The sequence below is a fragment of the Gorilla gorilla genome, chromosome 13, assembly GCF_029281585.2.
Source record: "Gorilla gorilla gorilla isolate KB3781 chromosome 13, NHGRI_mGorGor1-v2.1_pri, whole genome shotgun sequence".
Classification (NCBI taxonomy): Eukaryota; Metazoa; Chordata; class Mammalia; order Primates; family Hominidae; genus Gorilla; species Gorilla gorilla.
In genome coordinates, this window is record NC_073237.2 from 12,431,723 (window position 1) to 12,503,811 (window position 72,089).

General features: G+C 35.8%; 1 pseudogene; it reads left to right on the forward strand.

The window, feature by feature from the left end:
- The first annotated feature begins 1,591 nt into the window (after positions 1 to 1,591).
- Positions 1,592 to 42,676, forward strand: LOC129524655 (phosphatidylinositol 3,4,5-trisphosphate 3-phosphatase TPTE2-like; annotated as a pseudogene).
- The last annotated feature ends 29,413 nt before the right edge of the window (positions 42,677 to 72,089 follow it).

Consider the following 72,089-nt stretch of genomic DNA (forward strand, 5'->3'; position numbering starts at 1 on the left):
CACTGCAAGCCCACACCCATCATCACATTGTATGGGGCAGTTTCTTGACCCTGTGTGAGAGCAGAGAAGACACCTATAATGGCAAAAACAAGGCACTCATGAAGGGATTTTAGTGTCAGGAAATGAGATGGGGTCAAGGGGATTTGTATATAGAAACTGCAGCTGAATTTGAAATAAAGTAAACCACCAAATTCTTAGTTTGTGCTGTATTCAATTGTAAAGAACTAAACATCGCTTGTGAGTAATTCAAACCAGAAAGTGAAGTCCAGGATGTCATATTGGTGTTGGATGATACATATATATATATTTAAATTCTGTAGCACTGCCAAGTCTAAATTCAAATCAGTACCCTGGAGTGGAGCTGTCAGTGAACTGTGAGACAGAAATAATATAGAGGCTGGGCGTGGTGGCTCACGCCTGTAATCCCAGCACTTTGGGAGGCCGAGGTGGGTGGATCACGAGGTCAGGAGATCGAGACCATCCTGGCTAACACAGTGAAACCCCATCTCTACTAAAAATACAAAAAATTAGCTGGGTGTGGTGGCGGGTGCCTGTAGTCCCAGCTACTCAGGAGGCTGAGGCAGGAGAATCGCATGAACCCGGGAGGCGGAGCTTGCAGTGAGCCAGGATCCTGCCACTGCACTCCAGCCTGGGCAACAGAGGGAGACTCCCCCTCAAAAAAAGAAAAAAAAGAAAAAGAAAAAGAAATAAATCAATATAGATATAACGATGTATGAACAAGGGAGGAAACGATTATATACCATTTATATATACCTATATGCATTCATATTAAATCAAGGCATGCACCCACAGGTACTGCAGAGAAATATAAAGGTTGAGATTAGGGAAGTTCCCATTCAAGGGCATTAATGGAAAAACAAAAAACTTTTGACACATGTGTCTGCGTGATCTCACTGTGGGATATGAAGGTGACTTTATGTCTTGAATGAATTTAGATAAAAGATGGCCACATAAAAAGAAGAATGATTTTTCTTACTAGTCTGTTTGATACTCTTGAGTAAAAATAAAAAATAATTTTCAGACTGCCTGTATGTGAGACCTTACTATAATGGCTGAGGACAGCAGAGAATCCTCTTTGGAAACAGGAAAGCACAGCAGGGATGGAGAGTAGTGAAGACCTCAGGAGAAGAGAAAAAAGCTAACAACCCTAGAAATGTTTTCGACCCTGCAGAACTCTGCCACAATACAGGGTGGTACTCAAAACCCCAAATACCATCATATTGGATTGTGTCCTTGACTCAGACCTGCAATTACTTTACCGTACTTGTGGACCAAGAGAGACAATCAAGTGAAGAAGTAATGGAGGGCTTTCGAGGCAGCACATTTAGTGGAATAAGAGGGCTGACTACCTCCACGCAAAAGTTTAGTTTGAAATAACTGCCACCACAAAGGCTGTCACGCATTGGGACTGAGGTCATAATAAAGAGGTTTATTTAAATCTGAAAGCATTACTATTTTCCCCAGCCTAAGATGTTGGTTGCCATCATATAAATCCTCCTTTTTAATAAAAAAATGACATTTTAGAACCAAATAGTGCTATACACATGAATAGTCAGAACTTAACTGGTTTATGTGCAGAGTAATGAAAGTTAGTTTTACCAGAAAAGTAAATTTTGAATTGTGTCTCCTGTCTGACTGTATTCTTTTGTCATCCTCTAGTCCACCCACAAATGAATTATCAGGAGTGAACCCAGAGGCACGTATAAATGAAAGGTGAGTTATGCATATGTGTGTCTTTATTTATCGAATTATAACTGAGCATAGAAGTATTCACACACACAGGCACATAAACAAATATATCCATCCATCCATCCATGCATCTATCCATGCACACTTCTCTCAAACACATCCACTAACAAATCCATGCATACAGTGGAAACATACAACAAGGAGACAGATGGCCGGACATTTGTGGAGTTTATTCTGGGAAGCCTGCGTGGCCATAGAGAGTGGTTTTTAACAGGATTTCCAATTCTTCTCCTCGTAGCCTTTGTAGGTAACATTGCTTCCTTTTCTAACGGAGTGTTATAAAAAGGAGCAGGTCATAGGAGAGCTGCTGCTTCGTATGTTAGTGTATTTGTCACTGTTAGTTCCTAGTAAGCAGCTTCTTAAAGGACTCAGATTTCCTGAGTTTGAGAGCCCACCAGATTGACAGAAAGGAGGAGAAAATCCTGTTTGCAACACGGAGGAGATAGCAGCTGACAAGGAGCAGTGAAGCCCTGGGCAGAAAAGAACAGAGCTAATGGAACATGGACTTGTCCCTCACACTCCAGAGCTCTGTCAACATATGAGGTTGGTGCTAAAACACAAACACAAGCACACCACCTCATTGGATGCAGCCCTTCCTTAGGCCCACAGCTACTTGCCTGTGTCCCATGGACAGGAAAGACTAGCATGATGGGTGAAAGGAAAGACGTGATGGAGAGATCCAGGAAGTGGGCCATAGATGGGATTAGGAGGAGGAATGCCTACACAGTGGAGTTGAATTTAAAAGAAATTCACCCACAAAAGGCTGTCTGTCGTGCATTGGCCAGCTCCAGTGGTAGAGTTTTGGTGAACTCTTGAGTCAGTGAGTCTTAGATAGATGTGCTGCAATCATATAAAGTATGATGTGTAGGGTAAATGGCATGGTAGATTCCAAAGAACCAAATACACACATGACTTCTGTAAGGGTAAGGCAATTTACAGGTTGAAAAGTAGTTGGAAGGTCGGGTGCGGTGGCTCAGGCCTGTAGTCCTAGCACTTTGGGAGGCCAGGGCGGGTGGATAACGAGATCAGTAGTTCAAGGCCAGCCTGGCCAACATGGTGAAACCCCATCTCTACTAAAAATACAAAATTAGCCGGGTGTGGTGGCGGGCACCTGTAGTCCCTGCTACTCGGGAGGCTGAGGCAGGAGAATTGCTTGAACCCGGGAGGCAGATGTTGCAGTGAGCCGAGATCATGCCACTGCACTCCAGCTTGGGTGACTGAGTGAGACTCTGTCTCAAAAAAACCAAAAACAACAACAAAAAACAAAAACAAAAAACCAAAACAAAAGCAGTTGGAATTATTTTGAACTGAAAACCTTAAGTCTAGGAAGTTACATGTTGTCTTAGTATGTACATGTTAACTTCTTTGGCATGGCCCTGTGTGTGAATTGAGAGTACCTTCTAGTAGGCTGGCCAATGCACCATGTGATATCAAGGAATACAGTTATACATGTATCTATGCATATACAAACACATACATACATGCATTCATACACACAAGAGAGACTGAGTAGGGCTATTGAGTGTGACAGGCATCCATGGGAACAAGGAGTTCCCTTGAAACTATTTCTAGAGTCCTCTCAGAATGAGCTTTGTATGCAATATTGTTTTGTTTTTTGGATGGAGGTAGGAAAATGGGGAGGAACTCATAGAGGGAGACTTTTTATGTTAGTGTTTGTCACATTACCTTTCTGTGAGAATGAGACTTTCCTAGTAGCATGAACCAAGGGAGAAGCGAATCCTGCTTGCAGGGAGAAGGAGATAGGAGTGGACAAAGATCAGAGAAATCCCAGCCAAAACAAAGAACAGAGCTAATAACCCTGGAATTATTTCACCCCCTCCAGAGCTCTACCGTTATGCGAGGCTGACTGCCTTTGCCCATACCCACTCTCACATGGGATGGAGCCCTTGCTTGAGGCCTCCAGCTACTTGGCCGCAACTCTTGGGCAGCAAAGAAAACTAGGATGGGTGAAAAGTGAGGAGGTGATTGGAGGTGATAGAGAATGAGGAACTCAAATGGGATTATAAGAAGGGAGACTCAGGAACTAAATTTGAACTAGAATTAAATGCTCTCCAAAAATGCTGTTACACCTTGAGGTGTAGATACCCTTACTTAATCTGCATGCATCGCTATGGTCACAGCCTAAAATGCTCACTGTTGGCATATGAAACCTCATTTCTAATAAAAAGACAAATGCCATCCCAGGTCAATTTAGTGATATACATACATGCGAATAATAAAAGTGTAACTGGGGAATGACACATAGACTAACTGTAGCTATTTGTTGCAAAACATTAGAATTACGCATTGTGTCTGACTCTGACCATATTTGTCCTTTAGTCCCGATCCGACTGACCTGGTGGGAGTCATCATTGGCTCAGCCCCAATGACAGGTGAGTTATAAAAGATGTACACATGACCAGGTGCAATGGTTCACACCTGTAATCTGAGCACTTTGGGAGGCTGAAGCAGGCAGATACCCTGAGGTCGGGTGTTTGAGACCAGGCTGGCAAACATCGTGAAACCCTGTCTCTACTAAAACTACAAGAACTAGCCAGGTGTGGTGGCAGGTGCCTCTAATCCCAGCTACTCAGGAGGCTGAGGCAGGAGAATCGATTGAACCTGGGGAAGTGGAGTTTGCAGTGAGCTGAGAACATGCCGCTGCATTCCACCCTGGGCAGCAGGAGCGAAACTGTTGCAAAAAAGAAAAAAAGAAAAAAAAAAAGATGTACACACACACACAAAACAGTGACAGAGAAAGAGACCGAGATTAGTGGGATTAACTCTCAGATGTGTTCATGATAATACAGTGTTTCTTTCACACAGGTTCTTTATCATCTCACTGTATCATGTATAGATAACTTCCACATTTTTACATTGTTTAGAAAAAAAGAAACTGACTATAGATAGAGGCTTCCATCTGTTACTGTCTTGTCACCCTTAGTAAGTAGCGGGCAAATGCTTTGGAAAAGCAGATTTTTTGTGTACCAGACATACCAGAGTAGGCCCAGGGAAGAGAGAATCCTGTTTGGAGTGAGGAGGAGGTAGGAGTACTTGGGGAACTGTGAAGCCTTCAGCAGAAAGCAACAGAGGTATGAGCCTTAGAGGTGTTCTCCACCCTCCAGAACCCTGCCACCACAGAGGCTGGTGCTCCAAACCTTAAATCACCATCCTATTGGATTGTGCCCCTGTGTCAGACCTCTAGTTACCTGACCCTTTTTGTGGGACATGAGAAACCACCATGCTGGGTGAACATAAGGAGCTAATGGAGGGCCTTTTAAGCAGGACAGTGAATGGAATAAGAGGGCTGACTACCTACAAATTGGAGTTGAGTTTGAAATAACTGCCACCACAAAGCTGTCACACATTGGGACTGAGGTCATAATAAAGAGGTTTACTTAAATCGGGAAGCATTACTATTTTCCCTCGCCTAAGATTTTGGTTGTCGCCATATAAATCCTCATTTCTAATAAAGAGGAAAAGACATTCCAGGTTCCAGTAGTGCTATACACATGAATAGTCAGAAATTAATTGGTTTCTGTCTAGAGTAATGAAAGGTAATTTTTCCAAAATATAAATTCAGAATTATGTCTCCTCTCTGACTGTTTTCTCTTATCATCCACTAGTCCACAGACAAGTGAATTTAAAGGAGCAACCAAGGAGGCACCTGCGAAAGAAAGGTGAGTAATAAATAGTTAAAGTCACCTGTCAGCATAAGTGTGCATAGAACTATACACACACAGGCACATGAGCAAGTATACCCCATCCATCCATCCATTCATCCATCCATCCACACGTCTCTTCAACACACTTACACAAACTAATCCATGCACATGATGGAAACATAGACCAAAGAGAAAGGAGACTGGTGGACATTTGTGGAATTTACTCTCAGGAGCCTGCATGGCCATAGAGATTTTTTTTTTTTTTTAACAGAGTTTCCAATTCGTCTCATTGTAGCATTTGTTAGTAACTTTGCATCCTTCTTTGGTGGAGTTCTATAAAAAGGAGCAGGTCATAGGAGATTTGCTTCTCCCTGTGATGTATTTGCCACCCTTAGTTCCTACTAAGCAGTTTTTTTATGGGACTCAGATTTCTGACAGGAATTCATTGGTTTCTGTCTAGAGTAATAAAAGCTAATTTTCCAAAAAAGTAAATTTAGAATTGCATCTCCTATCTGACTGTATTCTTTTATCATCCTCTAGCCCACACACAAGTGAATTTAAAGGAGCAGCCCTGGTGTCACCTATCAGTGAAAGGTGAGTTATAAACACATGAAGACACACGTATGCATAAGAGTGCATAGAGCTATACACACACGAAGCACATACACAAATATATCCATCCATCTTCATCCATACACACTTTTGTCAACACATTTACACAAACAAACCCATGCAAAAAATGGAAACACAAAACACGGAGACAGATGGACATTTGTGGAATTTACTCTCAGGAGCCTGCATGGCCATACAGAGTGTTTTTTAACAGGGTTTCCAATTCTTCTCATTGTAGCATTTGTAGATAACTTTGCACCTTTTTTTGATGGAGTTGTATAAGGAGGTCAGTTCGTAGGAGAGCTGCTTCTTCCTGTTAGTGTCTTTGTCACCCTCAATTTCTGGTAGGCAATTTTTTAAGGGATTCAGGTTTCCTGAGTTTGAGACCCTACCACAGTGTTCCAAGAAAGGAGAGAATCCTATTTGCAACATGGAGGAGATAGCAGCCAATAAGGAGTAGTGAAGCCCTGGGAAAAAAAGAACGGAGCTAATGGAACGTGGACTTGTCCCACACACTCGAGAGCTCTGTCCACATGTGAGGTTGGTGCCTAGACCCAACCCAAACCCACCACCTCATTGGATGCCGCTTTCCTCAGGTGTGCGGGTACTTCACTGTGTCTTATGGGCAGGAGAGACTAGCATGATCAGTGAAAGGAAGGAGGTGGTGGAGGGTTTTCCCAATCATGTGAAAACCTCTCCTGGAAATAAATCATAAAGTTGTAAGTAATATGGAAAACCTGATTCAAGTTAATTATAGTGTAATGCTCAAGAAACCTTGCAAAATGAATGAGATTTTACAGAAGGAATAAAAGGATTGTGTTTAATCAGTGGCTGATTAAGGAAACATCTAGGTGAGAATTCTTAGCTGCTCATTAAGCAATAGCATGTGAGTTTTGTATGTAGTATTGATTTTTAAGCCAATAAATAAATTTTTAAAAGAATTTATTTTATAAGACATTGGAGGCATGGGCAAATTAAAACGTATTTCTATTATTATTATTATTTTTTGAGATGAAGTCTCGCTGTTTCCCAAGCTGGCATGCAGCGGCGTGATCTCGGCTCACTGTAACCTCCTTCTCCTGGGTTCAAGCGATTTTCCTGCCTCAGCCTCCTGAGTAGCTGGAACTGCAGTCATGTGCTACCATGCCAGACAAATTTTTTGTATTTTTGGTAGGGGCAGGTTTTCACTATATTGGCCAGGCTGGTCTTGAACTCCTGCCCTCGTGATCTACCCGCCTCAGCCTCCCAAACTGCTGGGTTTACAGTCATGAGCCATCAGATTGTATGGAGGCCCTGCCTTGGGTCTGTAGTTACTTAACCCTATCTGAGGGGCAGGAAAGACATCCATGATTGGTGAAGAGTTACTGGTGGTATTTGAACGTGAGAAGGCAGAAAATTACAAGGGCGAGCAAGGTGGGTGTTTACAAACTAAAGTTGATTTTATGTAAATTTTGCCAGAAACAGTAACTTGGGGATTAGGTTTAGGAGTAAAGAAATGTATATAAACTTGATTCATTAAGTTTTTTTCACAGGCTGAAAAATTTCATTACAAACATCTAAAACCTCATTTCCAGAGAAAAATTAAATACCGTGTTTCAAATAAATAACTGATTAATGTCCATTTTTCAGGGGAACTAGATTATAAATTGAAGAATAATTATTACTAATTTGTATCAGAAAATTAAGTCTAGGATAACATGTGGAGTCTTGCTATGTTCATTTTTAATCCTTTAGCTATTACCTCATTGAATTAAAAAGAGTAATGTGTGGTAGAGTCATCAATGATGGGTGAGATTTCAAAATACGGAGAGAAAGAAGAGAGGCATATATTAAGATTGGTAAAATTCACTCACAAATGAAGTAATAAAGAACTGCACTTAAATTGTGATTCATTAGTTTGTTTTTTAAGGCCCAAGAGCACCTTTACATAATATAAGGTTTTCTTCTAGGAAAAAATGATATACGCATTGACATATACATTTTCAGAGTTCAGCCAGTTTATAAATGTAGAGCAATTGTACATAATTTCAGCCAGAAAAGTATGTCTCTGAAGTCACTTGACCTGAAGTGTACATTTTTAATCGTTAGCACTGGCCCGGATAAAATGACATCAGTAGTCTTTCACTAATTTGATATATATTTGTTATAACTCACCTTTCAATGGTGGTGTCATTGAAAACTACTGACATTATTAATTTGGGTCAGTGCTAAAGGATCTATCTACACACACACACATATAACACACATGTATGTGTGTGTGTGTATATATACAGATATATCTTTTAGCTATATATGTAATATATATAGATATATAAATATGTATTTGTGTGTATATAGATATACATATATCTATATACATATGTCTACATATGTATATAGATACACATATCTATATACATGTCTACATATGTGCATATTTAAATGTGTGTATATATATCTATATATACATATCTATATATAGATATATTCTTTAGCACTGACCCAAATTAATAACATCAGTAGTCATATATATCGTTTAATATACATATAAGCATGTGTGTGTATATATATGTAAACATATATGTATATATCCTTTAGCATATATATGTATATATACACATATATAGTTTATATATACATATGTGTGTGTATATGCAGGTATATCTTGTTTTATTGTGCTTTATTTTATTGCCCCTCAGATATTACTTTTTGTAAACTGAAGGTTTGTAGCAACCCTACATTGAGCAAGTCTCCTGGTTTCATTTTTCCAACAGCGTGTTCTCACTTTGTGTCTCTTGTCACATTTTAATAATTCTTGCAATATTCCAAACTTTTTATTATCATATCTGTTATGATCTGTGATCAGTGATCTTTGATGTTACTATTGTAATTGTTTTGGGGCAACACGAACCATGTCCATATTAAGATGACAAGCCTAATCAATGACATGTTTGTTGTGACTGCTCCACTGACTAGCCATTCCCCCATCTCTCTCCTTCTCCTTGGGCCTCCCTATTCCCTGAGACACAACAATATTGAAAGTAGGCCATTTAATAAGCCTATGATGGTCTCTGAGTGTCCTAGTGAAGGGAAGAGTCACATGTCTCTCACTTTAAACCAAAAGCTAGAAATGATTGTGAGGAAGGCTAGACTTCTTGCACCACTTCAGCCAAGTTGTGAATGTAAAACAAAAACAAAAACAAAACAAAACAGAAAAGCCAAAAAACTTCTTGAAGAAAATTAAGACTGCTACTCCAGTGAACATACAAATGTTGAGAAAGCAAAACAGTCTGATTGCTAATATGGAGAATGTTGTAGTGGTCTGGATAAAGGATCAAACCAGCCACAGCATTCCCTTAAGCCAAAGCGTAATCCAGGACAAGGCCCTCACTCTCTTTGATTCAGTGAAGCCTGGGAGAGGTAAGGAAGCTGCAGAAGAAAAGCTTGACGCTAAAAGGTTTGTTCATGAGGTTTAAGGAAAGAAGCCATCTCTATCACATAGAAGTGCAAAGTAAACAGCCAGTGCCGATGCAGAAGCAGCAGCAAGTTATCCAGAAGATCTAGGTGAGATAACTGATGAATGTGGCCAAACTAAACACATTTTCAATGTAGACAAGATAGCGTTTAATTGGAAGAAGATGCCATCTAGGACTTTTATATTTAGAGAGGAGAAGTCAATGCATGGTTTCAAATCTTCAAAGCACAGGCCAATTCTCTTGTTAGGGGCTAATGAAGCTGGTGACTTTAAGTTGAAGCCAACAATCATTGACTATTCTGAAAATCCTGGGGCCCTTACGAATTATGCTAAATCAAGCAAGATGGGTGACTAGAGATGTCTGGTGCTCATCTCCCCTACAAGAAAGAACCGAGGCAAGAAATACACATCTAAGATTTGATTAGAGTATCAAAGGGATAGTCCTGGAGTGCAGCAAAGGAGTGGAGACACATCTGTGGTGACTGAAAGTTGCCATAGTACGGAAGCACTCAGCCTGTGCAGCCCCTTCTGTCCCATCTGGATTGAATTGGCCCAGAGACAGGAGGGACTTCTCATTGCAGGGTGAAGGTAGGCAGAAGATCCCCACCAGCCCCACTGCCATCACAAACACAAAGTCTTTACAACAAGAGAATCTCACAGTCTTTGCAAGCCCTCAGGCCAGTTTGGAGTATTGCCAAGGATTCACACAGCTGCATGTCCTGGACTAGGAGTACAAGGTGAAGACTTCCCACCCCCAGAGACTTAAGCTGCAGCAACACAGCACCATCTTGAGAACAGAGTCATCTCTTGAGTGTGCCCTCCTCTGGGGGCCAGTAGTCACTGTGCCTCTCCAGCACTGGAGCTTTATCTTCAGTACACCAAGCCCACATGGGTGGGTTAAAGCCACAATCCCAGCTGTGTGGAGGTTGGTCCCAGGACTGGCTGTAACTCAAGTAATGCAGAGTAGGGAAATCAACCCCCACCACCACACTTCCAGACAGAGGAATAATCTGCAGTCCCATCCAGGGTAAATTCACTCTTAAGACAGCCAAACCACTACATGCCCTCTCCCAAGTGGGAGAGGCCCCTAAGCCTCTGAGCAGCTGATACACCCGCAGGTCAACAAAGTGACTATGAGCCCATGCTCAGGACCTGAGAAACAGCCTTGCGGGCCCCATCAACCACAGACATGCTCCTGGCGTGCCCAGTAGCCCTCTGCTTTTAATAAGGGCCTGAGAAACAGTCCTACAGGCTGCCCCCAGCAGGCACACCACCAAGTGGGCCTTGCACCTGTGTCTCATACCTGAGAGACAAGCAACTGTGTATGCCCAAGTCTCAGGGCTGAGAAGCAACCCTGGGAGCTTACTCAGGCCAACTAAGCAGCCACATACCTATGTCCCAGCTTGAGGAACAGCCCTTTAGGCCACCGCCCACAGAAACACTCCCAGGCCAACTAAGCAGCTGTGCAACCTTGGATGAGCCTGAGAAATACTCCTGTATCCATTCCCAGCAGATGCACCTCCAGACCAGCCAATCAGCCATGAATGCCCATGTCCTGGACCTAAGAAAGAGCTCCATGGGCTACTCCCAGAAGACATGCCCTTACGCCAGCTGAGCAGCCTCGTGTCCACATCCTGGCTCATAGAAGCAGTCCCCAGGGCTTCCCCTGGCAGGCACCACCCAGGCCAGCTGAGCAGCAGTGTGCCCACATCCTGAGCTAGAATAGCTCTATGGACTACCCCCAGCAGACACACATCTAGGACAGCTGAGAAGTCATTTGACTGTATCCCAGGCCTGAGAAACACCCCTCTTGGCCAGCCCTGGCAAAGATACCTTCAGTCCAGCTTAGCAGCTATGCACCTATATATTTGGCCCATGAGTTTCCCCCAGCATACTGCCCCCAGGCCAGATGAGCAGCTGTGTACCCACATACCAGTTATGGGAAACAGCCCTTCAGGCCACTCCTGGAGTGCATGCTTCCAGGCCAGGCAAACAGCTGTGTGCCTGCATCCTGGGCCTGAGAAACTGTCCTGCAAAGCACATCTGGAAGTCATGCCCTGGTTGAGCAACTGCATCCCCATGCTCCTGGCTAGAGTGATGGCACCATGGCCAGCGGCATAAAGCCATACTCCAAGTTTTCTGACCCACTGTATGCCTGCACACACCCTTACCCTGAGAAACAGCCCAGTGAGCCCACCCCTGGCAAGGCTGCACCACCATCACTACAAACTTCCTTAACCTAGGCCACTGAGTAACTTGCAAATGTTACTAGTGTGGATCACAGCTGAATAAACTACATGGAGACTACACTTACTGCATCCATGTAGAACCAAGGCCGGTATACCCCCAATGAACTGACATCCAAGACCCGTTCATACAAATTAATTCATACAAGTAAACCTACTCCATAAAATTGGAAAAGGTGACTTTTTCACCAGATGCATAGAAATCAATTTAGAAACACAGCAACCATGAAAATGCAAGAAAACATGTCACCTACAAAGGGAAATAATAATTATCCAGTAATAGAACCCAATCATAAACATATGATGTGACAGAAAAAAGAATAATCTTAAGGAAACTCAGTGAGATGTAAGGTAATACAGATAGGCAAGTCAATGAAATCAGGTGAAAGAGAAATTCAGTAAAGATACAGATATCATAAAAATAACCAAACAGAAGCCCTAAAAGCTAAACAGTTCAATGGATGAAATGAAAAAATACAATCAATGGCTTTACAGACAAGAACAAGCAGAAGAAATAATTTCTGAACTTGAAGACAAGTCTTTTGAAATAACACAGACAGGCAAAAAAGGATAAAAAAGAATGAAAAAAGCCTACAGGATTTATGGGACACCATTAATTTGATCAAATATTCATATTATGGGCATTCCAGAAGGAAAAGTGTAGAGAAAATATGAGGAAAACATATTTAATAAAATAGCATAAAACTTCCTAACTCTTGAGAGAGAGCTAGACATCTAGTTCCAGGAAGATCAAAGAACCCCAAATACATTCAACCCAGACATTATAGGCAAATTGTGAAAAATCAAAAGACAAAGATTTTTTAAAATAGCAAAAGAAAAGTAACACACTTATAATGAAATCCCCATTAGACTAACAGCTGATTTCCCAGTGGAAAACCTTAGGCTAGAAGAGAATGGGATGATACATTCAAAGTTCTGAAAGAAAAAAATCTTTCAGCTAATAATATTATAGCCAGCACAGCTATCCTTTACAAATGAAGAAGACATAAAATCTGTCATAGATAAACAAAAACCAAGATAATTCATCACCACTAGACCAACATTACAAGAAATGCCCAAGGGAGTCTTACATCTGGAAGTAAAAAGATGATAACCACCATCATGAAAACATGCAAAACTTTAAAAGTCACTGTTAGAGTCAATACATAAAGGAGAAAGAGAAAGGAATGAAACCTTATCACTACAGAAAACTACCCAACTTCAAAAGTAAACAGGAAGAAAGGAATAAAACATATACAAAACAACCAGAAAACAATAAAACGTTGGAAGTAACTCCTCACCTACCAATAATAACTTTGAATGTTAATAGATTAAATACCCCATGAAGGATATAGACTTACTGAGTGGATTAAAAAATAAGACCCAACTATATTTTATCTAAAAGAAACTCACTTTACCGGTATAGAAACACATAGACTGATAATAAAGGGATGGAAAAAGATATCCTATGCAAATGGAAGCCCAAAGTGAGCAGGGATAGCTATACTTGTATCAGACAAAACAGAGTTCAAGTTAAAAACCATAAAAATTGACAAACAAGAGTATTATGTAATAATAAAGGGTTCAATTCAGCAAGAAATATAATTGTAATATGTGTATAATTGTAAATATGTATGCACTCAAACACCAGAGCACCTAGATATATAAAGCGAATATTACTAGATCTAAAGAGGGAGATAGACCCCATTACAATAAGAGTTGGGCACTTCCGTATCCCACTCTCAGCATTGGACAAATCATCTAGACAGAAAATCAACAAAGAAACATCAGACTTAAACTCCACCATAGACCAAATGGACATAAATAACAAACATATACAGAACATCTCACCTAACAGCTCCAGAATACACATTCTTTTCATCAGCACATGAAACATTATCCAAGATAGACCGTATGTTAGGCTACAAAACAAGTCTCAAGAAATTTTTAAAAATTGAAATTCTATCAGGTATCTTATCTTACCACAATGGAATAAAACTAGACATTCATAACAAGAGGAACATTCAAAACTATACAGACATATGGAAATTAAACAACATGCCCTTGAGTTACAGTGAGTGAAGAAAGAAATTAAGAATGAAATTTAAGAATTCCTTGAAACAAATGTAACTAGAAACACAGTATACCAAAACAGGGGACGCAGCAAAAGCAGTTATTAAGAAATATGTTTTTAGCTTCATCCGTGTCCCTACAAAGGACATGAACTCATCATTTTTTCAGCAAACTGTCGCAAGGACAAAACACCAAACATCACATGTTCTCACTCATAGGTGGGAATTGAACAATGAGAACACTCGGACACAGGAAGGGGGACATCACACACTGGGGCCTGTTGTTGGGTAGGGAGAGGGGGGAGGGATAGCATTAGGAGATATACCTAATGTAAATGACGAGTTAATGGGCGCAGCACACCAACATGGCACATGTATACATGTGTAACAAACCTGCACATTGTGCACATGTACCCTAGAACTTAAAGTATAAAAAAAAAAGTATATTTTTAGCAATAAATGCCTGGATCAAAAAAACTAGAAAACTTTCAAATAAACCACTGAAAAATTCTACCTCAAGAAACTAGAATAGTAAGAACAAACCAAACCCCAAATTATTAAAAGGAAATAAATAATGAAGACCAAACAGAAATAAACAAATTTGAGGCAAAAATTACAAAAGGTTAACAACGAAAAGGTTTAAAAAATATCAACAAACCATTATCTAGACTAATTAAGAAAAAGGGAAGACCCAAATAAGTAAAATCAGAAACAAAAAAAGAGACCGCATAACAGATAATGACAGAAATAAAAATAATTATTAGAGACTATTATGAGCAACTCTACAATAAATTTGAAAACCTAGAGGAGGTGGACAAAATCCTTGACCCATACGACCTACCAAGACTAAACCAAGAAGAAATAGAAAACCTGAACAGACCAAAAACAAGTAATGAGATTAAATCAGTAATAAAAAGGCTTTCAACAAAGTCCAGGACCTGATGGCTTCACCACTTAATCCTCACTTGTGAAAGGAAGAGCCATTTGCTACAGCTAACTTCATTGTTGTCCTATTTTAAGAAATTGTCTCAGCCACTCCGACCATTGGCAACCACCACTCTGATCAGTCAGCAGCCATGAACATGGAGGCAACGCCCTCCACCAGCAAAAGGTGATCATTAGCATTTTTAAACCAATAAAGTAGTTTTTAATTAAGATATACACATAAGTTTTTTGAACATAATGCCATTGTAAACTTAACAGGCTACAGTGTAGGGTAAACATAACTTTTATATGCACAGGGAACCCAAAACATTTGTGTGAGTTGCTTAATGCAGTTTTTGCTTCATTGCAGTGGTCTGGAATGAAACCCACAATGTCTTTGAGATATGTCTATACACATATTATTTATATATTATATATCCATATACATATTCTTTTATATATCTTTATATACATATATATAGAAAGAGACAGAAAGAGAAAAGAAGATAAAAATATGCAAAATTCAGTGTTGGGAGTATCCATGAGGAAAGAGTTTCTGGTTAATGATTGTAATTTTCTTTCTTAAATATTAGGTCTTCCAGTGAGCTAAGTCATGTTTACTATATCCTTTAGATTCATGGGATTCTTGTTATTCAAATATATTTTTCATCACTATTTTGTGTAGCAAATATCTAATGATATATTTTTGCTTTTTTTTTTTTTGGTGGCTAAAGTGTGTTAGCACGACTTTCCAAGTTTGAAGTTGAAGATGCTGAAAATGTTGCTTCATATGAGTAAGTCAGTTTGAAGTTTGAAAGGAGGGAGCCATTGATGGATCTCTTACCTTTAGTTAAACAGGGCTTCCGCTGAGGCAAGAAGGAAAAAGGGAAACTATGGAAAGATATCAAAATGTATGGGTGGGAGGGTACACCGTATTTACTCCAGTTGAATTCTTAGACAAGTATTATTTTGAAAAAAAAATTCCATCCATTCAGAAATAAATGTTCTTCTAGCTTGAAAATGTAAAAAGTATTCTTAGAGGAAATTAATTCCATTAAAAGTTTTTTTAAAAAAAACAGGAATGCAGAATGCTACTTAACTCATCAATAGTGAACGTTTCTCATTTTTACTGGATATGGTGTGATTCCCAATTTTGTACATTTTGCCTATGAGCAAATAGTATTGATAGCAAAAGCAAACATATTTTGCTGACTAAGACCTCTTTATGCTCATTGGGATTTTATTCTTATTTGTTTCTAATCTCACTAGAGTACTTCCTGTTGCACTGACCTGAAGGCATTTTATCATGTACTCACTGTAATGAAACAATACATTCTTAAACTGGCTTGTGTCTGAACTGCAGACATATTCAGGAGATTTTTCTTCTGCTTCTTTCTTGCCCAGTTGTATAACCATTCACCAGCTTGTGTCAATGCTGGAGAGGAAGTACTGCCATAGAGGAAGTTAACTCACCATGGTTGTAAGCTGTTGGTGACTAAACAAAGATTGGAAACAAAGAGGGCAAATAAAAATAGTTCTTCAAATTACCCTGAATTTGCCACTGAATTAAACTGTGTGTCTGCAGATTAGCTATACGTTTTCTGTAATGGAGCTGCCCAGGGCTGAAACAAAATTAGACCGATTAAGCAAGGCAAGCATTTCCTTCTTTCCCCACTCCAAACAAAATAAAGCAGGTTTTCATTTTATTTTATTTTTAAATTACAAAGTCTCATTACATAGATATAGGAGGAATTTGCAGTAGTCCCTGTGAGAAATGCTGGTGTTTCATAACAGGGGAATGATATTGGATTTATAGTAAAAGCTGGAATCAGTGCTTGGCTTTGCCATCATATATTCATTCACCTGATACTCAGCAAGTCACTAACCCTCTTTAACTTTCAGATTATTCAAATGTAAACTGGCTATTATGCAATCCATGTATTGGATATTGTATTTAAAAAATTAGTAATAAAATGAAAATAACATGCAAAAATACTTTGAAAACTCTGTAGTTCTGTAAATAGGTTTTATTCTAAAAGCTAAAAATAACGTAAGAGTTCATTAAGGAAAATCTGAAAATACAATCAACAAATCTACCCACATTTAGTCATTCTTAAACTTTGATGCATGCACTTCTAAGTTCTTTAAGCATACACTTTTTTTGTTTACAGATATGAGACCATACTTATTCTTTTGCAAATAACCTTATTAATGACATCATAGCTATATTTTTTGTTAATATATATTCATGTGCACTTACAACATTATTTGTAACAGTTGTGTGATATTTCATGGTGTAGATGTGCTATAATTCATTTAATAGTGAGATATTGCTGAACAATTCAGTTTTTTACAAGTTTTTAACTTACAAAAATGAATATATTTGAGGCTAAATCTCCGTATATTGTTGGTTATTTGCTTGTCATAAATTCTCAGAAGTGGAAATTCTGTGTCAAAGGGAATGATTGTGACGCTATTGATATTGATATATGCTTTAACATCAAGATGCAAAGTGTACATTTCTCCCCTCCCACACTTAACACTAGCCATCATTGATTTCTCTGATATTAGTAAATATATTTGTTCTAATGCACGTTCTTTGACACACCTTCATTTATCCTTTTCTGTCTTTGGACTGAAAAGTTAAATCTATTGATCCTTTTTCTATTTTATGTAATATAAGCAATTTCTCCCAGGTTGTCTTGCTTTTCACTACATAAAAGCATTTAATCCTCATGTAATCAAATGTATCTGTACTTTTCTTTGTGATTTTGCCTTTAATGTTATTCTCAGAAAGTCCTTCTCACCCCAAGATTTTAAATATATCCACCAAAATTTCTGTTTTGAATTTATTTTCTTCATTTAAATAAAATATCTGCCCTGAATTTACTTTGTCTTAAGGTATAAAGTGTAGAAATTTACTTTTCTCCTAAGTGACTCATAATTTTTTCAGCATGAACATGTCATCCCTCTGTATTGTCCTTACCCTGTTTTAGTGATCTAGAGTGAGCAGGAAGACCAGAGTCACTACAGTGTTTTTCGTGCTTTGCATCATGGCCACCTCCCTACCCCCAGAGTCTGCACAAGAGAAAAATGTGTCCAGTGGGGGAGATAGCACCTGCCTTCAATACAAATCCCATTTCATTAAACACGGTCTTGTTAGTGTCATGTAGCTTCCACCTTCTATTGATAAAAAATGAGTCATGTTCATAGTTAATATTTGTGCTTTTAATTCAACTTTGATATTATTGGAACTTTCAGTGTATTAAGGTTTAGTATCTCATATCTTTTTTTCTCTCTTTTTTTTTTTTGAGCCGGAGTCTTGCTCTGTCACCAGGCTGGAGTGCAGTGGCTCCACTCAGCTCACTGCAACCTCCGCTTCCCAGGTTCAAGCGATTCTCCTGCCTCAGCCTCCTGAGTAGCTGGGAATACAGGCATGCACCACCACGCCCAGCTAATTTTTTGTATTTTTAGTAGAGATGGAGTTTCACCATGTTGGCCAGGATGGTCTCGATCTCTTGACCTCATGATCCACCCACCTTGGCCACCCAAAGTGCTGGGATTACAGGCGTGAGCCACCGCGCCTGGCCTCTATCTCTTTATTTTTGAATTGCCATTTAAATTTAGTTTTTGTCTCTCGTGTATAGCATGTAATGCCTTTAATTTCAAAGTTATCTGAGAGTATTTCTCAATATGCAATATGAGAGTAATATGTTTGTATTTATGATTTCTGGTACGTTTGGTTTTATTTATCATCTTTTTCTTTATTAAAAATACTTTGATATTTTCTTTGTAAATTTGTCTATGTTTTGCTATTAATTGATTTGTTTTTATCCCTTGCATTTTTTGTTGATATGCAAGTCAGAAGCCCATTTCTAGTCTATCAATGTTTATATTTAAATGTTTAGAAAACATAATTATACCATTTTTCCATCAATATCGAGAATAAAACTGGACTTGTACCTGTGAAAGATAAGAAATGCAACCTGCCTTTACTTCTATCTTCTTCCACACCTTGAATCCTAGTGTAAGAATGCCTAAAAATTCAAATCGATACTATTATTCATGATTTTATATCATTTATCTTTACTTTTAGGATCATTTATTTACATTTTCACCTGCTACTTTTTTTTTATTATTATACTGTAAGTTCTAGGGTACATGTGCACAATGTGCAGGTTTGTTACATATTCATGCATGTGCCATGTTGGTGTGCTGTACCCATTAATTCATCATTTACATTAGGTGTATCTCCTAATGCTATCCCTCCCCCATCCCCCCACCCCATGACAGGCCCTGGTGTGTGATGTTCCCCTTCCTGTGTCCAAGGGTTCTCATTGTTCAATTCCCACCTATGAGTGATAACATGCAGTGTTTGGTTTTCTGACCTTGCGATAGTTTGCTGAGAATGATGGTTTCCAGCTTCATCCATGTCCCTACAAGGGACATGAACTCATCCTTTTTTATGGCTGCTTAATATTCCATGGTGTATATGTGCCACATTTTCTTAATCCAGTCTATCATTGTTGGACATTTGGGTTGGTTCCAAGTCTTTGCTTTTGTGAATAGTGTCGCAATAAACATACGTGTGCATGTGTCTTTATAGCAGCATGATTTATAATCCTTTGGGTATATACCCAGTAATGGGATGGCTGGGTCAAATGGTATTTCTAGTTTTAGATTCTTGAGGAATCGCCACACTGTCTTCCACAATGGTTGAACTAGTTTACAGTCCCACCAACAGTGTAAAAGTGTTCAGTTTCTCCACATCCTCTCCAGCACCTGTTGTTTCTTGACTTTTTAATAATCACCATTCTAACTGGTGTGAGATGGTATGTCATTGTGGTTTTGATTTTCATTTCTCTGATGGCCAGTGATGATGAGCATTTTTTCATGTGTCTGTTGGCCGCATAAATGTCTTCTTTTGAGAAGTGTCTGTTCATATCCTTTGCCCACTTTTTGATGGGGTTGTTTGATTTTTTTCTTGTAAATTTGTTTGAGTTCTTTGTAGATTCTGGATATTAGCCCTTTCTCAGATGAGTAGATTCCAAAAATTTTCTCCCATTCCGTAGGTTGCCTGTTCACTCTGATGGTAGTTTCTTTTGCTGTGCAGAAGCTCTTTAGTTTAATTAGATCCTGTTTGTCAATTTTGGCTTTTGTCGCCATTGCTTTTGGTCACCTGCTACATTTTTGTTCTTCATTTTGATTCATTGCTCAGCTGACTCAAGCACTTTGAGTAATTGTTTTTAGGAAAGGTACATGGAGGCTATGCTTCGTGTTGCTTCATGTTGGAGTGTCTGTCTGTTGCTCCCGAGTGTGAACAGTACTTTTCCTGGATATGGATTTACTGAGTCATAGTTATTTCCCTGCAAACTCTGCACATAACTGCTTGAAGCTTCATTTACATAGTACTCTTTTTTTAAGCAAAAAAGTCTCAATTGTGTATTTACTTGGTATAGTTTCAGGATACACTGAAACAGATTAAGGGGCTAAAGCCACCCAAGCCACTTCTTCATGCCTTCGTAATCTGTCAGACTTGGTTCTGTATGGTGACATTGTCAAGTGAGTTCAGATTTATGACATTTCCTTGATACCCAGAGATCTAGTAGACTGTGTGGGATCAGAGGTTCTTGTAGTAAGGGAATGGCAACTTGAGGAGAGAGTTCACCTCTTTTGGCCAATTGATCCTCCATCTACATCAGCCTTAACTCTCCAAGCCTGGGTGGAGGTGGTGGGTCCAGGTGGAGAGGGGAAGATTAGAAGGATTGGGGATTTCCTTTATCTCAGGTTAACCTAACATCATTCATCAAAGACCAATGTTTTTTTTTTTTTAACTTTTATTTTAGGTTTGGAGGTACACGTGAGATTTGCTACGTAGGTAAACTTGTGTCAGGGAGGATTTTTTTTATTTTTTACATATTATTTCATCATCCAGGTATTAAGCTCAGTACCCAAATAGTTATCTTTTCTGCTCCTCTCTCTCCTCCTGCCCTCCCCACTTAAGTAGACCCCAGTGTCTATTTCCTTCTTTGTGTTCATAAGTCCTTATGATTTAGCTACCACTGATAGGTGAGAACATTCAGTATTTGGTTGTCTGTTTCTGCACTAGTTTTCTAAGGATAAGAGCCTCCAGCTCCATCGATGTTCCCACAAAATACATGATCTCATTCTTTTTTATGGCTGCATAGTATTCCATGGTATATATGTACCACATTTTCTTTATCCAATCTGTCATTGATGGGTACCTAGGTTGATTCCATGTCTTTGCTATTGTAAATAGTGCTGCAGTGAACATTCATATGCATGTATCTTTATAGTAGAATGATTTATATTCCTCTGGGTATCTACTCAGTATTGGGATTGCTCAGTCAAATAGTTCTGCTTTTAGCTCTTCAAGGTATTGCCATAGTGCTTTTTACAGTGATTGAACTAATTTACACTCCCACCAACAATGTATATGTGTTCCTTTTTCTCTGCAACCTTGCCCGCATCTGTTATTTTTTGACTTTTTAGTAATAGCCATTCTGACTGGTGTGAAATGGTATTTCATTGTGGTTTTGATTTGCATTTCTCTAATCTGTGATATTGAGCTTTTCTTCACATGTTTGTTGGCCACAAGCATGTCTTCTTTTGAGAAATGTCTGTTCATGTCAAAGGCCAATTGTCAGTGCCCCAGTTCTGCTCAGTATCTGCCCTCTTTGTTCTCCCATCTTAGGCACAGGCTGTGAGCATTGTCTTAGGATTCATGGCTCTTGGGGTGGAATTTGAGTCCTGTGTTGGAGGCTTCAGTATGACAGAAACTTCCTGAAGTCTTCTCCTACTGAAGCTTCCTGTGTTGGAGGCTTCTCCTCCTGAAGAGCCTCCAACACAGGAGGCTTCAGTAGGACAAAAAAAAATTGTTCCTCATGAGCTACCTTGTCTCCAGCCATAAGGTAAAATGAGGCATTATTGGAGGCTCCATCAAACAGGTTCTCCTTCCTTTGATTAATGGAAGGAACCCAGTCTTTCAGGTGTTTCTCCTTTGAAGTATATCTTACTAAAACGTCTTACCTCTGAAGTTCGTTTGCAACCTCATATGCGACTCTTGCTAATGTGTATCTGTTCACTAGGTGTCTAGTTTGAGGAGATGACAAGAGCACCATTTACTCCCTATGCTCATTCCTGAAACACCTTATTTTATTGCAGTGGAAACTGAGATCTGGCCAAAGTTTGATGATTTGCCCAGGCTGGCATTAAAATACAGTTCTCTTCTACCACCCTTTTCTGTCTTCATGCTATACTCCTTGAGATGATGACCACAAGTTTAAGTTTAGTATTGCCATAAAGTTGGGGTTGGAGCTTTGCATGCAATGGAAATGTTACTAAACATCCAAAGTTTACTGTCTTATTTGCATATATTCTGGATAGCATAGTAAACAAGTAAAATACTCATGGAGCAGGAAGAATAAAATTTTAGCTATTAGTAAAAAGCATTTTGTTATACAACTTCTGAATAATTTTCTTTTGAAATTATATTTATAAGGCCCTTTGTTTTTTGGTTAAATTTACAATATATGTTAGAAGAAACCTGATTAATTTTATTTTTACTTCTTTTTGCAGCAGCAAGATTAAGAAAATTGTGCATTCAATTGTATCATCCTTTGCATTTGGGTATGTGAGACATAGAAAACACCATGTATTAAATATATCTGAGACTTGGCTGGGCACGGTGGCTCACTCCTGTAATCCCAGCACTCTGAGAGGCCGAGGCGGGTGGATCACATGAAGTCAGGAGTTCAAGACCAGCCTGGCTAACATGGTGAAACCCCATCTCTACTAAAAATACAAAAGTTAGCCAAGCATAATGGTGGGTGCCTATAATCCCAGCTACTCAGGAGGCTGAGGCAGAAGAATCGCTTGAACCGAGGAGGCATAGGTTGCAATGAGCTGAAATTGCACCATTGCACCACAGCCTTGGTGACACAGCAAGACTCCATGTAAAAAAAAAAAAAAAAAGAAAAGAAAAGAAAATATATGAGTCTCATATATATCTATACATACATATATATATATATGAGACTTAATACTTCAATGAGAAACACTGAAATAAAATAACAAAAAAGCATTTCCACTGTCCATCAGTTGCTAAGTAGCCATGTGCCCCATCTAATGTAATCTAATTTATCATGGAATTTTGGTTTAAGCTGGACATTAAGAATTGCAAATAAATGGCTTTTGCCTAAGATTAATAGTAATATATTAATATTGTATTTCTTCCATCTGCAAAAGTAACATTAATGAAAATCAAATGTTAAAATTCTATAATTATTAGTAAAGAGTTTTATTAGTACCTTATACATCAGGAATTACTCTTTAATTCTGGAAACAATTTACTTAGACTCTTCTCTGCATAAGAGTAAGATTTCATACTATGATATAGATTTATGCAATATAATTGTTTCCTTTTGAATTAATAATATTTGAATTTGAGCTGCAAGTTTTTAAAAAAGTACTTCAAAGATGAATTCACCTTCATAGACTAGGCAAATAGTTTAATCAATTTATGGAGAATATATTTAGAATATGTAACAGCAAGTGGCAGGAGGTACTTTAGAGTTCAAGACTCATGTGCCCATCACTCTGCTAGAAGCACCCATAAATATGAAATCATGTGCTTGTTGAAAATGTCACTGATGAAAAATCTTGGTCTTTTAAGAGCTTATGTTACTCATGCTTTCATTTGGTTTTTATTAATAAATTCTTTAGAATTATCCAGATTAATGAGGGTTTATTTTTTATGAGAAATTGGTATAAACTTCTTATGAAATTCGCAAATTTTAAGAAGAGTTTGTAAACACACAGGTGATTTTAATTCAGTTTTACTTTTCTCTCTTGAGGTGTTGGCCTGGTGTGTTTACTGTAAAAGGCCACAATAATATCTTGTGAAGTGGTTTGGTGAGAATTTTGTTTATTAAGAACTGCTTCTATTGGGTGAAAACAGTGATTTTTCTGAGATTCTAAGGCATTACAGTTTTTCCTGCCACTGGGCAGCTTAATACTAAATAATAACATTTTGGTACCTGATCAGTGGCTTAAATATAGTATAGCTACAGGGACAAATGCCCCTTTATCTTTGCATTTATTTATTTATTTATTTGTTTATTTTAGACTATTTGGAGTTTTCCTGGTCTTACTGGATGTCACTCTCGTCCTTGCTGACCTAATTTTCACTGACAGCAAACTTTATATTCCTTTGGAGTATCGTTCTATTTCTCTAGCTATTGCCTTATTTTTTCTCATGGATGTTCTTCTTCGAGTACTTGTAGAAGGGTAAGTTTGATTATTTTTATAATGCATTAAGCTACTTTGTAGTTTTATAAGAAGCACTTTCGGAGGCTGAGGTGGGAGGATCCCAAGGTCAGGAGTTCGAGACAATCCTGGCCAACATGGTGAAACCCCGTCTCTACTAAAAGTACAAAAATTAGCTGGATGTGGTGGTGGTTGCCTGTAATCCCAGCTGCTTGGGAGGCTGAGGCAGGAGAATCGTTTGAACCTGGGAGGCAGAAGTTGCACTGAGCTGAGATCATGCCATTGCACTCTAGCCTGGGTGACAGGGTGACTCCATCTCAAAAAAAAAAAAAAATTTTTTAAATAATTAACAGGAGCATTCACTACAAACTGACTTAAGAGCATTTGGGCCTTATGAGAACATTGGTGGTAGTCTGGCAGTACCCCCCCATGTCCTGTGTTTGAGGTGGCCATGGATTGATGTTCCTCTGCCTTTGGACAGGGGTGGAAAGAGTGGGAGGAACTGCATCTTGTGGTTTGAGTGACAGCTCAGCCATAGCACAATAAAACACTAGGTAGACTTTTACAGTTTTTGATCTAGGCCCTGATTCCCAGACAGCACCTGTGGATTCACCTGGAGGCTAGGAGAACTTGCCATCCTGAAGGCAAGGACACAGGCCTGGCTGTTTTTACCATGTGATGACTGTAGAGCCCCAGGGCCTTCAGTAAACTCCTGCAATACCTAAGGAGTGGTTACAGCAGGTCTTGGGCAAGACCCCGTGCTGTGCTGGCCTCAGGTCTGACCCAATGCTGTCACAGTAGTGGTGGCCACAGATATGCTTATGTCACTCAACCCCAAGCTTTAGGTGCCTCAGAACAGAGAGAGAGACTCTGTTTGTTTGGGAGAAAGTAAGGGAAGAAAACAAGAGTCTCTTTTTGGTAATGCAGAGAATTATCCTGGATCTTGTCCAAGACCATTAAGGCAGTACCACTATGAGTCTGCAAGAACCAGAGTTTAGGAGGCTTGGGGTGCCCCCTAAAGCAGATAGAGATTAGATCACAGTATCCAAGTTCTTTCAAATATCTGGAAAGCCTTCCCAAGAAAGATGGGTACAAACAAGCCCTGACAGTGAAAACTACAATAAATACAGTGAAAACTACAATCAATACCTAACTCTTCAGTGCCCAGACACCAAAGAATATCTGCTAGCATCAACACTATCCAGGAAAACATGACCTCACCAAATGAACTAAATAAGGCACCAGGGGCCAATCCTGTAGAAACAGAGATATGTGACCTTTCAGACAAAGAAATCAAAATAGCTGTGTTGAGGAAGGAAACTCAAAGAAATTCAAGATAACACAGGGAAGGAATTCATAATTCTATTAGATAAGTTTAACAAAGAGATTGAAATAATTTAAAAGAATCAAGCAGAAATTCTGAAGCCAAAAAATGTAATTGGCATGCCGAAGAATGCATTAGTCTTTTAATAGCAGAATTGATAAACCAGAAGAAAGAATTAATGAGCTTGAAGACAGGCTATTTCAAAATACATAGAGGAGACAAAGGAAAGAATAAAAAACAATGACGCCTGCCTACAGGATCTAGAAAATAGCCTCAAAAGGACAAATATAAGTGGTATTGGCCTTAAAGAGGAGGTGGGGAGTGTAGAAAGTTTATTCAAAGGGATGGTAACAGAACGTCCCAAACCTACAGAAAGATATCAATATCCAAGTACAAGAAAGCTATAAAACACGAAGCAGATGTAACTCAAAGAAGACTACCTCAAGGCATTTAATAATCACAGTCCCAAAGATCAAGGATAAAAAGAGGATCTTAAAAGCAGCAAGAGAAAAGAAACCAATAATATACAATGGCGCTACAATATATCTGGCAGCAGACTCTTTAGTAGAAACGTTTCAGGCCAGGAGAGAGTGGCATGACATATTGAAAGTGCTGAAGGAAAAAAACATTTACCCTAGAACAGTGTATCCAGTGAAAATATCCTTCAAAGTGAAGGGGAAATAAAGACTTTTCCACACAAAAGCTGAGGGATTTTGTCAACACCAGACCTGTCCTAGAAGAAATGCTAAAGGGAGTATTTCAATCAGAAAGATAAGGACATTAGTGAGCAATAAGTAACAACCTGAAGGTATAAAACTCACTGGTAATAGTAGGTATACAGAAAAATGCAGAATGTTATAACACTGTAACTATGATGTATAAACTACTCTTACTCTAAGTAGAGAGACTAAACTATGAGCCAATCAAAAATATTAACTACAACTTTTCAAGACATAGATGGTATAATAAGATATAAATAGAAATAACAAAAAGTTAAAAAATAGGGAGACTAAGTTGTAGAGTTTTTATTAGTTTTCTTTTTACTTGTTTATGAAAACTTATAAGATTAAAATAATGGATTATAAGATAGTATTTACAAGCCTCATGGTAACCTCAAACCAAAAAATATAACAATGGATACACGAAAAATAAAAAACAAGAAACTAAATCATATCACCAGAGAAAATTACCTTCACTAATGAAAGACAGGAAGGAAAGAAGGAAGAGAAGACCCCAAAACAACCAGAAAACAAATAACAAAATGGCAGGAGTAAGTCCTTACTTATCAATAATAACATTGAATGTCAGTGGACTAAACTTTTCAATCAAAAGATAGAGTGGATGAATGGATGAAAGAACAAGACCCATCCAGGTGTGGTGGCTCACGCCTGTAATCCCAGCAGTTTGGGAGCCCAAGGCAGGCAGATCATGAGGTCAAGAGCTACAGACCATCCTGGCAAACATGGTGAAACCCTGTCTCTACTAAAAATACAAAAATTAGCAGGGTGTGGTGGTGCGCACCTGTAGTCCCAGCTACTCAGGAGGCTGAGGCAGGAGAATCACTTGAACCCGGGAGGCAGAGGTTGCAGTGAGCCGAGATGGTGCCACTGCACTCCAGTCTGGTGACAGAGCAAGACTCCAGCTCAAAAATAAATAAAATAAAAAAACCCATTGCTCTGTTGCCTACAGGAAACACTCTTCTCCCATAAAGACACATGTAGGCTGGAAGTGGTGGCTCGCTCCCATAATCCCAGCACTTTGGGAGGCAGAGGCGGGTGGTTTACTGGAGGTCAGGAGTTCGAGACCAGCCTGGCTAATATGGTGAAACCCTGTCTCTACTAAAAATACAAAAATTAGCTGGGTGTGGTGCCGGGCACCTGTAATTTCAGCTACTCATGAGGCCGAGGCCAGAGAATCACTTGAACCTGGGAGGCAGAGGTTGCAATGAGCTGAGATCACACCACTGCACTCTAGCCTGGGTGACAGAGTGAGATTCAGTCTCAAAAAGAATAAAAATAAGAACAAAAAACCCAAAAACCAAAACCAAAACCAAAAACATGCTAATATATCTGATAAATATTGATGCGAAAACACTCAACAAGATACTAGAAAACTGAATTCAACAATATATGGGAAAGATCATTCATCATGACAAGTGGGATGTGTCTCTGGGATGCAAGGATGGTTCAACATTTGTAAATCAATCAATGCGATACATTATATCCACACAGTAAAGGATAAAAACCATAAGATCATTTCAGTTGATGCTGAAAAAGCATTTGATAAAATTCAACATCCCTTCATGGTAAACACCCTAAAAAAACTGGGTATAGAAGTAACATACCTCAACTTAATAAAAACCGTATATGACAGACCCACAGTCATTACCGTACTGAATGGGGAAAAAATGAAAAGCTTTTCTCTGCGATCTAGAACACAGTGAGGATGCCCACTTTTACCACCGTTGTTCAACATAGTACCGGAAGTCCTAGCTAGAGCCATTATAGAAGAGAAAGAAAGGGAATAAAAAAAGAAATCCAAATTGGGATGGAAGAAGTAAAATTATCCTTGTGTTTGCAGATGATACATTTTATTTGGAAAATACTAAAGACTCCACCAAAAAAACTATTAGAATTGATAAATTCAGTAAAGTTGCAGGATACAAAATCAATATACAAAAATCAGTAGCATTTCTATATGTCAACAGTGAACCATTTGGAAAGGACATTTAAAAAGTGGTCCTATATACAATAGCCACAAATAAAATTAAATACCTAGAAATTAACCTAACCAAAGAAGTGTAAGATCTTTATAATGAAAATGATAAAACACTGATGAAAGAAATTGAAGAGGACACCAAAAAATGGAAAGAGATTCCATGTTCATGGATTGGAAGAATCAATATTGTTAAAATGTCCATACTATCCAAAGCAATTTACAGATTCAATGCACTCCCTGTCAAAATATGGATGACATTCTTCACAGAAATAGAAGAAACAATCTTAAAATTTATATGGAGCCACAAAAGACCCAGAATAGCCAAAGCTATTCTAAGCAAAAAGAACAAAGCTGGAGGAATCACATTACCTGACTTCAAATTATACTACAGAACTATATAACGAAAACACCATGGCACTGGCATAAAAACAGACACACAGACCACTGGAATAGAATAGAGAACCCAGAAACAAATCCACACACACTTACAGTGAACTCATTTTTCATAAATGTGCCAAGAACATACATTGAACAAAAGACATCTCTTCAACAAATGGTTCTGGGAAAACTGGATATACACATACAGAAGAATGCACCTAGACCCCTACCTCTCACCATATACAAAAATCAAATCAACATGAATTAAAGACTTAAATCTAAGACCTCAATGAAACTACTATACTACAAGAGAACATTGGGAAGAATCTCCAGGACATTGGTCTGAGCAAAAATTACTTGGGCTATACCTGACAAGCACAGGCAACCAAAGCAAAAATGGGCAAATGGGATCACATCAAGTTAAAAAACTGCTTCATAGCAGAGGAAACAATTAGCAAAGTGAAGAGACAGCCCACAGAATGGGAGAAAATACTTGCAAACTACCCACCTGAAAAGGGATTAATAACCAGAATATGTAAGGAGCTCAAACAACTCTCTAGGAAAAAATGTAATAATCTAATTTTTTAAATGAGGATAAGATTTGAATAGGCATTTCTCAAAACATACAGATGGTAAACAGGCATATCAAGAGATGCTTGACATGATTGATCATTAGAGAAATTCTCAGTGTAGAAAACTACCATGAGATATCATCTCACCCCAGCTAAAATGGTTTATATCCAAAAGTCAGGCAATAACAAATCCTGACAAAGATGTGAAGATAAGAGAACCCTCATACACTGTTCATGGAAATGTAAATTAGTGGAACCAATTGGAGAACAGTTTGGGGGTTACTCAAAAAACTAAAAATAGAACTACCATATGATCCAGCAATCCCACTGCTGGGTAGATACCCACAAAAAAGGAAATCAGTATATAGAAGAGATATCTGCATTCCCTGTTTGTTGCAGCACTGTTCATAATGGCTAAGATTTGGAAGCAACCTAAGTGCCCATCAACAGATGAATGGGTAAAGAAAATATAGTACATATACACAGGAGAGTATTATTTAGCCATAAAAAACAATAAGATCCTGGCCAAGTGCACTGGCTCATGCCTCTAATCCCAGCACTTTGGGAGGCTGAGATGGGCAGATCACCTGAAGTCGGGAGATCGAGACCAGCCTGACCAACATGGAGAAACCCCATCTCTACTAAAAATACAAAAATTAGCTGGGTGTGGTGCCGGGCGCCTGTAATCCCAGCTACTCGTGAGGCTGAGGCAGGAGAATCGCTTGAACCCAGGAGGTGGAGGTTGCAGTGAGCCGAAATCACGCCATTGCACTCCAGCCTGGGCAACAAGAGTGAAACTCCATCTCAAAAAAAAAAAAAAAAAAAAGAGATCCTGTCATTTGGAACAACATGGATGGAACTGGAGATCACTATGTTCGTTAAGTGAAATAAGCCAGGCACAGAAGGATAAACATCACATGTTCTCACTTATTATGTGGCTCTAAAAAAAAAAAAAAATTGAACTCATAGACCTAGAGAGTAGACGGCTGGTCATCAGAGGCTGGGAATGGTAGTAGGGGCTTGGGGGTGGGGAGGTGGGGATGGTTAATGGGTACAAAAAAATAGAATGAGTAACGCCTACTATTTGATAGCACAACAGATTGACCATAGTCAACAATAACTTGATTGTATATTTTTAAATGACTGAAAGAGTGTAATTGGATTGTTTGTAACATGAATGATAAATGCTTGAGGGGATAGATACCCCATTGTCCACAATGAGTGTGATTATTACGCATTTAGTTATATCTCTTATTATGTTTGAATTGCCATGCTGGTGTTTTAGTCACATATAAGTGTCAAATGATGAATATAATTTTATTGTTTGAAAACTTCCCATGAATGTTATATTTTTCCCTTAGTCTACTCTAGAAAATACATTTTAAATAATTCTTGATAGTAGAATTCTTAATGGGGATGAGTCAATAGTTTGTGGTCTTTAAATATTCCTATCTCTTCTTGCAGGGGGGAATGAACTTATTTTTTTGTTTTATATTACAGGAGACAGCAGTATTTTTCTGACTTATTTAACATTTTAGATACTGCCATTATTGTGATTCTTCTGCTGGTTGATGTCGTTTACATTTTTTTTTGACATTAAGTTGCTTAGGAATATTCCCAGGTATGAAACATAAGACTTACCTCTCTTAAAGTTTTTCATTAATTTTAGCATTTTCTGTGCCTTTTATTCTATATAATCTTTTCAACTTCAAATGTTCTCATTCTATACCAAATACATTGCTTTAAAATGAAATGTTTAGGTAAATTCCCACATACTTTGAAACTAAAAGATTGTGATATTTAGGGACCGGTGAAGAGTATACAGGCTAAGTACCATTAATGGAATAAAGAAGATGCAGTACCCCAAAGAAGGACTTTTACTCTTGTACTAACTTTAACTTCTCTACATTTTGAAGTTCTCGTCAAATTCCCATTTGTATCATTTTTTGGCCTTTTGGCTAAGATCAAGCATAATATTATTATCAGTTTAATATCTGCTATATCAAAAAAATTTATATTGAAAACAATTCCCCTCTGTGCTTCAACTACAAATCCCTTACACATAATGTTCTGTCTGGATTTTTCCTACAGCCAAGAGGGAATTTATTTGAGCATACGCAAAATTAGAGTGACTTCAATCATGAGTTTCTAAAAAATAGCAAACAGAACAGAAACTAGGAGATAACACGTGGCAACACAATAGTAGAGTTTTGCAGTATAGTTGTGGTAGAAACAAAGAAAGCTTAGGCAAAGTTAGAAGTGTTAGGGATTGGGAAACTAAAGAGTATATGAAGCCCTGGTGACTCTTTTTTTACTGTGACAATGAGGAAAATGAAAGAGCAAATGTATACTGGGATGTAGACTGTGGCTTCCTAAGCTTGTTCATGGGTCAAATAGCTGGTTTCTTTTTGTACCCTAGCTTCCCTGGACTACAGCTCAGGCCCTAACTAAAAGCATGTTAAGTGATAGGCTTTTGGAGTTATTTGAAAATAACCTCAGCCAATGTGGTCCTCTGATTAGAAACGTCAGCATCACTTGACAGTTTGCTAGAAATATAAGAAGAAAAATACCTTAGGCCCCACCCTGGACCCACTGAATCAGTATCTCTGGGACCCAGCAATCTGCAGCTTAACAAGCTTTTCCAGGTGGCTCTTATTGATGTGTGCCCAAATCAGAGAAGCACCAGTCCGGACCATCAGTTCTCTGCTTTGGTGGTTCTGATGGTAGGGGAGATTCCAGCTAGCACACTTCAGAAGTATCTCAATCTGTTGCCTCCCTGATGTGTAGTAGCAGCTGTAGTGAACATCTGTTACTCATGGGAATAACAAAGATGAACAAGAATAATCGATTTGTTTTGATGTGGAAAAATTGAAAATGCTAGTCTTAAATCCCAAAATTAAATTTACAGATGCTAAGAGTCTATTGTATCACTATTTCTCTAGACCAGAATTTCTCAGCCTCAGCATTACTGACATTTTGGGCCAGATCATTGTCATAAGAGGGTGGTGAGCAGTTATATTAATTGTAGGGTGTTTAGCAAAATTCCTGGCCTCTATTCACTAGATGTAAGTAACACACAGACACACACACGCACGCACGCCAGTGGTGAAAACCTAAATGCCTCCAGACATTGCCAAATATCCCCCAGGTAGGTAATTGGGGAGAGGAGGGAAAATTGCCTCTGGTTAACAACTGCTGCTCTAGACATAGTTTATATTGATAAAATTCTGTTTCTGAAGCAAAAATGGATCTTTTAAATTTATTCTTAGATGGACACCTTTACTTCGACTTCTACGACTTATTATTCTGTTAAGAATTTTTCATCTGTTTCATCAAAAAAGACAACTTGAAAAGCTGTTAAGAAGGCGGGTAAGTGGGCAAAACATGCTTATGATTCGCAAAAATATTTTGTGTTTTGGGACCCATTGACAAGGGTTGATATCTATACTATATAATGTTTTTTATTTTTATGTTGATGAGTGTTTCACAAACTAATGATGATTTTAAACTGTCAGGTTTCAGAAAACAAAAGGCGATACACAAGGGATGGATTTGACCTAGACCTCACTTACGTTACAGGTTTGTGACACTTAACCGTTGATTTACTTGTATTACTTCACTTTTTCTTGTAATTGTATTTTTTTGCCTCATCTAAGACACATTCATTCAAAATATTCTTTATTCATGAGGATATATGCTACTGTGATAGTGTGACATATTTGTGGTTTAGCCCTGGCAATGGAAGATCTGCATGTCTTCTCCATTCAGGACTACTCAGTTGCAGCATAGGAACTCGAATGGATTTTCAGCTGACTCCATTTGAGTTTCAATTTATTAACCTCTAGTAGTTATTTCTGAGTCCCAAGGATCCCACAGAGACCTCTTCTTATCCTAGAATCCCAGAGAATGAGGTCAGTGCTTTGTAGATCTCAGGTTTTCTGAGTCAGAGGGCTGCAAAGCACCTTGGGAGTTCCCACCATCACTGGTGCCCAGAAATCTTGGATTTTCTGTGGTATTTAAGATAAGAAATAAATTCGAAGAACAGGGGGAACTTCAGACTGAGGCCATCATAAATACATGGCATACAGTTAGAACTAGTGGAGACTTAAGAACTCCATGGCAGTTTAATGGTCATTGTGTTGTATAATTTGTTATTTGATTATCCTGAGTATTAGCTCTTTTCTGTCAACCTCAATCTTAAAAGGTTTTTTTCTGTGAAAATGGAGTCTGATCATGTATAAGTTAATTTTTTTGTATGTTATATGAAATCTATAATAATGTTTGTAATAGTGATGATTTTGACTTTTAGAACGTATTATTGCTATGTCATTTCCATCTTCTGGAAGGCAGTCTTTCTATAGAAATCCAATCGAGGTAAGGGTCTTTATCTGACAAATACTCATTTCTTGGTGAATGTAGACTGTGTAGTCATAAGTTTAATACTGACCCAGATATGGCAGTATTCTTTTAAAAATGTACTCTTTCAAGGAAAAAAATCATAATGGATTGATACCAGTTACAATTGTGCCAGTGGTTACAAACCACCCCAAAACTTACTGGCTTATAACAGCAACTATTTATTTGGCTCATGATACTGTGGTTTGTGAATTTGGTATGGGCTTAACTGTCCAATTTAGGTGCTTGCAGAAAGGATTTCCTGTCTCAACTAAGCTCATTCATGTATCTGTGGGCAGCTACTGGGTCATCTGAGGACTGGCTAGTCTAAAATGACTTGGCTGCCTTCGACTGACAGAGCCACTGCATGCTAAATGCACCCCCCAAGGCCCAAGGCCCATCCCATCTGGCACCCACTGCTGCCAACAGCCCCACCCCCTTCACTAGCAGAGCCCCCATTTGCCGCATGCACTTCTAAGGCACTGAGGACTGGCCTGCCTGGTGCCTGCCCTGCTGTTGGCAGTACCCCACAACTAGCAAAGCCACTGCAGCTAGCATGCATATGCCTAAGGCCTGAGAACTAATCTGAATGATGGCTCTCACACCAAGAAAAGCCATACCACTGTCTCCACAAACACTCACCATCAGGCCACTGAGGCACTCACAGACACCACTGAATGCTGATTACAGCCAAAAAAGTCACCTGAAGACTATATTACTGTACCCACCCAGATCCAAAGTCAAAGCACCCTACTCAATGAACACTATAGGAGACAACTATTGGAAAAAGTATTTCTCTGTGAAAACTCCCTAACATTGGAAGAGGCAACTGTTCCCCCAGATGTGCAAAAATCAGTTTAGGGCCACAAGAAACGTGAAAAGCAAGGAAACATTACACCTCCAAAGAAACACCATAATTCCCCATTAACAGACCCTAAATTTAAAGAGTATATCAAATGGCTAAGAAGGAATTCAAAATAATGATCTTAACGAAACTATGAGATACAGAGAATACAGATAGACAAATCAATGAAATTAGAAAAACAATTTATGATCTTATGAGAAATTCAACAAGGATATATATATCATTAAAAACCAGACACAGATTGTGGAGCTGAAGAATTTAAGGAATAAAATAAAAATACAATCAAGAGTCCAGGTGAAGTGGTTCACACCTGTTATCCCAGCACTTTGGGAGGCCAAGGCAGTGGATCACTTGAGGCCAGCAGTTCAAGACAAGCCTGATTAACATGGCGAAATCCTGTCTCTAAAAAATACAAAAATTAGTTGGGTTTGGTGGTGCATGCCTGCCATCCAAGCTACTTGGGAGGCTGAGACACAAGAATTGCTTGAATCCAGGAGGTGGAGGTTGCAGTGAGCCAAGATTGTGCCACTGCACTCCAGCCTGGGTGGCAGAGTGATACCCTGTCTCAAAAAAAAAAAAAAAAAACAATAAAGAGCTTTAAAAACAGACGTGGGAGAGATATGGCCAAAATCTAGGAAGCTCAAAGGTTCTCAAATAGATTCAACCCACAAAGGTCTTCTCTGAGGTGCATAGTAGTCAAAAGTCAAAAAGAGGGAATATTCATCAGGTGAGGTGTCTCACACCTGTAATCCCAGCACTTTGGGAGGCTGAGGCTGGTGGATCACTTGAGGCCAGGAGTTCAAGGTGAGCATGGCCAACATGAAGAAACCGCATTTCTACTAATAATACAAAAAAATTACCTGGGTGTGGTGGTGTGAACCTGTAGTTCCAGTTACTTGGGAGGCTGAATCACGAGAATTGCTTAAACCCAAGAGGTGGAGGTTGCAGTGGGCCAAGATCACACCACTGCACTACTGCCTGGGTGACAGAGCAAGACTGTATCCAAAAAAAAAAAAAAAAAAAGGAAATGTTAAAAACAGCAAGAAAAAAGCATCAAGTCACATATAAGGGAAACTCCATTTGATTAGCAGTGGATTTCCCAGTGGAAACTTTACAGGTCAGTAGACAATAAGATGGGATGATATATCCAAAGTACTGAAGGAAAAAAAAAAAAACAACTGTCAACCAAGAATACTATACCTAGTAGAGCTATCCCCTAGAAATGAGGGAGAAATAAAGTATTTCCTATACAAGCAAAAACTGAAGGAATTCATTCCCACTAGACTGAACTTACAAGGACTGCTTAAGGTGGTTCTACATCTGGAAGCAAGAGGATGATTACCATTGTCAAAACACACAAACGTGTAAAACTCACCTGTAGTGCAGATATACACATGAGAAAGAGAAAAGAATCAAACTTTGTCACTACAGAAAGTGACCAAATCACAAAGATTTAAAAAAAAAAAAGGTGAAGAAAAGAACAAAGGATATACAAAACAACCAGAAAAAAATGAACAAAATGACAGGATAAAACCTAATCTATTAATAGTAACCTTGAATGTAATGTAAACAGATCAAATTCCCAATTAAAAGATACAGAGTTGCCTGCCAAGATTTAAAAAAAAAAAAAAAAAAGACCAAACTGTATGCTGCCTACAAGAAACTAACTTCACCTGTAAAGGATCATACAGACTGGAAGTGAAGGGATAGAAGAAGATATTCCAGGCAAACAGAAAACAAAAGCGAGCAGAGGTAGCCATACTTATCAGATAAAAACAGACTTTAAGTCCAACTGTATGAAGAGACAAAGAAGGTCATTGTATAATAATAAAGAGATCAACTTAGCAATAAGATAGAATAATTGTAAATATGTATGTACCCTACACTAGAGCACTCAGATAAACAAGGCAAATATTTTTAGGTCTAAAGGGAAAGATAGACTCCAATGCAGTAACAGTTGGGGCCTTTAGCACCCCACTCTTAACCACTGGACAGATCATCTAGACAGAAAATCAACAAAGAAATATCAGATTTAAGCTTACAGATAGGAATAAGTTCTGGTGTTCTGTAGTGCTGTAGGGTGACTACAGTTAACTATAATTTATTGTATATTTTTAAATAGAGAGGATGTTAAGTGTTCCCAACACAAAGAATGATAAATATTTGAGGTGATAGATATGCTGATTATCCTGATTTGATCATTACACATTGTATACAAGTATTGAGATATCCGTCTCTACCTTATAAATATGAACAAGTATTATGTGTCAATTAAAAATATTTTTAAAGAATGACGGAAACAGATTTTTTAAATGAAAGGAAAGAATATTACCTGACTTGGCTGAATGGCCCCATGTGGTCTCTCGTTCTCCAGTAGGCTACTTCAGGCCTGTTCACATGATGGCAGAGGCAAGAGTCTGAGGAGCGGCAACAAAACAATGCAAATCCTCTTCAGGCCCAGGCTCAAAATTATATATTAATTCTACCCCATTTTATTGGACAATGCAAATTACACTACCAGTCTGGATTCAAGGAGTAGAAAATAAACTCCAACTCTTGATGGAAGGAATTATAAAGAATTGTGGCCGTTTTTGATAGTCTACCATAGGGAAGAAAGATGGGGATGCCATAACCCAAAATGTGTTTTCTTAGGTTGAGATCCTAAATTATAGTCGGGGCATATTGCTTTAGGCTCTGTGGATGACTAAATTAATTTCAAACATATAATGCTGTTTACTGTGAAATGCCAGCTTGAAAGGATCATTGTTTAATTTTATGTAATTTACAATACTTATTATACCTCAATAAAAGTATAACTATCTAGGGCTGGTATCAGTTGCCGAGAGGTGGAAGGAGTACCTCTCTGCAGTGTGTTAGCTCAGTTCTGAACAGGACAGGGCTGCAAGTTTAGCTACTTCCCAGAAAATGTCCTGGATACCTGGCCTGAGTCATCATCCCATGACTAGAGAACGTGGATGGATTGTTTTATCAAGAAACTAGTGATAAACCAAGGGCTATAGGAATTAAGAACTAGGGCTAAAAAAGAAATGTTTAGAGTGATGCAAGATGGCCAATTAGAAGCAGCTGCAGTCTGCAGTGCTCACGAAGAATGAAAAGGGGCGAGGAAATTCAGCACCTTCAACTGAGATAACCAGGTTCTCACATTGGGACTGACTGGATGAACAGGTTGACCAATGGAGAATGAAGACAAGCAGGCAGGGAGTGCGATGGCCCAGCCGGGGGCGGCACGGAGCCAAAGGAACCCCCACTCCCAGCCAAGGGAAGCTGTGAGTGAGTGTGCAGTCCTGCCCGGGAAACCGTGTTTCTCTCATGGATCTTTGCAAGCCGTGGATCAAGAGATCCCCTTGTGAGCCCATGCCACCAGGGCTGTGGGTCTGATACACAGACCTGTATGGAGTCTGGGCACATCAGCTGCTCAGGCACACACAGAAACCCAGGAGTTTTACACACTCTAGCCCCGGGGATCTTCAGCACAGTGGGAAATCTGTCCATACGTATCTCTGGGAAGGGGGCTGAATCCAGGGAGCCAGGCAGCATCATTCTGCAGGCCCCATTTCCTTGACACCTCACAAGTTAAGACCCACTGGCTTGGAATCCTAGCCTGCCAACAGCAGCAGGTTGGAATCACCTCAGATGGGTCTGAGTTCCCGGGGAGGTGGGGAGAGGCAGCCAGCATCACTGTGGTTCATAGACTCAGCCACTCCAGCCTGCCAGCTATGGAGAATACAGACAGTCTGGACAAGGAAGAGTTCCCCACGACACAGCACAGCTGGCTTGCCAGATCATGACCAGACTACCTCTTTAAGCAGGACCCCAATCCATTCCTCTTCACTGGGCAGGAATCCCTGTAGGGGCTTTAACCACTCCAGCAACAGTTCTATGGACAGAGCTTTGATCTCTCCCTGAAATGGAGCTCCTGGTGGGAGGGGCAGCTGCCACCTCTGCAGTTTGGTCAACTCAGCCACTCCAACCTGCTGGCTTTGGAGAATACAGGTGGTCCGGAGGAGGAAGGATCCCTCACAGTGCAGCACACCTGCTCTACCCCAAAGCAGCCAGACTGTTTTTTTGGCTGGGTCCCTGATCCCATGCCTCCTGACTGGGTGAGAATGCCCAACAGGGGTCTCCAGCCACCTCTTGCAGGTATGTGCGGGCTGGCTACAGGTCAGTATCCCCCTGGGATGGAGCTTCCAAAGGAAGGAGCTGGCTGCCATCTTTGCTGTTTCTCAGGCTTCACTGGTAATATCTCCTTCAGAGTCTATGAGGAACCTAAATTTACAAGAAAAACACAACCCCATTAAAAAGTGGGCAGAGGATCTGAACAGACACTTCCCAAAAGAGACATGCATGCAGTCAACAAAAATATGAAAAAAAACTCAACATCACTGATCATTAAAGAAATGCAAACAAAACCACAATGAGATACCATCTCATGCCAGTCAGAATGGCTACTATTAAAAAGCCAAAAAATAACAGATGCTGGGAAGGTTGCAGAGAAAAAGAAATGCTGTTGGTGGGTGTGTAAATTAGTTCAAGCCATGTGGAAGACAGTGTGGCAATTCCTCAAAGACCTAGAGGCAGAAATACCATCAGACCCAGCAATCCCATTATGGGGTATATACCCAAAGGAATATAAATCATTGTCTTATAAAAATACATGCATGCACACATATGTTCATTGCAGCAGTATTCACAAGAGCAAAGACATGGAATCAACCTAAATGCCAGTCGATGATAGATTAGATAAAGAAAATATGGTACATAGAGCGGGACATCTGGCTTCTGAGCGGGAACCTTTGTAGTGCCAGTGATGAAAGAGAGAATTAAATATGGGTGATGCTGAGAAAGGCAAGAAAATTTTTGTTCAGAAGCGTGCCCAGTGCCACACCGTGGAAAAGGGAAGCAAGCACAAGACTGAGCCTAATCTCCATGGTCTCTTCAGGTGGAAGACAGGTCAGGCCATTGGATTATCTTAACATAGAGATTGATAAGAACAAAGCCATCACCTGGGGGGAGGATACACCTGAAGTATATAAAACTATTTATCCTTGCCTCCCCCACTATGCAGATTCAGAGTGTTCATCTTTTTGACTTATTATTTCCTCTTAACAGAGATAGCCAGTTTAATAAATGGATGACTTTGATACCTTCATTTTATTTTTCTCAATATTAAGCCAGTAAACATTGCTCTGAGGGTACCATACTAATCAGTTTTAAAATTTTGTGTCATTTTTGTTGTTGCACAGAGATATATACGTATGTGTGTGTATGTTTCAGAAAGATGTATTTACTGAAAGTTGGATTCATATAGTGGTATTGATTGTATTTTAAATTATAACTACTATTTGTTTTTCATTTTAAAGGTTATACATATATACATATATATATATATACACACACACTTATAGGTACACATATATCTTCATTTAAAAAAATAAAGAGAACAAATGAGCCAAAAAAGTCTCCATATTGTTACCAGTTATTTAAAATTTGATATGTTTATCTTTTTCTATCACACATACACACAATCATACTATATACTTTTTGCATTTATTTGTTTACATGGTGCTTAGATAGACTGTAATATGCAGATCACTCTCTAAAGATGTATCTATTCAGAATTAAATTTAAATAAGAACGAATATGAATTAGATTTAAACAAGAACCATATTAACTGTGAATTAATGATTTAGAACAAATTACTTAAAGTTAGTTAACCAGCTAATTTACTTATCTGATAGCTTTAAACAGTGTGTATTTACAATAGAGACTCATCTGAGTAGGCAAACATACTTGTGGACTATTTGAAAAATCACAGTGGATTAGAACTTGAAATTTGCATACCCTCTTATTCCCTGAATCTCCCCTAGAAGATGCTAGTGAGAGACAAACTAATAAATGTAATAACCATTTTAGGTTCCCCCTAGGAAATAGCTTATGTTGGTGCCATGTAAATATGTAAGATATGTGTTTGTCTTTTTTAGGAAGTTGTGCGGTTTCTAGATAAGAAACACCGAAACCACTATCGAGTCTACAATCTATGCAGTATGTACATTACTCATATATTGGGCTTGATTTTTTGAAAATATTTTAACTAAAAATCTTAAACTTGAAATCAGTCAGATGGTGGTTTTCACCAAGGAAGTAAATGAGTGGATGGCTCAAGATCTTGAAAACATCGTAGCGATTCACTGTAAAGGAGGCACAGGTAATAGCATTTTCCTTTTTATTTCTCCATTTCTAAAGATATGTAAATATACATAAAGTACAAGAACAAGATACGTATTGCTATTAATATGTATTAATAATTGTTAGCATTTTTAAATATTAGCTCCAAGACTGAAAGAATGGAAGGAGAAAGGAAAGAGGAGAGGAGGAAGGGTAGGAGATAGGGAGAGGATAAGGAAGGGAAGAAAGTAGGAAAAAAGAACTAAGGAAGGTTGAGCATATTTTCCCTTGTTTTACTAGTATTTGGATTTCTTTATTTTTGGTTTGCCAGTTTATATCTCTCAAAATACAAACAGTCTTTAATTTTAGAATATCAGAGTACTTTTATTTAAGGCTGATCTTTTTTATTTTTAAATTAACAAATAAAGAACCAATATATTTATGGTGTACAACATGATGTTTTGATATACGTAAACATTGTGAAATGGCTAAATCAAGCTAATTAACATATGCATTACTCCACATATTTTTGTGTGAGAACATTTAAAATCTACTGTCTCAGCAATTTTCAAGTATACATGATTATTAACTGTGGTCACTATGTTGTACAATAAATTTCCTGAACTTATTCTTCCTGTCTAACTGAAATTTTGCATCCTTTAATCAACATCTCAGGCTGGGCACAGTGGCTCACACCTGTAATCCCAGCACTTTGGGAGGTTGAGGCAGGTGGATCACATGGTGAAGCCCCATCTCTACTAAAAATTACAAAACATTAGCCAGGTGTGGTGGCATGCACCTGTAATCCCAGCTACTCGGGAGGCTGAGGCAGAAGAATCGCTTGAACCTGGGAGGCAGAGGTTGCAGTGAGCTGAGATCGCACCATTGCACTCCAGCCCGAGCAACAAGAACAAAACTCCATCTAAAAAAATAACAATAATCATAAAGTAAAAACCAACATCTTCACAATCCCCCAAGTTTTGTCTCCCCAGCCCCTGGTAACCACCATTCTACTCTCTGCTTCTATGAATTTGACTTTTTTAGATTCCACAAATAAGTGAGACATGCAGTATTTGTCTTTCTACGCCTGGCTTATTTCACTTAGCATAATGTTCTCCAGGTTCGTCCATATTATCTCGAGTGACAGGATCTCCCCTAAGGCTGAATAGTGTGCCTTTAATTATATGTACCACATATTATTTATCCATTTATCCACTGATGACATTTAGATCGACTCCATAGCTTGGGTATTATGAATAATGCTGCAGTGAACATGGGAGTGCAGATTTCATTTCCTTTGGATATATACCCAGAAGTGGAATCTCCAAATCATATGGTAGTTCTATTTTTGGTTTTTTGAGGAATCTCAGTGCTGTTTTCCACAATAACTACTAATTTACATTGACACCAACAGTGTACAAGGGGGTTCCCTTTTCTCTTCATCCTCACCAACTCTTCTTTTGTCTTTTTGTTAATGACCATCCTAACAGGTGTGAGGATATCTCTTTGTGGTTTTAATTTGCTTTTCCCTGATGATTAATGATGTTTAGCATTTTCTCATTATACCTCTTGGCCATTTGTGTGTCTTCTGTTGAGAAATATCTTTTCAGGTTCTTTGCCCATTTTCTAGAGAAGTAACTTATTCTCTTGCTATTGTGTTGTCTGAATTCCTTTTTTAAAAAATCTGTTAACCTATTATCGAATGTATGCTTTGTAGATATTTCTCCCATTCTGTAGGTTGTCTCTTTACTCTATAAATATTTCCTTTGCTGTGCAAAAGCGTTTTAGTTTGATACAGTATCATTTGTCTACTTTTTCTTTCGTTGCCTATGCTTTTCAGTCATATCCAAAAACATCTTGGCCCAGACCAATGTCAAGAAGATTTTCACCTATCTTTTCTTCTAGTAGTTTTCCAATTTCATGTTTCACAGTTAAGCATTTACTTTGAGATGATTTTTGTATATTGGGTGAGATAGGTTGCAATTTCATTTTTCTGCAAGTGGATATTCAGTTTCCCCAGTATTGTTCATTGAAGAGACTGTCCTTTCCCCATCTTGGATTCTTGGCACCTTTGTTGAATATCAGCTGAGTATAAATGCATGGATTTTTTCTCGGCTTTGTATTCTGTTCCATTGGTCTATATGTCTGTTTTTGTTCCAGTAATATTTAAGGTTGTTCTTAAACTTTGTGAGAACATTTTAGATTAAGGGAGCCAACAGAGATGCTATATCAAAAATTATACTGGAATTTTTATAGTGTAATGATACGAAGAAGTTGACATTGGTGGGGTGAAAATGGGGAAAAAAAGCCATTTGTAAATCCAACCAATTTAAGTTTAGTTAGATTTTCTCTCATTCAGGTTTAGGCTTTAAATAATCATCTAAGCATATTTCACAAATTTTGACAAACATAAATAATTACATTTTTAGTGGGCTGTAAATCAATTTTTATATCAAATTCCAGGAAAACATAGCACCATCAACTGACTTATATAATTCAGTAAAATCAAGTTTTAGTCTTATTGACTAGTTTCAAGCCCATCAGTTAAAATACAGGTTCTGTGTTTAGCTGTATATTAGTTAATATACAGGTTCTGGGTTTAGCTCTACAGGTTGGAATATTGTATATAAACTGGCAATTTACAGTACCATAGTTAAGAATATAGAGGTTGAATCATTTGAAATTGCCAGTTTTTAACCATCTTTTGCTTTAAAAATGGCCATTTCACATTGTCCAACCTAAAATGTTATTATTAAAGAAGTCAGCATCAGTTTTCTATTAACTAATGCTAATTCCTTGCTTGAAGGAAAACAATCATTTCAAATTTGACTTTTTTTCTTTTTTGCTGAGAGGGGGTTTACATTATTCTGTGTTCACATAATATTTTGTTGATTTTGTTAGAGGTTGTTTAGAGGGCTAATATTCAGCTGGTATGTACGAGAGCAGCCTCTTTTTTATGTGTTCATTCATATTAGTCTTGCTATCTTCTGGTTGGTTGCTGCCTGCAGGTTACCAGTAGTATCATGATAGTAAAAATATTTTATATTGATTTATAGGAGTTCTTTAAAGAATCTGAATGCCAATTTTTCTTAGTATTATAATTATATTCTCCCCACATGTTGCCTTTTAAATTTGATTGTGATTTATTTTGTTGTACAAAAGTTTGTAAATTTTTGTTTTGTTTTGAGACATGATCTCACTGTGTCACTCAGGCTGGAGTGCAGTGGCACGATCTCGGCTCATTGCAGCCTGAACCTCCCGGGGTTCAAGCGATCCTCCCATCTCAGCCGCTCTGAGTAAGTGGGACTACAGGTGAGCGTCACCATGCCTGGCTAATTTTTGTATTTTTTTATAGAGACAGGGTCTCACTGTGTTGTCCAAACTGGTCTCGAACTCCTAGACTCAAGTGATCCACCCACCTCAGCTTCCCAAAGTGCCGGGATTACAGGCATGAGCCATCATGCCTGGAGAGAAGTTTGTAATTTTGAATATAGTAAAATTTGTTTTTCTATGTGTGTGTATATATTTCACGCTTTTCTGTCATGTTTATGAAATTCACCCCCCTATACTGATGTAGTAAAGATATTCCACATTTCTTCAAAAATATTCAAGTTCCATTTTCAATATTTGGGTCTTTAATCTAATTGGAAGTTGGGGGAAGTGTTTTTTTCATATAGATAGCCAATTGTCCTAACACCATCAATTGCGTGCTGTTTTGTTCTCCATTAATTTGTAATCCCTCTCAGTAATATACCAAGTTTCTATAAATATTCAAAACTGCTCCTAAGTTCTCTCTACCACACTTTTGTAATTATTGTAGCTTTATAATGTGGTTTGATAAAGGCATAATTGTCTTGCTCTTCTTGGAACTTTATTGTTACATTCAATTTTAAAATCATTTTGTGAAGCGCCATAATAAAACATTTTTAGGATTTTTATTGGAACTACATTGAATTTATAGATTAACTTGAGAGAAGTGACAACTTTGCGATATTGAGTTGTACATGTGAGTCATCTTGTTCATTCTTTAATAATATTTTATACTTTTTTAATCATGTCTTTGCACATCTTTTCAAATATTCATTCTTGCACAAATTGTGACTGAAAATGGAATCTCTTTCTTTCTATTACATTTGGGTTGTTTCCAATTTTTATTGTGATAAATTATGTTTTTTGTTTTTTTGTTTTGAGATTAAGTCTCACTCTGTCACCCAGGCTGGAGTGCAGTGACATGATCTCAGTTCATTGCAACCTCCGCCTCCTGGGTTCAAGCAATTCTCATGCCTGAGCCTCCAGAGTAGCTGGGATTACAGGCGTCCACCACCACACCCAGCTAATTTTGTATTTTTAGTAGAGATGGGGTTTTGCCATGTTGTCCAGGCTGGTCTCAAATTCCTGACCTCAAGTGATGTGCCTGCCTCTGCCTCCCAAATTGCTGGGATTACAGGCATGAGCCACCATGCCTAGCCCAATAATACTGCTTTTAAAAATACACGTTTCTTGTTGCACATGTGGCCACATTTTTGTTGAATGTATACCTCAGACTAAAATTGTTCTGTCTTAGGGTAATGAATCTTGAACTTTATTTGATAATGTCACCTGTTTTCTAAAACAGTTGTACCAATTTTTACTCCACTGGTGTTGTAGACTTCAAGCATTCCATATCTTCCCCAATACTTGCAATTCTGAGTATTTTTATCTTTAGCCTTTGGGTGTTTGTGTGATGGCATCTTGTGGTGGTGATCATTTGCATTTCTGTAATTAATAAGATTGAGGAAGTTTTTTTAAGATTAAGTATCTGGATATCCTTTTTTGTAAAGTAACTTTTTAATTTTCTTAACCACTTTTCTCCTGGATTATTCATCTTTTTTCTCCTGATTGTAGTTCTTTGTGTATTCTGATTTCAATTCTGTTATTGGTCATAAATGTATTTCAAGAAAGCTTTTCTGCTCTGTGATTTGCCTTTTCTGTCTCTCAGGAGTAGCTTTTGGTTAACAGAAGTTCTTAGTTGTATTACCATCATATGTATCATGCTTTCCCTTTATAAAGTTTGTGTTTTTGTGTCCTGATTAAGAAAATTTTCCTTGAGTTTAAAGGACATTTTACTACTGTATTTTCTTCGGGAAGGTTCATTCCTTTTAAAATTGATCTATGTGTGTGGTGTGAGGAAGGCGTCAGGTTTCATCTTTTTTCGTGTATGGCTATCCAGTTATTCCAGCACACTGGTTCAGAAGATTTTCATTTGTTTACTACCCTGAGGAACATGAATCTGTTTCTGACCTTTCTCTTCTGTTCATTGATTTTTCATCTGTGTGCCAATAGCACAACTATCTTACTGTAGCTTTCTAATATATCCTCATCATCTTCTTCTTATTCTTCACAATTGTTTGGGTATTTTAGGTCATCTATATTTCCATATAAATTTGAGAATCAACTAGTCAAGTTACACACACTGGGTAGAAATTTGTTTGGAATTGCATTGAATTTATAGACTGGGGAGAATTGAATCTTTACAATATTGACTCATCCAACCCATGAACAGAGGTATTCTCTCATTTAATTAGGTCCTCTTCAATTTCTCTTTACAATGCTTTCTCATTTTCTGTATAGAAAGCTTGCATATTTTTGGTGAGATTTATTCTTAGATTTTTTTTGTGGTTATTTAAATGATATCCCTTTAAAATGTTTATTTTCTAAATGTTTTTTGTTGTTTTAAATGCACTTCATTTTATTTATTAATCTTGCAGTTAGCAACTTTCCTAAACTCACTTTTTTTTTTTTTGAAGCAGTCTCATTCTGTCACCCAGGCTGGAATGCAGTGGCATGATCATGGCTCACTACAGCCTCAACCTCCCTGGGCTCAGGTGATCCTCCTATATCAGCCTCTTGAGTAGCTAGCACTGCAGGCAGGTGCCACCATGCCCAGCTAATTTTTTCATTTTTTTGTAGAGATGGGGTTTCGCTATGTTGCCCAGGTTGGTCTCAAACTTCTGTGCTCAAGTGATCTGCCAGCCTCAGCCTCCCAAAGTGCTAGGACTGCAGGCCTGAGCCACCGTGCCCAGCTTAAACTCACTTATTAGTTCTACTAATTTATCTATAGATTCTTTTGGATTTTATGGTACATGATTACATCATATGAAAATAATAAATTATACTTTTTCCATTTCCGTCATTCATCTCCCCTATCACTGGCTAGAACATTCAGTACAGTGTAGAATTAGAAGTGGCAATAGCAGCCATCAACATACAGTTCCATTATCAAAGGAAAAGCTTTCAACATCTCTCCAAATGCTTTGCGAGTGTGTGTGTGTGTGTGTGTGTGTGTGTGTGTGTGTGTATTAGTGACCATTTATCAATTAAGAAATTCCTTGGCTGGGCGCCTTGGCTTACACCTGTAATCCCAGCACTTTGGGAGGCCCAGTGGGGGCAGATCACTTGAGGCCAGGAGTTTAAGACCAGCCTAGGCAACATGGTGAAACCCTGTCTCTACTAAAAAATACAAAAATTTGCCAGGTGTGGTGGCACATGCCTGTAATGCCAGCTACTCCGGCTGAGGCACGAGAATCACTTGAAACCAGGAGGCAGAGGTTCCAGTGAGCCAAGATCGCACCACTGCTCTCCAGCCTGGATGACAGAGTAAGACTCTGTCTCAAAAAATGAAACAAAAAAAAAAAAAAGAAAGAAGGAAAAAAGAAATTCGTTTAGCTTGCTAAGAGTTTTTTTAAATCATGAATGGATGTTGAATTCTTAAAGATTTTTCTGAATCTTTGAGATGATAATTTTTCTACTTTATCCTATAAATAAATGTGGTTAATTACATTGATTAAATGGTAAACCAACATGTTTCTGGAATAAATGTAATTTAGTTGTGCTGTATTATTTTGTTAAATACTTATTAAATTATTTTATTATTAAGTTGCTGGATTCTGTCCGTTAATATTTTGTTTAGGATTTTCAAATTCATGTCGTCTGAGCGACTGGTTATAATTTTCCTTTCTCATAGTTTTTTCAAATCTTGGCTTCGTAAAGTGAGTTAAATTTCATTTTCTCTGTTTTTATTCTCTGGGTAAATTTATGTATGCTGATTTTTTTCCTTCCTAAGTGTAAAGTGAAATTCACCAGTGAACGCACATTGGCCTAGAGTTTTCTCTGGAGAGGTCTTTAAATTATGGCTCAATTCCCTATATAGAATGTTTTTATAATTTTATTTCTTTTGCCCATTTTGGTAGATTATAGTTTTCCCAGCATTTGTCCATTTAATCTAACTTTGCAAATTGTCTTGACATCAAATTGTTCACAATATCATTTTACCATTTTAGTGTCTGCAGAGATGTTCCCTTTTTTATTCCTGACTTTGCTTTCTCGGTGCCTTCTCCCCTTTTTTCTTCTGAGTAGTCGCACCAGGGATTTATCAATTTTACTAGTCTTTTAAACGAACCAAGTTTTTGGCCTATTTGTGGTCTCTATTTTTTACTTATTTTTTATTTCATCAATTACTATTATATTTAGTACTTTCTTCTGTACTCCTTGGATTAATTTGTTCTTTTCCTGACTTCTTGACATGGATAATTCTTAGAGTGTCAACCACTATCTTTTCTATTTACCATTTAAGGCTACAAGTTTTCCTCTAAGAATTGCTTTAGTTTCGTCCCATAAATTTTTATTTTTAGTGTTTTTATTTTACTTAGTTCAAACTATGTTCCAACTTTGTGCTTGTTTTTTTTTGACCCATGAGTTATGTAGAAGTATACTTCCTTATTTCCAAACATATGAGAATTTTGTATTTATCTTTAAATTTTTGATTTCTGATTATATTGTGTGGTGGACACAGAACATACTATGTATTTTTTTTTTTTTTTTAGTTCTTTGAAATTTGTTTAGACTTGCTTAATGGCCCAGAATTTGGTCGATATTGTCAAATGTTTTCTGTACATTTGAAAAGAACATGTATTATGCATTGTTGAGAACAGTGTTCTATGTACATCTATTTTATTTAACTCTTCTGTTTTCCTACTGACATTCTGTTTCCATTCGATTGAATTTTAATAATATAATTCTTTCCTTCTCACCGTCTGTCATTACCTTGGAAGTCATATACTCTTTTTCTATGTTTTTAGTAATTACTGTAAAGATTTCAACCTGCATCCTTGATTTAGCTATTAATTTTTATGTTGAGCCTGCATCTAGAAATCTTCCTGAATTCTCTCATTAGATTATGGAGTTATTCTAAAGATTTACTTACTACACTGACTTTCTACACTGGTTAGGCTCTGTAGTATACTGTTAAATGGAAGAAGTGAAGAGAGGGCATTTTTGTTTAATTCCAGGCTTTAAAGAAAATGCTGTCAATATTATGTCATTAATGTGATGTTCCTGGTAGGTATTTTGGTAGATTCTCTTTGCTGAGTTAAGGAAGTTTCCTAGTTGTTAATTTTTAAAGTCACAGGTGCAGGCTGAATTTTAGTGAATGCTTTTTTCCTGCATTAATTGAGATAATTGTAAGGTGTGTCTTCTTTAATTAATGAATATGATAAATTGCATTAATATAGATTTCTGATGTAGGATGATTCTTGTATTTGTTATTATTTGTTTTTTAATGGGCAAAAGACTTTGTTTTTCTTTTTGAGCTTAGATTTTTGGTATAAATTAACTTTTAGATTTGGAAGTGCATATACAGGTTTATTGGTAATATTGTGTGATGCTGAGGTTTGGGGTATGATTGATTGCATCACCCAGGTACTGAGCACAGGACCCAATAGTTAGTTTTTCAACCTGTGCCCTTTTCTGCTGTGACCCTTCTAGAACTCCCCAGGGTCCATTATTGCCACCTTGATGTCCATGAGCACCCATTGTTTAGCTTTCACTTATGAGTGAGAACATATGGTATTTGGTTTTTTGTTCCTGCATTAATTTGCTCAGGATAATGACTTCCAGCTGCGTCCATGATGCTGCAAAGGAAATGATTTCTTTTCTTTTTTTTTTTTTTTTTTTGAGAGGGAGTTTCACTCTTGTTGCCCATGCTGGAGTGCAATGGTGCAGTCTTGGCTCACTGCAACATCCACCTCCCAGGTTCAAGCGATTCTCCTGGCTCAGCCTCCCAAGTAGCTGGGATTACAAGCACCTGCCACCACACCCAGCTAATTTTTGTATTTTTAGTAGAGATAGGGTTTCACCAAGTTGGCCAGGCTGCTCTCGAACTCCTGACCTCAGGTGATCCACCCACCTCAGCCTCCCAAAATGCTGGGATTATAGGCATGAGCCACCGCGCCCAGCCTATTTTTTGTTTGTTTGTTTTTGAGATGGAGTCTTGCTCTGTCACCCAGGCTGGAATGCAGTGGTGTAATCTCGGTCACTGCAACCTCCGCCTCCTGGGTTCAAGCGATTCTCCTGCCTCAGCCTTCTGAGTCACTGGGATTACAGGTGTGCACCACCATGCCCGGCTAATTTTTGTATTTTTAGTAAAGACGGAGTTTCACTGTGTTGGCCAGGCTGGTCTTGAACTGCTGACCTCAAGTGATCTGCCTGCCTTGGCCTCCCAAAGTGCTGGGATTACAGATGTGAGCCACAGGGACATGACATGGGAGATTGTGGGATACTGGTGATGACAGAGGTGAGTGTGGTGAAGCCCTAGGGGATGGTGAATGGTAGCTCCGGATCCCTGGTGAGGAGCTTCCTCTTAAGTCTGAGTTTCTGAGAGGGGAGAGGGAGAAGCTGGGTGAGGCTAGCATGGATCTTGGGGAGTCCGGGCTGGGGGACCGTTCATAAGAAGAGCCAGACAAGACCCTAGTGCTCTTAGGTGCAGACATGATTAGGAAACCTGCAGCTCCCAGAGACCCCTACTAATTTCCAAACCCGCAGAATGAAGGAGTGTGTGTGTGTGTGTGTGTGTGTGTGTGTGTGTGTGTGTGTGTGCGTGCGTGTGTGTGTGTGTTTGTGTGTGTGGGGTGTGAGGTATGTGCTCCTTAAGAAAATGGAAATAAACCAACCAATGAGACAGACAGACAGACAGACAGAGATTCACTTGCCCAAGTGTTCTGTCCTGTCCTCTGAATCCGCTTCCAAGTCACCAGACGCTGTGAGCTCCAAGTCCACGCAGAGTCCGCCAAACGCTCCGGCCGCTGCTCCGCTCTGCGAAGATCTGAGTACAGGCCAGCCAGGGTGGGTTTAAATAGCCTCGGGCACAACCTCGCAGCGGAAAGGGCGGAGCTTCACTCCTCCTTTCCATCAGTCACCCCCAACTTTCCCAGGCTACACCTCGTAGGAAACTGTTCTCCTGATTTGATTTCATGCGCCACCTTTGGGACAATCTGAGAGCTTACAAGTTTTCTTGACCAAAGGTATGATGAATTAAATGCACGGAAACACTGAAAACCAACTAGGGGTTCTGTGGTTCCCACGTTGTGGTTTTGACACCAGCAGCATCCTTGTCACCCTCAAACCCCGGAGATCCACAGATCTGTGTGGTAACAAGCCCTCCCCCTGACCCTGATGCATGGCAGTTGAAGAATTACCCGTGTAAGCGAAAAGACTTTGAAGAAGAGGTGGAGATAGGCGTTGTAGAAACATCCTTTTGCTCTGGAACCCCGTAGAGGCTTGGGAGCCAGTTGGGTGGAGCATTCGTTGGATGAGGGTGCTCGGGTTAGGAATATCAAGGTGTGGCTCCAGATAATTCCATCATCTAGTTAAGTTTCCAGTTATGCTAATCTGTTTTAAAATTCCGTTTGTGTAAATTCTTTTACTCAGACTGAGAATGGCAAAGCCTCAACCCCAATTTCCAGGGAGGGTTGAGAGCCTCAGGTGGGGTTGATGACCAATAGCCTATGGTTTAACCCATCATGCCTATAGAATGAGGTCTCCATAAAAACCCAAAAGGACTGGGTTTAGAGAGCTTCTGGATAACACTTCCTGGAAGGCAGTGCGCCCCTCCCCACATGCCGGGCCCAAAAGTTTTTTCTGAAGTTTTTGCAATATCCGCTAAAATACAGAAAATGGGAAATGTCAGTGTTTCCCTGCGTGCTGTGAGCTCTTCCAGCAAATGAATGCAACTAAAACTGGGAGTGGTGGAAACCTGATTTACAGCCAGTTGCTGAGAAGCACAGGTAAAACAACGTAGGGCTTCCCATTGTTATTAGTGTGGGAGGCCAGTCTTGCGGGACTCGGCCCTTTGGAATCTAATGCTATGTCCCGGTAGATAGCGTCACCGTTGAACTCGAAGCCACACGTATGTTGAGAACAACTTTTCTGGTCATCCGCTGCATGTCTTCTTTACAATACGTAATCAAATTCTTTATCCTGACCTTAAGGCACCTGGGTCGAGAACCATGATTTGAATCAAAAATTGGTCTGTCACTTTCTGAGTTTGAAACTTTGTTTTCCCGTTAGCGTTTTGCTATTGCTTTCTCGTTTTCTTTGCTTTCGTTTTGTTTCTAAGTTCTGAGATATATGGGCAGGGTGTGCAGATTTGTTACTAAGGTAAACAAACGTGTGCCATGGTGGTTTGCTGCACCTGGCAACCCATCACCTAGGTATTAAGGCCAGCATGCAGTAGCTGTTTTTCTTAACGCTCTGCCTCCCAAAAGGCCCCAGTGTGTGTTGTTCCCCTTCCTGTGTCCATGTGATCCCATTTTTCAGCTCCCATTATAAGTGAGAATGTGGCGTTTGGTTTTCTGTTCCTGGATTGGTTTGCTGAGGATAATGACTTCACATCACCAGTGTCTCTGTTTTTTATTATAAAGAGTAGTATTTTATTGAATAAGATTTACTTCCAGAAAAATAAGCTTTAATCTACAGTGAATGTCAGATTCTACAGCAGAAAGCAATTTTCTCAGTTTTCCACACACAAAGGTTCCTACTAAGTGAAAAAAGCCACAGAATTTCATACACAAATGTACTACTCTGTCTCAAAACATCTCACATAAGCATGCACTGTACTAATACCATTAGATCAGCTCTTTAGTCAGGTTAAAGTATCCCTCTAATAACTGATTTTTATAATGTTATCCACATCCACGCCCAATCAGTCTGCGATTCTTAATGGTGTACAGCATTATTGAAGACAATGGAATTGATGGAGCCCATATCCACTGACAAACCGTGACTTATGTTGGTTTGATTTATGGTTTTTCAACGTTATGATGTGTTTATTGGAATATTATATGCGTTTCTGAGATACACTGGGTTTATGAGTATGCGACCCTATACTCCAGAAACAGGTGTATAAAGAAAAACAGGTGTACCTAATTAAAATATACTTAGTGACCTGGGATAAACCAATAGATTCTTACAACTGATGGAGAACCATGAAAGAGAGATAGCGGTAAATAATCACAATAACACAATTTTCCAGCACCTGTTGAGGATTCCCCCAAAGGACGCAGGACGTAGGATGCACCTAAGGCATATGAAAGAGAGAGGGCAGAGGGAATAAGAGAGAAATAGGAGGAAGGAAAGGAAGGAAGGAAGGAAGGAAGGAAAGACGGAAAGAAAGACGGAAGGAAGGAGAAAACACCCGGTGTTACTGAAACCACAAAATGCGGTTTCCCCCTGTGGGTAAGACTGCAATGTGGATGAATCTTGAAAATATTGTGCTAAAAGTGTTATGTCAGTCATAAAAGCTCACGTATTGTGCAATTCCGTTTATAGGAAATGTCCACAATGTGGAAATCTATGCATATGGGGTTGATCGCTCTATGCAGTTGTTACCTAGGGCTGAGGGTCAGGGAGAGGGTTTGAGACAGAATGAGGAGTGACTAATGTCCACAGGGTTTTTCTCTGGTCGGGGGTGATAAAACCTTCTAAAATGGATTGCGAATTAAAATTGAATGTGCACAAGCACAAATATACTAAAATCCACTCAATTCATGACTTTTAATGGGGCAATTTTATCTGGCACACTCTTCTGGAGACCACGGCAGACATAGTGAGAGAGAAAAAGGTGAGTAAATCTCTGAAACAGAGGCAGAAACAGAGAGAATGAGAAGCCCTGTGAATGGAAGGGAGAGAGAAAAGGGAAAATGGTCCTATTTACAAATGACAGCTGTGAAACTGGGGTTCACATCAGCAGTGTCACTGCCAGGAAGGAGGGTCATGCGAGCCATGTCACCGGTAGCGTGGCCCTCAGGGACGCCGACATGCTGGAGTGTCGTGCCAGCATGGGCTCTGGCAGCCACGTGGGGCAGCAGGAGGGTCCCGCTGCACAGCTGTGGGGTGAGGATAGACTGTGCGGTGATATCGGCCATTACAGGGGCCTCTTCTTCTGGCAACAGTGTGACAGTAGCAAGTGGATGGAAAGGCCTGTGTGTGAGGACGGAATGCAGGAGGGGCTCTTCTGCGGCTGGGTGTGGGTCCCTCCCCAGAAATGTGGAGACATGGCCAGGTAGCTGCATCATGTTGGCTAGTAGATTGGCCAGGGCTTCGAACTGAAGGACAATAACGGGGAGTAGCTGTCAGGCCCTGGGAGTGTCTGAGTGTAAGTGGAGATGGGTTTGGGGTCCCTGAGGGAAGCGTGGGAGCCATCCCTGTATAGATACAGGTCATTGGGAGGTAGCCTGGTGAGGCCTGTGAGTGTCCAGGGTTCCCCTGGGTGCCTGGGGCTGACTGTGGCAGAAATCTGGGGAAGGCTGGAGAGAATCTGGGAGACACAGGAGAGTCCCTGAAGGCAGGGGGTGAAGAGGTGAAAGAAATGGGGGAGGGTTGCAGCAAGGTCCGTGAGTTTGTAGGTGATACCTGGGTGTGGGAAGCTGACCCCAGGTGTAATGTGGAGATGGTTGAAGAGTAGCTGAGAGAGACAGAAGAGTCCCTGAGGGCTGGGGGTGAGAACATGAGAGAGACTGGGGAGTAAGTCAGCGAAATTCGTGAGTTCGGTGGTGTGTCGTGGGTGCCTGGAACTGAGTCCAGCTGGAAAGCTGGAATCTAGAGAAGTTTTGAGAGTAGCTGAAAGAGACACAAGAGTCCCTGTGGGCTGAGGGCAAAGACCTGAGAGAGACCAGGGAGGACCTCAGTGAAGTCTGTGAGTCTGTAGGTGATTCCGGAGTGTGGGAGGCTGACTCCCTCTGAAATCTGGGCGTGGTGGTAGAGTAGCTGGGACAGACATGAGAGTCCCAGGGGGCTGGGGATGAAGACATGAGAGAGACTGGGGAGTAACGCAGTGAAACTGCTGAGTTTGTATGTAATTCCTGGGTGCCTGGAACGGACTCCTGCTGAACTGTGGGCGTGGTTGGAGAGTAGCTGGGACACACACTAGAGTCCCTGAGGGCTGGAGGTGAAGACATGAGACAGACCGGGGAGTAACTCAGTGAAACTGGTGAGTTTGGTGGTGACTCCGGGGTGCCAGGAACTGACTCCAGCTGAAATGTGGGGGTGGTTGGAGAGTAGCTGGGACAGACAGGAGAGTCCCTGAGGGCTGCTGAAGACATGAGAGAGACTGGAGAGTAATTGAGTGAAATTGGTGAGTTTGGTGTTGATTCCGGGGTGCAAGGAACTGCTTCCAGCTGAAATCTGGGCGTTGTTGGAGAGTAGCTGGGACAGACAGGAGAGTCCCTGAGGGCTGGTGAAGACATGAGAGAGACTGGGGAGTAAAGCAGTGAAATTGGTGAGTTTGGTGGTGATTTCTGGGTGCCTGCAACGGACTCCCGCTGAAATGTGGGCGTGGTTGGAGAGTAGCTGGGACAGACAGGAGAATCCCTGAGGGTTGGAAGTGAAGACATGAGACAGACCGGGGAATAACTCAGTGAAACTGGTGAGTTTGGTGGTGACTCCGGGGTGCCAGGAACTGACTCCAGCTGAAATGTGGGGGTGGTTGGAGAGTAGCTGGTAGAGACTGGAGGGTCCGTAAGGGCTGGGGGTGAAGACGTGAGAGAGACTGGCGAGGATCTCACTGAGGTCTCTGAGTTTGTAGGTGTTTCTTGGGTGTGGGATACCGATGCCCGCTGAAATCTTGGCGTAGTTGGAGAGTAGCTGGGACAGACAGAAGAGTCATTGGTGGCTGGGGTGAGCTGCTGGATGATGGCAGTAAGAACATATGGTATATTATTAATGAATGGGGTGACTGTGAGGAATCTCCCGAGGAGGACACGGGAGAACACAATGACATGAGTGATTGTCCTTCTTGGTTAGGAAAGGGAAATGTAAAGTTGTGGAATTCTGTCGATGACGGATGTGAGAGTGGTGAAGCCCTGCGGGATGATGTAGAGTACTTCCACATCCCTTGTGAGGAGCTGCCCCTTGGGTCTGAGATCCTGGTAGGGGAGAGGTAGATGCTGGGTGAGGCAGGCATGAATCTTGAGGAGTCAGGGCTGGGGGACCGCTCATATGCTCCCGAAACCTGTGAGTCTCTGGGGGACTCCTGGGTGCATGTTGCTGATTCCCGCAGGAACCTGGGGATGGCTTGAGAGTAACTGGGAGCCACAGGAGAGTCCCTGAGGTCTGGGGGTGAAGAGATGAAAGACACAGGGGAGGAGCACCGTGAGGCTCGTGAGTTTGTAGGTGACTCCTGGGTGTGGGGGGCTGACTCCAGCTGAAATCTGGGGTTGTTTGGAGAGTAGCTGGGAGACCCAGGAGACTTCCCGAGAGCTGGGGGTGAGCTGCTGGGTGATGGCAGTAGGAACATGTGGTATATTACTGATGAACGTGGTGACTCTGAAGAATCCTCAGAGGAGGACACGGGAGAGACCAATGGCTTCATTGATTGCCCATCACGGAGAGGACAGGGAAATGGGAGATTGTGGGATACGGGCGATGACAGAGGTGAGTGTGGTGGAGCCCTAGGGGATGGTGAATGGTAGCTCCGGATCCCTGGTGAGGAGCTTCCACTTAAGTCTGAGTTTCTGAGAGGGAAGAGGGAGAAGCTGGGTGAGGCTAGCATGGATCTTACGGAGTCCGGGCTGGGGGACCGTTCATAAGAAGAGCCAGACAAGACCTTATGTTCTTAGGTGCAGACATGATTAGGAAACCTGCAGCTCCCAGAGACCCCTACTAAGTTCCTAACCAGCAGAATGAAGGAGTGAGTGTGTGTGTGTGTGTACACCAAATATATCTTATATAGTGTACAGAAAATATCAAAATACAAAATAATATATATTTTATACTGCATAGAAGATATCAAAGTAGACCAAATATATATTATATACTGTACATAAAATATCAAAGTATACATAATATATATTATATACTGTACATAAAATATCAAAGTACAACAAATCTATACTATATAGTGTACATAAAGTATCAAAGTACACCAAATATATATTATGCACTGTACATAAAATATCAAAGTACAGCAAACATATATACTGTACATAAAATATCAAAGTACACCATATATAATATATATTGTACATAAAATATCAAAGTATAGCAAATATATTATATACTGTACATAAAATTTCAAAGTACAACAAATATATATTATACACTGTATGTAAAATGTCAAAGTACACCAAATATATATTATATACTGTACATAAAATATCAAAGTACACCAAATGTATATTATATACTGTACATAAAATATCAAAGTACACCAAATATATACTATATACTGTACATGAAATATCAAAGTACACCAAATTTATAGGCTGTATATAAAATATCAAACTACAGCAAATATGTATCTTATACTATACATAAAATATCAAAATACACCAGATATGTATTGTATATTGTACATAAAATATCAAAGTATGCCAAATTTGTATCATATGCTGTACATAAAATATTAAAATACACCAAAAATATATACTGTACATAAAATAATAAATTACACCAAATATGTATCATATACTATACATAAAATAACAAAGTACACCAAATATGTATCATATACTGTACATAAATTATAAAAGTACACCAAATATGTATCATACACTGAACATAAAATATCAAAATACACCAAATATGTATCATATACTGTACATAAAATATCAAAGTACACCAAATGTATATTATACACTGTACATAAAAGGTCAAAGTACACCAAACATATATTATATACTGCACATAAAATATCAAAGTACACCAAATATAAATTGTATACTGTACACATATCACAGTACATAAAATATATATTATATAATGTACATAAAATATCAAAGTACACAAAATATGTATCATATACTGTACATAAAATAAAAAAGTACACAAAATATATATTATACACTGTACATAAAATATCAAAGTACACCAAATATGTATCATATATTTTACAGGTAATATCAACCTACACCAAATATGTATCATGTACTGTACATAAAATATCAAAGTATACAAAATATGTATTATAAACTGCATATGAAATATCAAATTACACCAAATATGTATCATATACTGTATGTAAAATATAAAAGTACACCAAATGTGTATCATACTCTGTACATAAAATATCAATGCACAGCATATATGAATCATTTACTGTATGTAAAATACCAAAGCACACCAAATGTTTATCATATACTGTTCCTAAAATATCAAGGAACACCAAATATATATAATATACTGTACATAAAATATCAAAGCACACCAAACATATAAACTGTAAAAAAAATCAAAGCACACCAAATATATATTATATACTGAATATAAAATATCAAAGCACACCAAAAATAGATTATATACTGTATATAAAATATCAAATCACACCAAATATATATAATATACCATACATAAAATATCAAAGCACAACAAACATGTATTATTTACTTTACATGAAACATCAAAGAACACCAAATATATATTATGTACTGTACATAAAATATCAAAGTAAACGAAATATATATTATATACTGTACATAAAATATCAAAATACACCAAATACATTTTATATACTGTACATAAAATATCACAGTACACCAAATATGTATCATAGACTGTACATAAAATATCAAAGTACACCAAACATGTATTGTATACTATACATAAAATATCAAAGTACAACAAGCATATATTATATGCGATACATAAAATATCAAATAACACCAAACATATATTTTATACTGAACATAAAATATCAAAGTGCAAGAAATATGTTTTATATACTGTACATAAAATATCAAAGTACACGAAATATGTATCATATATTATACATAAAATATCAAACTACACCAAACATGAATCATATATTGTACATAAAATATCAAAGTACACCAAATATGTGTCATATTCTCTACATAAAATATCAAAGCACACCAAATATGTATTATACACTGTACCTAAACTCTGAAAGTACACCACATATGTGTCATACTGTACATAAAATATCAAAGTGCACCAAATATGTATCATATACCGTACATAAAATATCAAATTTCACCAAATATGTATCATGTACTGTACATAAAATATCAAAGTACAGCAAATATGTATCATATACTGTAGAAAAAATATCAAAGTACACCAAAAAGGAATCATGTAGTGTACATAAAATACAAAGGTACACCAAATATGTATCATATACTGGATATAAAATATCAAAGTACACCAAATATGTATCATATACTGTACATAAAATATCAAAGTACACAAAATATGTATTATATACTGTACATAAAATATCAAAGTACACCACATATATATTATACTCTGTACATAAAATATCAATGTACACCAAATATATATCATATACTGTACAGAAAATATCAAAGTACTCCTAATATATACAGTACATAAAATATCAAACTACACAATATTTATATTATACTCTGTACATAAAATATCAAAGTACATCAAATATCGTAGAGTGCGCATAAAATGTCAAAGTACACCAAATATGTATCATATACTGTACATAAACTATCAAAGTACCCAAAATATGTATCATATACTGTACATAAAATAACAAAGTATGCCAAATATGTATCATATACTGTACAAAAAATATCAAAGTACACCAAATATGTATCATATACCGTACAAATAACAAAATACACAAAATACGTACAATATATTGTACCTAAAATGTCAAATTACACCAAATATGTATCGTATACTGTATATAAAATATCAAAGTACACCAAACATATATACTATACATAAAATACCAAATTTCACCAAACACGCACTATATACCGTACATAAAATATCAAACTACACTGTATAAATATTATACACAGAACATAAAGTATCAAAGTACACAATACATATATTATATACTGTATATAAAATATCAAAGTAAACCAAATATATATTATATACTGTAATTAAAATGTCAAATTACACCAAATATATATTATATACGGTACGTAAAATATCAAAATACACCAAATATGTATCACATACTGTAGATAAAATATCGAAATACACCAAATATGTATCATATACTTTACATAAAATATCAAAGTACAGCAAATATGTATCATATACTGTACATAAAATATCAAAGTACACCAAATATGTATCACATACTGTAGATGAAATATCAAAATACACCACATATGTATCATATACTGTACATAAAATATCAAAGTACAGCAAACATGTATCATATACTGTACATAAAATATCAAACTACACCAAATGTGTATCCAATACTGCACATAAAATATCAAAGTACACCAAATATATATTCTATACTGTACATAATATATCAAACTACATCAAATATATAGTCTATGCTGTACATAAAATATCAAAGTACACCACATGTATACTATATACTGTACATATAATATCAAATTATGCAAAGTATATATTCTATACTGTACATAAAATGTCAAAGTACCCAAAATATACATACTATAATGTACATAAAATATCAAAGTACACAAAATATATATACTATACTGCACATAAAATATCAAAGTACCCATCCTATATATTATCTACTGTACATAAAAAATCAAAGTTCCCAAACTATATATTATGTACTGTACATAAATATCAAAGCACCCAAAATATATATTATGTACTGTACATAAAATTTCAAAGTACACAATGTATATATTTTGTACTGTATATAAAATATCAAAGTAGCCAAACTATATGTTATGAACTGTACATAAAACATCAAATTACCCAAACTATATATTAAATACTGTACATAAAATATCAAACTATACCTAATATATATTCTATACTGTACATAAAGTATCAAAGTACATCAAATACATATTTTATACTGTACATAAAATATCAAAGTACACCAAATATGTATTCTATACTGTACATAAAATGTCAAAGTACAACAAATATATATTCTATACTGTACATAAAATATCAATATACACCACATATATTCTATACTGTGCATAAAATATCAATGTACTCCAAATATATATTCTATACTGTACATAAAATATCAAATTACACCAAATATATATTCTATACTGTACATAAAATATAAAAGCACACAAAATATATATTCTATCCTGTACATAAAATATCACAGTACCGCAAATATGTGTTTTATACTGTACAATAAATATTAAAATACCCCAAATATATATTCTATACTGTACATAAAATATCAAAGTACTACAAATATATTCTGTATGCTGTACATAAAATATCAAATTACACCAAATATATATCCTATACTGTACAGAAAATATCAAAGTCCACCAAATATATATTCTATACTGTACATAAAATACAAGTGTACACCAAATATATGTTCTATAATGTACATAAAATATCCAAGTACACGAAATATATATTCTACACTGTACATAAAATATCAATATAGAGAAAATATATATTCTATACTGTACATAAAATATTATATAAGTTATATGACATATTACATATGTTATATATTATATATAATTATATAATCTATTATATATGATTATACTGTATATTATATATAATATGTCTTAATATATAATATATATTATATCATAATATATTATATATAATATATAATATAATATATAATATAATATATAATATATCACGATATATTATATATAACATATCATAATATATTATATATTTTATATTACTGTACATAATGTAATATATTATATAATATTTTATGTAATATATGTCATGTATATAATATAAGATATAGTATATTCCTATATAATATATGATATGTTATATAACACATAATATATAATGTACAATATACTGTATAATTTATATCTAATATAGTATCTATTATGAATATTATATATTACATGTAATATATAATACATTATATATTATATGTAATACATAATACATTATATATTATTTGTAATATATAATACATTATATATTATATCATATCATAAATATATACTGTGTTATACATATGATATGCTATATTATATAACATGATATATTAGATATATATTATATATACTGTATATTATTATATTCTATATAATTATATATAACTGTATATGTATCTAATTATATATTTTGTTATATGTAAAAATTAGATATTATTACATGTATTATATTGTATATAATAATAACACATCATTATATTTTATATTATACATAAGACATCGTATATAATATAAGGATGCAGGATGTAAAAGAAAATTATATATATGTTATACATACTACATAAGTTATATATATTACATTATATAAATTATATATATATACAGACATATATATATATATGTTTTTGGGGTGCCCTATTTCCCATCTCATAACTTATTTTAAGAAGTACGGCATAGTAAAATGTGGGCTTGGGATTCAGTTTTTGAAACAAAACACTGAGCCTTCAATGACCTTCCTGTACATGTGAAAGCACTCCTGTCTGCCTGGCAGCAGTTGGACCTCACAATGTGGATTGTGCCTTCACCCTGGAATGTTTATGCCCTATCGCCGTGGTGATGGGATTAGGGATCTCCCGCCCTTGGTCCTAAGTGCCACTGTCTGTGCTGAGTTTTTCAAAGCTCAGAGCAGATTGAACCTTTGTGGTTTCATTTTCCCTGATTTTGATTTTTCTCATGTGGAATCTGTGTTGCTGCATTCAAGGTACGTTCATACTGGCCTGTCAAATGCAAACTCTTCAAATTATTAGTTAGTGCTTTCCAAATATGTTTTTTAAAACATTATCCTCTGTATTTTCCATATGCAGTTATCAATATGTTTCATGATTATGTTTTATTCCTCAATTTATATATTTGATTATTGTACCAAGCAGAGTACCTTTGAAATTTTTCTTCATTTAAAAAATATGTATCTTGGCTCAGGACTCTAATCCAAGCACTTTGGAAGGCCAAGGCAAGAGGATCACAACGTGAGGAGATCAAGACCATCCTGGCCAATACAGTGAAATCCTGTCTCTACTAACACTAAAACAATTAGCCAGGCATGGTGGCAGCTGGAGTAGTCCCAGTATGTCCCAGTAGTCCTAATAGTCCCAGCCTGGGATGCTGAGGCAGGGCAATCGCTTGAACCCGTGAGGCAGAGATTGCAGTGAGTCAAGACGGTGCCATTGCACAACAGTCTGTGCAACAGAACAAGACCCTGTCTAAAAACAATTATATATATAATAATAAAATATCAAAGTACCCAAAATATATATTCAATACTGTACATAAAATAACAAACTACCCAAAATATATATTCCATACTGTACATAAAATATCAAAGTACCCAAACTATATATTATGTACTGTACATAAAATATCAAAGTACACAATCTATATTCTATACTCTACAGAAAATATCAAAATACCCAAAATATGTATTCTATACTGGACATAAAATTTCAAAGTACCCAAATTATGTTATCTATACTGTGCATAAAATATCAAAGTACCCAAAATATATATTCTTTACTGTGCATACAATATCAAAGTGCACCAAATATATATTATATACTATACATAAAATATCATAGTATAACAAATATACATTCCACAGTGTACATAAAATATCAAACTACACAAAATATATATTCTATACTGTACATAAAATATCAAAGAACACCATATATATAATATACTGTACATAAAATATCAAAGTACACCAAATATATATTCAATACTGTACATAAAATATCAAACTACACCAAATATATATTGTATACTGTACATAAAATATCAAAGTACACGACATATATATTCTATACTGTACATAAAATATCAAAGTATTCCAAATATATATTCCATACTCTACACAATATACCAAAATACACCAAATATATATTGTATACTGTACATAAAATATGAAAGTACACCAAATATATATTTTGTACTGGACATAAAATATAAAAGTTCACAAAATATGTATTCTGTCCTGTACCTAAAATGTCACAGTACCCCAAATATATATTTTATTCTGTACATTAAATATCAAAGTACCCCAAATATATATTCTACACTGTACTTAAAATATCAATGTATGTCAAATATATATTCTACACTGTACATAAAATATCAAAGTACACCAAATATATATTCTATACTGCACAGAAAATATCAAAGTACCCAAAATATATGTTCTATACTATACATAAAATATCAAAGTACAGGAAATACATATTCTATACTGTACTTAAAATGTCAATGTACAGAAAATATATATTCTATACTGTAAATAAAATATGTATTATATATGATATATATTACATATGTTATATATTATATATAATTATATAATATTCTATCATAAATGATTTTTTTGTATATTATATGTAATATAACTTAATATATAATATGTAATATATCATAATATATTATATATATATCATAATATATTATATATTTTATTATATTATTACTGTACATAATGTAATATATTATATAATATTTAATCCAATATGTCACGTATATATTATAATATATATTATATTATTATATAATATGATATGTTATACCATTCATAATATATAATATGTAATACATTGAATAATTTATAATATCTAATATATTAAATATTATGTATAATATATTACATATTATATGTAATATATAATACATCTTATATTATATTATATATTAAATATCATATAATTTATCATATATTATACATATGATATTCTACATTATAAAATATGTTATATAATAGATATTATATATTATATATATTACATATAATTATAATATTTATAATATACATAATTATGTTAAATATATTTATACATCTAATTATATAATATATATAATTATATATTATATTATATATAAAAATTACATATTTTTATGTTTTATAATGAGAATAATAAATATGTATCATATATTATATTATACATAATATATTATAAATAATATAAGTGTGCTGGATGTAAAAGGAAATTATATATATGTTATACATATTGTATATTTTATATATATTACATAATATATAATTATATATATATACACACATATACATATATTTGGTTGTGCCCCATTTCCCATCTCATAACTTACTTTAAGAAGTACAGCATGGTAATGTGTGGGCTTGGGATTCAGTTTTTGAAACAAAACACTGAGCCTTCAATGACCGTCCTGTACATGTGAAAGCACTCCTGACTGCCTGGCAGCAGTTGGACCTCACAATGTGGATTGTGCCTTCACCCTGGAATGTTTATGCCCTATCGCCGTTGTGATGGGATTAGGGATCTCCTGCCCTTGGTCCTAAGTGCCACTGTCTGTGCTGAGTTTTTCAAAGCTCAGAGCAGATTGAACCTTTGTGGTTTCATTTTCCCTGATTTCGATTTTTCTCATGTGGAACCTGTGTTGCTGCATTCAAGGTATGTTCATACTGGCCTGTCAAATGCAAACTCTTCAAATTATTAGTTAGTGCTTTCCAAATATGTTATTTAAAACATTATCCTCTGTATTTTCCATATGCAGTTATCGATATCTTTCATGGTTATGTTTTATCCCTCAATTTATATGTTTGATTATCGTACCAAGCAGAGTAGCTTTGAAATTTTTCTTCATTGAAAAAATATGTATCTTGGCTCAGGCCTCTAATCCCAGCACTTTGGGAGGCCAAGGCAAGAGGATCACAAGGTGAGGAGATCAAGACCTTCCTGGCCAGTACAGTGAAATCCTGTCTCTACTAAAACTCAAAAAATTCAGCCAGGCATGGTGACAGCTGGAGAAGTCCCAGTATGGTGTAGTCCCCGCTACCTGGAGGCTGAGGCAGGACAATCGCTTGAACCCGTGGGGCAGAGGTTGCAGTGAGCCAACATGGTGCCATTGCACCCCAGTCTGTGCAACAGAAGAAGACTCTGTCTAAAAACAATTACATATATAATATGTATTATATATATGCATTATATATTATATAATATGTTATAAGTGTAATATATAGTATATAATATATAATATCACATAATATACATAAAAATGTGTCATATTATTTATAATACATATTATATACATTATATATTACATATAATATATAATATATATGACTTGTATATAACACATAACATATATTATTTACATTATAATATATAATATATGTTTTATATATAAGATATATATTATATGTATTATATATAATCTAATATATAATAGGTGAATTATATAATGATCTATAATATATATTATATTTTATGACATGTATATATTATATACAGTATATTATATATAATATATAATAGATTATATATATTATATTAAATTTATCATATATAAAATATATAGTATATACATAGTATATATTATATGTTAAAATATGTGATATGTCATATAATATTTAAATTATAAAATATATGATATGTAAATAATGTATTAGAGGTAATATATACCATCTTTAATAAATATAATATATGACATATATTATATAACATATTATATATATAATATAATGCATGATGTATATTGTATGATACAAGGTATATAATATATATGATATATATTATATAGTATATGCAATATATTATATGATATACTATATATATTTTATAACATATGCTATATACTATATAATGTATGATATATATTACATTGAACATATGATATATATTATTGATAATAAATGATATGTAAAATATAATATATGATATATAACATAATATATGATATATATTACATGAAATGTAAGATATATGTAATATATGATACTTTTTATATATAATATATGATACATAATACATGATACATATTATATATGATTTATGAAATATATATGTTATATATTATATATAATATTCTATTATATAAGATTATATTTTATGTTATATATAAAATAACTTAATAAATCATATATATTATAATATATTACATATAACATAGAATGTATTATATATTATATTATATTATTAAACAGAATGTATTATATATTATATTATATTATTAAACATAATGTATTATATTATATAATATTTTATCTAATATGTGTCATATATATTATTATAACATATAATACTGTGATATATAATATGTAATATGTTATATAATGTATAAAATATAATATATAGTATATTATATATTATATAATATATAATATATTATATATTATGTATAATATATTACATATTATATGTAATATATAATACATTATATATATTATAAAGATTTTATATTATATAATATATTATACATATGATATTCTTCATTTTATAATATATTATATATTATATATTATTATGGTATATATAATTATATATATAATTGTAAAATTATATATAATTATGTATTATGTTATATGAAATAATTATGTATTATTATGTGCATTATATAGTATATAATAATAACATGTCATTATATATTATATTACACATATTAAATATAAGGATGCAGGATGTAAAATATAATTATATATATGTTATACATATTATATAAGTTATATATATTACATTATGTAAATAATGTATATATATACACACACATATATATATACATTTGGGGGTGCCCTATTTCCCACCTCATAACTTATTTGAAGAAGTACAGCCTAGTAATGTGTGGGCTTGGGATTCAGTTTTTAAACAAAACACTGAGACTTCAATGACCTTCCTGTACATGTAAAAGCACTCCTGACTGCCTGGCAGCAGTTGGACCTCATAATGTGGACTGTGCCTTCACCCTGGAATGTTTGTGTCCTATCACCATGGTAATGGGATTAGGGATCTCCTGCCCTTAGTCCTAAGTGCCTCTGTCTGTGCTGAGTTTTTCAAAGCTCAGAGCAGATAGAACCTTTTTTGGTTTCATTTTCCTTGATTTCGATTTTTCTCATGTGGAACCTGTGTTGCTGAATTCAAGGTATGTTCAAGCTGGCCTGTCAAATGCAAACTCTACAAATTATTAGAGCTTTCCAAATATGTTATTTAAAACATTATCTTCTGTATTTTCCATATGCAGTTATCAATATGTTTCAAGGTTAACTTTTTATTCCTCTATTTATATGTTTGATTGTTGTACCAAGCAGAGTACCGTTGAAATTTTTCTTCATTTAAAAAATATGTATCTTGGCTCAGGCCTCTAATCCCAGCACTTTGGGGGGCCAAGGCAAGAGGATCACAACGTGAGGAGATCAAGACCATCCTGGGCAATACAGTGAAATCCTGTCTCTACTAAAACTAAAAAAAATCAGCCAGGCATGGTGGCAGCTGGAGTAGTCCCAGTATGGTGTAGTCCCAGCTACCTGGGAGGCTGAGGCAGGACAATCGTTTGAACCCATGAGGCAGAGGTTGCAGTCAGCCAAGATGGTGCCAATGCACCCCAGTCTGTGCAACAGAACAAGACTCTGTATAAAAACAGTTATATATATAATATATATAATATATATGCATTATATATTATATAATATATCTGTAATATATAATATATAATATGTCACAATATACATAAAAATATCATGTCATATTACCTATATTATATATTATATATATATTATATATAACATATAATGTATAATATATATTGTATGACATTATATATCACGTATAATATATATTATTTATATTATATATAATATATAGAATATATGTTATATATTTTAACTAATATATAATGTGTATAATATAATGATCTAAAAAATATATTTTATGACATGTATATTTATATATATATTATATTATATATGATATAATATATATTATTTATATAAGATATATATTATATATATTTTACATATATATCATATATTGTATATATGATATATTAATATATCATATAAAAAAATAAAATATACTCTTTATATATTATATGTTAAACAAAATATATAATATATAATATTCAAATTATACATTATATGATAAGTAAATAATATATTATAGGTAATATATACTGGCTATAATATAATATATCACATATATTATATTACATAAGATATATATAATTTAATATATGATGTCTATTATATGATATGTGGTATATAATATGATATATAATATATATTATGTAATATATGCTATATAATATATAATATATTTTATAACATAAGCTATATATTATATAATGTATGATATATATTACCTTGAACATATCATATATATTATTGATAATATATGATATATAATATATAGTATATCATAGATATTACAAAAAATGTAAGATATATGTAATATATGATACATATTACATATAACATGATATTTATATATCATAAATAAAATATCAATGTACACAAAACATATATTATATATTGTACATAACTTATCAAATTACACAAAATATATGTTATATAGTGTACATAAAATATCAAAGTACACAAAATAGGTATTATATTGTACATAAAATATCAAATAAAAAATATATATTATATGTTGTGCATAAATTATGAAAGTACACAAACCATAGGTTACATATTTTACATAAAATATCAAAGTACACAAACTATATCTTATATATTTTACATAAAATATCAAAGTACACAAACTATATCTTATATATAGTACATAAAATACGGAAGTACACACAATATTTCTTATATATTGTACGTAAAATATGAAAGTACACAAACCATATCTCATATATTGTAAATAAAATATCAAAGTACACAAATTATATCGTCTATATTGTACATAAAATATCAAAGTAAAGAAACTATATCTTATATAGTGTACATAAAATATGACAGTACACAAACTATATCTAGTTGTACATAAAATATCAAAGTACACAAGCTATAACTTATATATTGTACATAAAATATCAAAGTACACAAACTATATCTACTATATTGTACATAAAACATCAAAGTACACAAACTATATTTTATATACTGTACATAAAATATAAAAGTACACAAAATATATCTTATATATTGTCCATAAAATAAAAAAGTACACAAAATACATCTTATATATGGTACATAAAATATCAAAGTACACAATATATATCTTATATATTCTACCTAAAATACCAAAGTACACAAATTATATCTTACATATTGTACATAAAATATCAAACTACACAAAATGTATCTTATATATTCTACATAAAATATCAAAGTACACTATATATGATATATATGATATATAACATATAATATATATTTATGATATATAACCCATAATATATGATATGTATAACATAAAATGTATGATATAAGTAATATATGATACATATTATTATGTAATATATGATAGCATATCATACATAAAATATCAAGATACACAATATTTTTATATATTGTACATAATATATAAAAGTACAGAAAACATATATATTGTACATAAAATATCAAAGTACACAAAATATATATTATATATTGTACACAAAATATCAGACTACTCAATATGTATATTTTATATTGTACATAAAATATGAATTTACACAAAAAATATATATTGTTCATAAAATATCAAAGTACACAAAATATATATTATATATTGTACACAAAATATCAAAGTACACAAAATATGTTTTATATACTGTACACAAAATATCAAAGTACACTAATTATAGATTATATATGGTACATAAAATATCAAAGTAGACAAAATATATATTTTATATTTTACATAAAATATCAAAGTACACAAAAGAGATATTGTATATTGTATATAAAATATCAAAGCACACGAAATACTTGTTAAATATTGTACATAAAATATCAAAGTACACAAAATATATATTATGTATTCTACATAAAATATCAAAGAACAAAAAATATATGTTATATATTGTACATAAAATATCAAATACACAAAATGTATATTATATATTGTAAATAAAATATGAAAGCACACAAAATGTATATTATATATTGTACATAAAATATCAAAGTACACAAAATATATATTATATATTGTACACAAAATATCAAAGTACACAAAATATGTTTTATATACTGTACACAAAATATCAAAGTACACTAATTATAGATTATATATGGTATATAAAATATCAAAGTAGACAAAATATATATTTTATATTTTACATAAAATATCAAAGTACACAAAAGAGATATTGTATATTGTATATAAAATATCAAAGCACACGAAATGCTTGTTAAATATTGTACATAAAATATCAAAGTACACAAAATATATATTATGTATTCTACATAAAATATCAAAGAACAAAAAATATATGTTATATATTGTACATAAAATATCAAATACACAAAATGTATATTATATATTGTAAATAAAATATGAAAGCACACAAAATGTATATTATATATTGTACATAAAATATCAAAGTACACAAAATATATATTATATATTGTACATAAAATGTTAAAGAACACAAATTATGATATATATTGTAGATAAAATATGAAAGTACACAAAATATGTATTATATATTGAACATAAAATATGAAAATACACAAAGTATATATTATATAGTTTACATAAAGAATCAAAAATTACCCAAAATATATATTATATATTGTACATCAACTATCAAAGTACACAAAATATATATTATGTATTTTACATAAAATATCAAAAAGTTCACAAAATATGTATTATATATTGTACATAAAATATCAAAATACACACAATATATATTATATATTTTACATAAAACATGAAATTTCACAAAATATATATTACATATAGTATTTAAAATTTAAAAATACACAAATTATATCTTATGTATTGTTCATAAAATATCAAAGTACACAAATATATATTATATACTTTGCATAAAATATAAAAATACACGATATATATTAAATATTCCACATAAAATATCAAACTTCACCAAATATATATTGTATACTGTACATAAAATGTTATAGTACACCAAATGAATATTAAATACTCTACATAAAATATCAAAATACACGAAATATATATTAAATACTGTACATAAAATATGAAAGTACAACAAATATATATTATATACTGAACTTATAATAACAAAATACACCAAATATGTATTATATACTGTACATAAAATATCAAAGTATACAAAATATATATTAAATACTGTTCATAAAATATGAAAGTACAAAAAACATGTATTATACATTGTACTTAAAATAAAAAAGTACACCAAATGTATATTATATACTGCACATAAAATATCACAGTACACAAAATATATATTAAATACTGTAGATAAAATATCAAAGTACACCAAATGAATATTATATACTGACATAAAATATCAAAGTACTCCAAATATATATTTAAGACTGTACATGAAATATCAAAGCACACCAAATGAATACTATATACTATTTGTAAAATATCAAAGTACAACTAATATATATTATATACTGTACATAAAATATCGACACCAAATATATATTATACACTGTATATAAAATATCAAATTACACCAAATGTATATTTTATACTGTACATAAAATATCTAAGTATACCAAATATATATTATATACAGT